Source organism: Pavona decussata, unplaced genomic scaffold (assembly GCF_977016875.1).
Source record: "Pavona decussata unplaced genomic scaffold, jaPavDecu1.1 SCAFFOLD_2, whole genome shotgun sequence".
In the NCBI taxonomy this organism is placed as follows: Eukaryota; Metazoa; Cnidaria; class Anthozoa; order Scleractinia; family Agariciidae; genus Pavona; species Pavona decussata.
In genome coordinates this window covers 2138455-2210543 of record NW_028145426.1, presented here as the reverse complement: position 1 = coordinate 2210543, position 72089 = coordinate 2138455, and the positions used below count along the sequence as shown (strand labels likewise).

The 72089-nt window shown below is 39.2% G+C and overlaps 1 protein-coding gene, 1 long non-coding RNA gene and 1 pseudogene across 5 annotated transcripts; 1 reads left to right on the top strand and 2 right to left on the bottom strand.

Moving 5' to 3' along the window:
- The first annotated feature begins 23112 nt into the window (after nt 1-23112).
- On the top strand, nt 23113-26632 carry LOC146489971 (uncharacterized; annotated as a pseudogene). The gene is made up of 2 exons (XR_014857829.1): nt 23113-24081; nt 24378-26632. The product of XR_014857829.1 is annotated as an uncharacterized LOC146489971 (transcript).
- A 7643-nt stretch (nt 26633-34275) lies between these two features.
- Nucleotides 34276-46106, bottom strand: LOC146489970 (uncharacterized). Its single transcript, XM_085119978.1, has 4 exons — nt 45965-46106; nt 45611-45732; nt 39313-39448; nt 34276-34698 (listed from the first exon to the last, which is right to left on the bottom strand). Exons 2-4 carry the CDS (start codon nt 45667-45669, stop codon nt 34567-34569), a joined length of 327 nt encoding a protein of 108 aa, XP_084976104.1. The 5' UTR covers nt 45670-45732; nt 45965-46106; the 3' UTR covers nt 34276-34566.
- Nucleotides 46107-56127: 10021 nt separating this feature from the next.
- On the bottom strand, nt 56128-61717 carry LOC146489969 (uncharacterized). 3 transcript variants are annotated; one of them, XR_014865166.1, is made up of 4 exons: nt 61318-61717; nt 60355-61008; nt 58829-59200; nt 56128-56611 (listed from the first exon to the last, which is right to left on the bottom strand). It is a non-coding gene; the product is annotated as an uncharacterized LOC146489969 (long non-coding RNA). The 3 variants fall into 3 exon arrangements; XR_014865172.1 differs by lacking the exon at nt 61318-61717 and having other exon boundaries at nt 60355-60538; nt 60736-60750; XR_014865175.1 differs by lacking the exons at nt 60355-61008; nt 61318-61717 and adding an exon at nt 59721-60292.
- Nucleotides 61718-72089: the final 10372 nt, after the last annotated feature.

Here is a 72089-nt window from a genome sequence, read left to right as displayed (position 1 = left end):
GACTGCAGTTTTAAGTGTAAATTTTAGAAACGAGCGATTATATAGCAGATTTCCATACACTTAAAGGTGAAAAAAGTATAAAGATATTAAATACTAAATTTTCTGTCCATTGGCCATAGCTTTCCTCTTATGTACAACTTATCTGGCTGGGATTGACTGAAAGATGCAGGAACTCCATATTTTTGAATGATTCCATTTCAGTTTTTCATCGGCTTATGATTTCCTTGGGAAGGTCTTTGAAGATTTGACAGTTTGTGTCCTTGAGCTTGTGTCCCAGAAATAGAATTTCCTGGCAGTCCTTGTATCAAGAATCTAGCAAGTATTGGACAAGTCTTGTCGCTTGTTATCTTGCCAATGCGATGGATTTGCTGTCTTTCACATTTCTAGCATTCATGTTACCAAGTTCTCGTTCCTGAGTACCTGAGTACTTCTTCTGTATCCTGCCTTCCGTTTTCCAGACGTGTGTCTTGGGTAATGTTCATATATTTCAAGTTCTCGCGCCTGGAATATGCTTCCAAATAAAGATTCTCTGTTTCGCTTTCTTCTGCCCTTTCCTTACATTCTTTGATATGTGCTCTGATGTCATTCAGTTGGGAATCATAGGTTTGTTGCAACTGGCTGAAGGCTTTAAACATCTGTTTAACTTGTTCTTTAGCAAATCTCACACCTTCATGTAGATCTTCGATCTCTTTCTTCGCATGTGCTTGGAATTGTTCAAGGTCTTGGGTTCGTGATTCCAACTTAGTGAGGTTAGCTTGAATGGATTTCACAGTAGATTCAATTATGTTGAGTTTCTCTAGCTTCTCAAGAATAACTTGCAGCTTTCTGTCCAAGCTTCTAAGACAAATCAAAGTCACTTGAAATTGAATGAGTTTCGTCATCTTCTTTTGTGTCTGGAGTAGGAGAAAAGTTTTGTTTCGGTTTTTTGGCTTCTGGAGAAGGAATTGATTCCTTAGATCGCGTGGAAGATCTATTTCGCCTTTTGCTTAAAGCCTGAATAAAAGAATCTGCCATTAACCACTATGAGATAGCAAAATTTGCGGACGGCCGCTTCATCAACCTTATGCCACCATTGCTCGACCCAGGCAGGGTCTTTTACAAAGCCATCAGCAGAGAATGCCACTGCCAAGAAAAGCTACTGCAGCAGGTGGATAGCAGCCTCGATGTAAAGCAGTTGTGCTTTTTTTTACAAACACACCAAAGGACATTCCACAGCAGAACCATTGATTGTGGTGTGTTCCTGTGCATGTTTGCCAGCTCTTTTCTTCTTCAATCACCAGTTCAAGGCAGTAAGATTATCAACAACATCAGGCATAATAGGATTGTAGAGTAACATGAGCAAGAACTGCAGAGCTTCATTGAGCTTTCTATCCAGAAAAACGCATATTATGCTGTTGAGTACCAGAAGGTATACTACTTTGGCCGAACCCTGGGAAGTCCTGATGGTTCTTTCATTGATTTCAAGTTCCTGCACTCTCCAGTTTCTAGTGGAGGAGAGGTGTTTGATTGGACAAGACTCGATGATATTGACAGAGTCCACAGTTTCAAATGTGTTTTACCGACCTGTTGCTATTGTTGGTGTTAACTCTTTTTCTTTTACTAAAAAAACATAACTTTACATCAAATACAATTAAAACTCGTCAAAAAGCAGAATTATGAGATTGCAAAGTTGACTGGACACTGACTTTTTTAAGCCAATCTCGCTTAGCAAAGAAACCGTTCTAAACTTCGTATCAGGAACATGTTTGCCACTTAAAAGGCCAGTTTGTTCCTAGTTCTTCAATGCAAAAAGATAGTCCTTAACCTTCGTAAAAATTCATTTATCTGGGCTATAATTTTACTTGTACAGGATTCCTCTTGAAAATTCAGGTGTTCAAAACGTAAGATAGGACTTTGAAAGTCAGAAAGTGAGTTTTGTCAGTGCTCTGCAGGCAAATTATGGTCTTTTCAAATTTGACGCTTCGGTGCTCATGAATAAGTAATGATCTTGGATCATTCTGCCCGATGGTGAAAATAAAATGTAATGTAATCTAGGGTGATGAAGGAAGTGCCACATCCAATGAACTGGCAGTTAGTTTTAGGCACCTAAAGATGGCTTATGACAGCTATGTTTTCTCCCCTGAGACAGGCAGCACTGTATCTTCTCTAGGGGTGGAAAGGGAGCTGCAGTGGTTTTTCCCAGACTGTGTGAAACCTTAACATTTCCCTGAACCAGTGCCAGATTCAGCCACTTGGGAGGCATTGGCTTGACTGGGATAACGCCAGCAAACAAACTAGACAGCGATGTGCTTAGAGAACAAGTCAAATTGTGTTGACCGTTATAAAGGCCATTTCGCCTCTCAATGCCCCACACCTGTGGAAAGTGCTACAGTCATCCAACGTAAACCAGTAGCTGGGTGCTTGTCAGGCGTATCTTCAATCTGACAAGGCGTACTTAGAAGCACTAGCAGAGGCGCAGAAGAACTCAACCAGTTGGGACGCGGCAACAGGTGTTATCTGTCATGGCTGGCGTGCCCCGTTTCAGTGCTATTTGTGAGTCTATCCCTGGCTTGACGCTGTCTTCCAGTGCCATCTGAGAAAGCACCAAGGATTAGAATAGATCTCCAGCAGTTGGATCACTTCCTTGGTTTTATCACCAGCCCTCACCTGGTGCAAGATTTGCCATTTGGCCAAAAACATTTACAGCTCTCATCTGGCCAAATCATCACCATACCAAACATAATCTGTACAATGATTCCGGAATAGATAATAATGCAGTACACTCAGTATTGCGCAGAGTTCAATTTCAAGCCACTCAGTCGTAGCAATGCTTCGAATTTTCACTGAATGCAGCGCATCTGTTCGAAAGTCCCTTCAAGGACGAGATTACTTCACAGCAAAGGGACCAAAGGCATTAAATGACCTAGGATTCATTGTGCCGGAAATTTCATTGCTAAGAGCTGATTAAAGTGCATATGAAACGAATGCGTTTTTGGCCTTGTTAGGTTGTGATGTGTGCAAGCCGAATCGAGAGAAAAAAAAAAGCCAAAAAAACCTGAACACCGGGTTTTTTCCCCTCGGAAGTGCTGTCAATTTCACTTCCAAATGGTTTCAGAGACTGGGAACGACTTAAGCTGGTGATGACGTATGACACTGTGGTAGCGATTTGTTTACTATCATATTTCTCACTTGTTCCTTGTGATTGTTGAGAAGATAGCAGTGGTTTAAACCTTGACAGAAACTCCTCAGGCTTAAAAAATGTCAGACAGCGATACGTATCTGTCCTCAAATACTTCTGACGAGAACAGTGATGGAACGGTAATGAATGAATCAGACAAAATGTCGGAAAAAATGGAGGTTTTCGTACAGGTCCAGCCGTTTCAAGTAACCAGCACCGACTTAGGGTGCGTTTCTCTGGGAAAATCCAAATCCAGATTCTTGAATCCAACAACGGATTTTGTTTCTTTTCTAAAATCCGAAAATGCATTAATAATCTAAAGAATTCACCCTCCGAGTGCATACATTAGATCAAATCTAAATCCGGATTTCCTAGGATTCATGATCCATGCGTTTCTTTCGGGAACCGATACAAAGAGTAGTAGGATTGGCAAGCAGTCGTCTTGTAAAAATTTGCCACATTCTCTCCATTTTGTCAGTTCAACGTGGTATCCCCTCTGAATTTACTATTGCTAATTGTCAAGTTGTTCTCAATTTATGATTTTTGCTAATTTAGAACACTAATCGTCTGAAAGGAATTCTGGGAAGTCAGCATTTTTCTTGTAAAAGGACAATTATCAGTGTTCGACAGGACTCGAACCTATGAATGTTCGCTTTCTAACCCTCTCTTCTAACCACTAGACCACCATGTCGCTGGTTGAACAAAACTCAATTTTTAAACAATATAATTCATGTGCTTATTCTACACCCTGTAGTAAGCCTATATAATTTCTCTCTAAAAATAATTTAAAAAAGTGAATGGAAAAGGTCGATCACCAAACCTAAACAAAAAGCGAACCATTTTAAATCAGCGCTTAGGGCTAATCACTATAGATCAGTGATATTCTATGTAAGAATCTATCCTCACCGATCAATCCAGTATTTGGATTGAATGTCATGCACGAATTTGCTTCAGAAAGGAGGGAATGCCAGCAAAATAAAGGCCAAGAGTTAAGCATCCATGCAAGATGCATTTGTGGGCTGGCATATCGAAGTGTAGTGTGATGCGGATTGTCATCTTCACTGGCATAATGAAGTCTGATTTTTATGTTGAGAGCATTCGTAGTGGTGCCCTTTTCTCCTTTCTTTACCAGATTCTCCCAGATGGATATTGGTTTCAACAGGACCATGATCCAAAACACAAAAGTAAGAACTCATGACACGTGAGGAAGCTACTACCAATTTATTATTAAATTTCTTGCAGATTTATTTTGAATTGATGCAACAAGCATTTAAAATATTTTAGGGACCATAGATAAGTTTTAAAATTGTGTAAAACAATGTACCCTGCAAACATAGTAAAAGGAAAATTTAAATTTAGGACCAACTTTCTCCCCTATATTTTCTTTGAAATTATTTCGACTGTTTTCAAGTTAAAATTGACTCGAAATTTAATGGAACAAACCATTGTCAAGGATAAATAAAATTGAAAACAAATCAATTTCCTTGACCAAAATTTAATCCTTGTTACCTTTAAGACATCCATGGTGAGAGCTTCAGAATTCTAAGAATTACTCAGCAACTTCATTTCTGTTCTATTGCTTATAATAGTAGCTTCCATTGGAGAGTGATGTACTTGCAGCAGAGTGGTTTAGGGCTATCTCATTACTTCCAAGTACTTCAGATGGTGAACAGCCAAGCGACTTGATGTAGTTCATAGGAGTGAATATTTATCACACCATCAAATTGATAGGAAAATAATTTATTAAAAATAAATCACCAAGCAAAATGTGAGGACTCTTCAGTTTTAAGAGAATTGTGAGATGAGAAGTTCAATTTCTCTGTAAAACAGCTAGAAGTGAAAGAAAATTTACCTGTATTCAATGATTTGGTTTCACCTTGCATGAAATGTTTAGAAATATATATCCTGCAAGCACTCGTAAATTCTCAAAGAGTACTTCCAAATGCAGTAATATTCATATTGAATACAGAGATAGTGATGTCCTCAGAGCGAAATTACATGGCCAAACATCAATGAACGCTTTTTGTTCGTTTTTGACCATGCACAGAAGTCAATCCACAGAGAGGAAAATGTTGTGAACAATGTATGAATTAAATTAAAATGGCGATAACATACTCAGCATCATTTGCACACGCGGATATATCTTCCAGAAAGAGGGTGACTATTTGCTACTTATGAGACAATTTCTTATACGTTCTGGCACACAAGTTAAACTTCAATGTTAAACTGTTTAATTCTTGCTCTTAAAGCTCTTAAAGTTTTTATAACCAGGATTGTTGTTAGCTTGTTGATACTTACAGATGTTTCATGGGGTGAGCCTAGTCCACAGCGTGAATCAATTTCACAGTGTAAAATCAAGGATGGCTTTTTCGAGGTATGAAATATACTCCACCATGAAATTTTCACAAGCCCCATTTTGGCATGAACGGTTACTTTGAAATCTGTATTTTCATGTTTTCCGTGCAAGTACAAGCAGTTTTCAGTTACCAACCTTGCTCCCAGGGTCTATTTCTAGACACCCTGGGAGACAAGGTTTAGTTCATTTGTGCATTTGTGTTGCGTGATGTACGTAACATGATGGCCCAAACAGCGTTGTCCATGGTGCACTCCACTGTAAAGTGCTTATGAAGTAAAAAATAACGCGCTTATTTGTAAGGACGACTCCACTCTCATTATCCGTAGAAATGTAAAGAAATCATTTCACTTACGGTCTGTCTGTTTATGGCGCTGTAGACTCAGATCTTATGGTCATATAAAACGTCCTGGATAGATGCCTCAAAGGGAAATATATATCTAAAAGAATGGATATTCGAGAACTTTTAGTAAAGGCAGATAAGAAACTTTTCAAGGTTCGTTCAGTGGATCCCAATTGCCCGCTTAGTCAAATTATCCCGAAGAAGAAAGAAACTAAGTATCAACTTAGAAATAAAACCGCACATTGCCCAGAGATTAAGACTGATAGATTAAAAAATGCTTTTGTAAATAGGCCTATTTTTAGATATAATTTTAAATCTTTCTATTATCTACATACTGTATGTTTACTTCTAACAAATGTAACTTAAGATATGTCTTTTTATCTTAGGAGGAATAAAGATTGATTGATTGAAAGGCCTTTCAAAGAGAACAAGAATGGCATGTACTTTTTTGAATATCTTCTCGTTAGAGATATTCAAGTTTTTGTTCAAAAATTGATGACATCACAAATAGTTTCAGTACAAGGATAAATCACAAAATCAAGAATATCTCAGATAATATTGTAGTGATACTACTCCAATTTTGGCACCAATAATGTACCCCAGGTAAGAAACAAAATGACACCCATTTTTCGCCATGGTATTAATCTCGGCCCCAGTCCCTTTAAGCATTGAAACTATCTCCATTTTTTGACCAGATAAGGAGAGACATACAGTCCTGCTTGAAATGCACAAAGTGCCCATATTGCCCTACGTCTCCTCACAAGCTCATCGGGAGTAAAGAGACAGGCCAGAGAACGAGGATCGTGGGTGTGACAAATAGTTTTATGAGTCATGTCTTGGACTGAAATTCTTATCTGACGTTGAAAAGAAGAGCTATGCACTTGTATGTAGAGCGCATGATAGGGTGAAGGATATATTTAGCGACCAAGTAAGTGCAACAACATCCGCCTCAACTATTCTCTACAACGAAAGGCATCAAAGTGGCGAGCCACCTGAAAAGCGGCTTCGAAGGATCCAATACAAGGAAGGCCATTCGTTCATGACTAAGCAGACAGTCCCCCCTAATTATGTTGAATATGAAGGGGAGTATTATCACATTGGCGAATTCTTACCCCCTCAGCAAGGAAAAGTTTATAAGATCTCAATTAATTCTGTAGAGAGGCAAATGAAATTGACTTGATTGTATTTCGTACCATGTAAGCAATACATGAGTTCTTGTACAGTGGTCACCCACATTTCTGTTCGGCTTCACAAATTGCATAATTTAATTTCCTTGTCTTTCACAACACGCTTTCATCAAAGTATTTCCCTGCTATTGTGCTAACTTTTTTAACTGGTTGTGTTCTGCTAACCTGACCGTCATTGGCAAGCTGGAATAAAAGGATGTATCTTTTAAATTAGGTTCGCTTCTTCAAAAGGTCCTTATGTACTAACTAGCCTGTAATGTGATGGCTTCCTTTGTTAAGCATGCCAAATAAGCGCATAACTGAAAATTTACCCTGGTGATGAAGTCTGAGTTGTCCTTTTTTTTCCGCTTTTTGGTGAAGGTTGGGTAGGAACCCAGTCTAAAGCTAGGGAAATAGTACTCACTAGCGCTTCATAATTTTTTAGATAGTGATTATCATTGTTTACAAGGTGCCTCTGTGGGAACTGCCAGCAGATGTGGAGAGAAGAAAAATCAATGCTGATTTACGTCAAAACTTAGAGGCTCTTGAGGTAGGGCAGCTAGAAGAGCCCCCACAGTACATAGTTCATCACCCCGGGTTCCATGCAGTCTGCCTTTATTAGTCAGTATTGCAGCCACAATACGACACCTCGGCCTATGAGGGACCTGCCCACAAAAAGAGTAGGCACGTAGCCTACAGGCAGTTAGTCAGGGAGTTAGTTAGGTGGTGCTGGGGAGCTCTTGGAAAGGAATTCAGAGTTCCTTTGCCTTCTTGTGCAGTAAACTGCATCAGAGCACATTTCCAAGAGCCAGAAAGGTCAGAAGACAAAATGGTCTTTGCAGGTTTTCAGTATGCAGATGAATAGACTTGCCTCCAGTCCATATCCTTTTTTCTCTGATAATTGATGAAATGAGTGGAATTTGCAAGTACATATTAGGTGAAGTAAAAATTAACATTGTATTTGGAATGGCTGAAAACAGGGCAGCTTGAGTTTCCCATGTACAGCATGATTGATTGTGTGACATGTAAGTTATTGCACTAACGTTCAAAGTAGTTTTAGTTAAATGCATTACTTTTTTTTTCCAAAACAAACAAGGTGTCACATTGGGGTTGATGGGTGTGGGAGTGCATTTCAGGTTGAAAACGTTTGTTAGCAAGGACTGTGTTTGTGTAATTTCTTTCTACAGCAGTTATTTTTATAGTTCCAACGTTTTCACTTGATTTAAAGCCATCTTGATAACAACATGCTGAATTATATTATTACATGACTTTCTGTGTCTCTGTGATGGATTGTTTAGCCAAACATCAACCCAATCACATAGTTTATTAGTTCATCACATCTCATCGATATATATTAAACATCAAAAGTAACTGGCATCTTATGGAGTTCAAACACAATCAGAAACCTTGGATAATAGTTTCGAAAAAAAAAATGGTTTCGATTAAGGAGACACTTTCAATCAACCCTAATTGTTACTAGTACTTTTATGAACATACAGGAAATCGTCCACTCTCCTGAATCCAGTGCTAAGTTTCACAAATCGGATCGAAAAATGAAGTTTCCAGGAAAAGGAAAATCCTGTCATTGGCAAATATAAAAAAGATAAGAATGCAAAAAAAATTGTATGGAGGAGATCTTAACTCTGGAAGACGTGATGGAGGACAGGTCCCTATTCTGGAAGAAGGACAGAGAGGAACAAAGGCAATGGTTGCTTCACTTTTTCTTCCTTCGCCCAGAAGACAAAAAATGGAAAAGCAATTCGAATACACTGTGAACAAGGAAAAGGAGGTGTGCCAAAAGGCGTGGATCTTCAGCCGTGGATTGTCATATGGAAGGTACAAAAATTACAAGAATGCAGTTAGCTCCTCAGAAATAGCTGCAAAGCTTTTAACATCTTCACTTTAAACTTTTCCAGTCTTCCAGTCTCATTATTTTTTCCATGTGGTGTCAGGTTAAACTGTGACATCCGTGGCTGAGATTCAGGTGCTAGTGTTTAATTTCATACTTTCAATAAGTTTTCCTTTGTGATTTTCGAACAAGACTAAGGAGCGAAAGGATGAGCTTTATTTTTATTATTTTATAACATTTGACTAGTTAGAAAACCACCAACACATGAACAAATATATTTGATTGGTTCCTTCTCCGATTTCACGGCTGGAAGGAGGCAAATACCATATGGGGTTTAACTTGTACGGTTCACACGCAAAAAGGAAGGTTTCTTTATGCTAAGAAGTCCATGGAGGCGGAGCTATGGTTTGGTGAGCTGGTGAGCTCCTTGCCAAATGTGATGCCAGACGTAAATTGAAAGGAGCTGCCAGCTTGCTTGACCATTCAATTGGTGTATGAGATGTATCGAAAGACATGTGAAACGGCATGCAATAAACCTCTACAAATAACACAGTTTCGGCGAATGTGGAAATGCAGTTTTCCTGAAATCATTATACCAAAGGTTAACAATAAGTACAACATTCTAAAAAAAGGAACTTTTGTTTCAGTTTTCTGCAATCCGAAGGGAATTAAATGCATGAATGGTGAAGGCTTTTTTTATGGTATAACATAATAACAATAATAATTACTATTATGTCAGTTTTACACTGATGTAATAATTTAGACGTTGAAATAGATAGCTGTTATATTTCCTCAATTTACTCCCCTTCCCCGATAAGCCCTCTTTTGCCTTTAAGCCTCACCCCACCATCCCAATCACATATTTTCTCTCATCTATTTCCTTACAATGTACCAAGTGCTTTGTTCACGCAGTTTCCTTAAAGTTTGTAACAAGATGTTTGTAAAATAATTAATTACAGCTTGTGTTGACAGTAAACAGCAACCATACATTTATGGATACGTTTCAATTTTCCTTTTGACACTTTAATTTCCTTCTTACAAAACAGAGGAACCGTTTCACAAAATGTGGAGTTTGTCTCCTTGAAAATGAGCATATAACAGCCACGCAAAACAAAGAGAAAAGAATGACTTGGACTCAACGAAAACTGCTTCACATGGAACAAGCGTAAGCGTCATCTTTTTATCTCAGTTACATTTTAGTGAATCATATCAGAATCACTTTTTTTTTCTTTCTCGTTCCTCTGCCATGTGATGCTGCAAGTAATGTCATATAAACAAGTCAACAATGTCTTGCTCTTCTTTTTTCTGCAGCCGTGAGCGCAAAGAAGTATTATAAACACCAAAACAAGGCAAAACAGCATCCCAACCAGTATCTGTCGCCAATTATCAACGGCATGGATCAAAGTAAAACTCACTTGCCACGCTGGATACAAAAATCAAAAGTAAGAAAAATGGATAATTGTCCTTGTTGTTAGGCAGTTCTATCTGTCCATAACTGCCCATTTTAACACTCATAAGGCTAAAAAGTCAGCACTTCATACAACACGCCCCAGCTTGGCCATATTTAATCCCATTCTAAATGGTGGCAACTAGGCTGCATCTTCATTCAAAGGTTGCAACACCCCCGGCTAACGTTTAGAATTTATATTTTATTCAGCTGGAAGGTGAATGCGACCAATTTTTGAAGACCCACCCGACTGGGGTCCTGTTGCACAGACACAAGCTGGCATTGTGGGTTTTTTTTTTTAACTTTTTGCGATGGCCCCAGGATGCCAACCCAACAATCAGTTGTTTGATGACATGCTTTCGACATCTGGTACAGAACGTATGAATAATAACCCAAACCCTAGCCTGTTTAGCAGGCTATGAAAAACAAAACAAAATGAAAAATGTATTGAAAGGCCATTGTGTATTTCTTTTTAAGGGTGCAAGGAGTATGGTACCTTTGTGGGACCAATGTGTTTAGACTGCTGGTAGACACTTTTTAAAGTCATTAAATTTTTGCCCATTCTGAGAGATTGAAAGGCAGTGAACTTCACAAAGAACAAAGCATCCTTTATTTACAGTATTCTCTCTATGGTGACCTTCCACACAACAGAGCAGTGTCCTTTTTCTCTAAGCATACAGCGTTAGAACGACTGCAAGAGATTCATTCTTTCTCATCTGGAGTTTGTAAGATTGTTGTTCTGAATAGCTTAGTGAAGCAGTTGTCTTCGCTTCTATTGCAAGGGCGTCAAGCAGTTGGGAAAAGAGTTTCTGAAATCGTGCCCTGCATGCCAACTGCATACTTCCTTTCCAACTATATCCCCTCCACCACCCAACTGCCACCCCATCTGCTCTTAGTCGCCATTGGAGAGAATACAGGCTGACATTATTGACATGGCCCCTGGAAACACACAGTCCTTTATGACCAACAACAGAGGCCAATATAGATATAGTTTAGTCATCAAAGACTGCTTCTTAAAGTTTTGCTGGTTGATACCAACAAAAACTAAATCTGCGAGCGAGGTGCATTCCATTCTTCATAATTTCTTCTGTTATGATAAAGGGCCGGCGAAGTACCTGCAAACAGATAATGGCACAGAATGTATTAACGAAGCGGTCAAGAATCTATGTCAATCTTTAGAGGTACAAATCATCCATGGAACGCCGTACCACCCAGAAAGTTAACGTCAAGTGGAGAACCTCAACAAAAGGGTCAACAAAAAAGCAACATAACTTTATTGCCAAAAATCTGCAAATGAACAAGCCAAACTATGGCCCTATCTTCTATCGTTTGTTGCCATGGAAATTAATACAACTTGGCATCAAACCATTCAAGATGTTCCATTTAAAGTGTTTAAAGGGCGTACTACTCCTGAGTTCAGTGATCCAGTCAAGGAAGACCTTTTTGACGAAAGTGCCTTGTGGAGCTGACAAAGAGTTTGGAGAAGATGATGCAATGCCTGAATCCGAGGTGTGTACCAAGGATGCAGCGATCACTACAAGAGAATGATGATGAGGAACATGGCGCATTTGAAGATGGCTCAGTGGAAGCAGTGTTTTCCTTTGCTGACCAATTGGAGATTGGGTGCAGCCTTGCACGTTTAAGAGAGGACACGAGATTGCAAGCTCTTGAGGCAACTGAATGCATAATTGCCACCAACACCAGACATTGCTTTCGTGTTTCAGAAGAGCACATTGCACGAACACATTGCGTGAGTTTGTGGGTACAAATGCTGATGCACAAATAGTTACCAGTGGTTTTGTATGTTCCGTAAGTACTGTGCACGGAACCAGAGTTAGTTCGGAGATGTTTGCCAAATTTCCCTCCCTTCCCAAACCATTGCGCAGGGGTCAGCACATGCACCCGAACCTAACTTAGGAGGAATGTGTGTGCTGTACATAATTTACACATTTTAACGCCTTGGGTGACGTGGAAGGTATCGCCAACGAAAATAATATTTGAGACGTTGTATCAGAAATAAAATATTAAGATTGGTTAATGTTAAAAAAAAAGCAACTTGCAACTTTTCGATAGCATGAATAAAGAAGACTGACCTCTTTTACCTTCTTGTGTGTTTTGGTGTGAATCCATTGTTTTTCGCTTTATTGCATCACCCCTGTTTCACCATTCTTTTATACTTTCACTTTCTATTCTAGATGATTAAACATACAAGAGAATTTTGTAGGGAAGACCTACGTCAATTTGGAGAACTGCAAGATACTTGTAAAAACCTTAACTTTTAATGTTTCAAAAGACCCCGCTTCAATTCTTTCTTTACTAGTAAAAACTCATTAGCCCTTATCAGGATTTCCAACGCCATCTTGACGGGTAGGCAAACTCTTTGGAAATAACAGTGTTTATATGGGACCTCTGATGGCAAATAACTTCTAAAAGCCTTGAATGAAGACAAATCTATGAATTGGAAACTGAAGTTACTAGCCAAGGGATTTTAAAGAGAAAATCTGAGGTTCCAAACTGCTCTAAAGTAAAATTCGCCTGGTGTGAGCTTTTGATTTCTCATACATTTGTCTGTAATTTTTCCCGTCCATCTGAGTGATAAGGTCTATTAGCCATAAAGCCTCTTAGGGGCCTACCCTTATACTCTTGTGGAGGTGGGGGATTTCAAAAAATTTTCCTGCAAGCGCCTGTCACAAGAAAAAAATTGCATGCAGCACAAATGTTATAGAAAAAATTTCTTACACTGCTGTAAGTAAGAAACAAAAATGTTGCAAAAGAAGGGAAAATATGTAACCTGATTTGGGAAACGTATATTTTCATATATTTATATACATACTGACGGATGTCAATTTTAACATTTAAAAAAACGAGAATCAATCGGATAATAAATGGTGTCTCAAACTGTTAAACGTATGAGCAAAATAATCAAACAGTTTGACTAAAATTATAAAACAGTTTTAAAAACAGATGGGTAAAAACGTTAAAAAAATATTTAAACACAGCAACAATTAAACGGATAGTCATATTAATCAAAATAATTAAATTCTGAACAATTGAACTCTGACTAAAAATTTTGAGCAATCGAACCGAAATTAACTTATTTTATTCATTTAGATATTAATTGTTTCTTTGAAGAGTGTAATTTTCTGTAGTTAAGCATGAATTTTTGCTTGAATAATGATACAGACATAAAGTAAATTAAAAGAATTGACACGCACTGAACAAGTCAAGTATCCGTTTTGTTATAATTGGGGTTGGATCACAATGTAAGTTAATAATAATCATTAGAGCCAAGTTAGAGGTGGTTGTTGGTTTCTGAGTTAAGAGAGTGATCGAGCAATCTTTCCAACCAAACCTTCCGTAGGTAGCCCTTTATTGACTTCAGTACTTTGTGAGCCAGGTAACAACACTTCGAAAAGTTCATATAGACCTGAATGTCACTGAGAGGGGAAAAATTTAGTTAGGCAAAATGTTGCCATATTAAAAATAAAAATATCAAGATAACGCTACCAAGAATTTTGGTTTGCTCTAGGTTATTTCCTTTTTGTTCTACACGCCATTATTGTTTTGCTGCCCTGTCAACAAGTTTGTTTTTCTGTTTACACTACCTGGAAGCACGTTTTAACTGCACACCATCAACAATGGCGTGAGTTCCACAACTGTTCTTTGTTTCCATCACCACCACATCTTTGCTTACAACCGTCGCAATTCATCAACCCACCTTTGTCATCTTCAAGCCTCCTCTCAACACCAACTGCTTCTTCGTCTGCTTCACCAACTTCGTCTTTGCTTTCAAACTTCACGTCATGCCTTTCTACACCAATCACTTCTTTCGCGTCTTTGACGGAGAGTTTTTATTTTATTGCTGTGGCGCCACTTTTGGCTGTTTTTCTGTTTCAGATTTTTCTATTTCTTTTGTATTTCGTTTTTAACTTTATTATTATTATTATTATTATTATTATTATTATTATTATTATTATTATTATTATTATTGCATTGCTTTTTTTTGGCGAGCGGAGAGTAGCAGGAGAAACACGCAACGGGAGATTTTTTAGCAAATTTAGGTGAAGGTGACACTAAATACAGGCAAATGTGTAACGTAAGTTTATCTTATGAATCAATTAATCAGAGTATTTCACACAGTGCTGAAACCAAACAAGTTCATTGTGAACTTAGCGTTGGACGAGAATGAATCATGTCAACTGTGCTGCTTTTTTACAATTCTGCTTTTCGCTGCCTCCAGTTTCTCCTTCGAGAACTGCAAGAGCCTCAAGAATAAAGTTCACGGGATTTTCCCGTTCTACAATGATACAACCGACAATGAGGACTACCTAAACCATATCAACAAGGACACCATCATTTTTTCATTTTGCACCATTTTTTTCACTCTGAACGTTCCACACTACAAAGAATTTTGGTTTGCTGCACGTTATTTCCATTTTGTTCTACACGCCACTATTGTTTTGCTGCCCTGTCAACAAGTTTGTTTTTCTGTTTACACTACCTGGAAGCACGTTTTAACTGCACACCATCAACAATGGCCAGAGTTCCACAACTGTTCTTTGTTTCCATCACCACCACATCTTTGCTTACAACCTTCGCAATTCATCAACCCACCTTCCTCATCTTCAAGCCTCCTCTCAACACCAACCACTTCTTCGTCTGCTTCATCAACTTCGTCTTTGCTTTCAAACTTCACGTCATGCCTTTCTACACCAATCACTTCTTTCGCGTCTTTCACGGAGAGTATTTATTTTATTACTGTAGCGCCACTGTTGGCTGTTTTTCTGTTTGAGATTTTTCTATTTCTTACGTATTTCGTTTTCAACATTATTATTATCATTATTATTATCATTATTGCATTTCTCAGTCGAGCGGAGGCTAGCGTGAGGAACACGCAACAGGAGATTTTTCATCGAGTTTAAGTGAAGGTGACACTCGCTACAGGCAAATTTGTAACGGAAGTTTATTGTATGCATCAATTAATCAGAGAATTTTACAAAGTGCTGAAACCAAACGAGTTCATTGTTAACTAAACATTGGACCAGGGATGCATGGTGTCAGCTGTGTTGCTCTTTACTCAATAATTCTGGTTTTGGCTGCGGTTTCTCCTTCGAGAACTGCAGGAGACTCAAGAAGGAAGTTTGCGGTATTTGCCCGTTTTACAATGATACAACTGACCGAGACGACCTAAGCCATATCAACAAGGACACCATCATTTTTCATTTTCCACCATTATTCTACTCTGGATGTTAAACGCTATCAAGAATTTTGGTTTGCTCCAGGTTATTTCCATTTTCTTCTACACGCCACTGTTGTTTTGCTGCCCTGTCAACAAGTTTGTTTTTCTGTTTTCTCTACCTGGAAGCACGTTTTAACTGCACACCATTAAAAAATGGCCAGAGTTCCTCAACTGTTCTTTCTTTCCATCACCACCACATCTCTGATTACAACCGTTGAAAATTATCAACCCACCTTCGTCATCTTCAAGCCTCCTCTCAACACCAACCGCTTCTTTGTCTGCTTCATCAACTTCGTCCTTACCATCAAACTTCATTTCACGCCTCTCTACACCAATCACTTCTTTCATGTCTTTTACAGACAGCTTTTATTTTATTACTGTGGCCCCATTTTTAGTTGTTTTTCTGTTGGGATTTTTCTATTTCATTAGCTATTTCGTTTTCAACAATATTATTACTAATATTATTATTATTATTATTATTATTATTATTATTATTATTATTATTATTATTATTATTATTGCATTGCTTTTTTTTGGCGAGCGGAGAGTAGCATGAGAAACGCGCAACGGGAGATTTTTTAGCAAATTTAGGTGAAGGTGACACTAAATACAGGCAAATGTGTAACGTAAGTTTATCTTATGAATCAATTAATCAGAGTATTTCGCACAGTGCTGAAACCAAACAAGTTCATTGTGAACTTAGCGTTGGACGAGAATGAATCATGTCAACTGTGCTGCTTTTTTTCAATTCTGCTTCTGGCTGCCTCCGGTTTCTCCTTCGAGAACTGCAGGGGCCTCAAGAAAGAAGTTCACGGGATTTGCCCGTTCTACAATGATACAACCGACAATGAGGACTACCTAAACCATATCAACAAGGACACCATCATTTTTTCATTTTGCACCATTATTTCACTCTGAACATTCCACACTACCAAGAATTTTGGTTTGCTACACGTTATTTCCATTTTGTTCTACACGCCACTATTGTTTTGCTGCCCTGTCAACAAGTATGTTTTTCTGTTTACACTACCTGGAAGCACGTTTTAACTGCACACCATCAACAATGGCGTGAGTTCCACAACTGTTCTTTGTTTCCATCACCACCACATCTTCGCTTACAACCGTCGCAATTCATCAACCCACCTTCGTCATCTTCAAGCCTCCTCTCAACACCAACCGCCTCTTCGTCTGCTTCATCAACTTCGTCTTTGCTTTCAAACTTCACGTCATGCCTTTCTACACCAATCACTTCTTTCGCGTCTTTGACGGAGAGTATTTATTTTATTACTGTGGCGCCACTGTTGGCTGTTTTTCTGTTTGAGATTTTTCTATTTCTTACGTATTTCGTTTTCAACATTATTATTATTATGATCATTATTATTATTATTATTATTGTTAGGACTATTATTATTATTGCATTTCTCAGTCAAGCGGAGGCTAGTGTGAGGAACACGCAACAGGAGATTTTTCATCGAGTTTAAGTGAAGGTGACACTCGCTACAGGCAAATTTGTAACGGAAGTTTATTGTATGCATCAATTAATCAGAGAATTTTACAAAGTGCTGAAACCAAACGAGTTCATTGTTAACTAAACATTGGACCAGGGATGCATCGTGTCAGCTGTGTTGCTTTTTACTCAATAATTCTGGTTTTGGCTGCCTGCGGTTTCTCCTTCGAGAACTGCAGGAAGCTCAAGAAGGAAGTTTGCGGTATTTGCCCGTTTTACAATGATACAACTGACCGAGACGACCTAAGCCATATCAACAAGGACACCATCATTTTTCATTTTCCACCATTACTCTACTCTGGATGTTAAACGCTATCAAGAATTTTGGTTTGCTCCAGGTTATTTCCATTTTCTTCTACACGCCAGTGTTGTTTTGCTGCCCTGTCAACAAGTTTGTTTTTCTGTTTTCTCTACCTGGAAGCACGTTTTAACTGCACACCATTAAAAAAAGGCCAGAGTTCCTCAACTGTTCTTTCCTTCCATCACCACCACATCTCTGATTACAACCGTTGAAAATTATCAACCCACCTTCGTCATCTTCAAGCCTCCTCTCAACACCAACCGCTTCTTTGTCTGCTTCATCAACTTCGTCCTTACCATCAAACTTCATTTCACGCCTCTCTACACCAATCACTTCTTTCACATCTTTTACAGACAGCTTTTATTTTATTACTGTGGCCCCATTTTTAGTTGTTTTTCTGTTCGGATTTTTCTATTTCATTAGCTATTTTGTTTTCAACAATATTATTACTAATATTATTATTATTATTATTATTATTATTATTATTATTATTATTATTATTATTGCATTGCTTTTTTTTGGTGAGCGGAGAGTAGCATGAGAAACGCGCAACGGGAGATTTTTTAGCAAATTTAGGTGAAGGTGACACTAAATACAGGCAAATGTGTAACGTAAGTTTATCTTATGAATCAATTAATCAGAGTATTTCACACAGTGCTGAAACCAAACAAGTTCATTGTGAACTTAGCGTTGGACGAGAATGAATCATGTCAACTGCGCCGCGTTTTTACAATTCTGCTTTTGGCTGCCTGCAGTTTCTCCTTCGAGAACTGCAGGAGCGTCAAGAACGAAGTTCACGCGATTTGCCCGTTCTACAATGATACAACCGACAATGAGGACTACCTAAACCATATCAACAAGGACACCATCATTTTTTCATTTTGCACCATTATTTCACTCTGAACGTTCCACACTACCAAGAATTTTGGTTTGCTGCACGTTATTTCCATTTTGTTCTACACGCCACTATTGTTTTGCTGCCCTGTCAACAAGTTTGTTTTTCTGTTTACACTACCTGGAAGCACGTTTTAACTGCACACCATCAACAATGGCGTGAGTTCCACAACTGTTCTTTGTTTCCATCACCACCACATCTTCGCTTACAACCGTCGCAATTCATCAACCCACCTTTGTCATCTTCAAGCCTCCTCTCAACACCAACTGCTTCTTCGTCTGCTTCACCAACTTCGTCTTTGCTTTCAAACTTCACGTCATGCCTTTCTACACCAATCACTTCTTTCGCGTCTTTGACGGAGAGTTTTTATTTTATTGCTGTGGCACCACTTTTGGCTATTTTTCTGTTTCAGATTTTTCTATTTCTTTTGTATTTCGTTTTTAACATTATTATTATTATTATAATTATTATTATTATTATTATTATTATTATTGCATTGCTTTTTTTTGGCGAGCGGAGAGTAGCATGAGAAACGCGCAACGGGAGATTTTTTTACCAAATTTAGGTGAAGGTGACACTGGATACAGGCAAATGTGTAATGCAAGTTTATCTTATGAATCAATTAATCAGAGTATTTCTCACAGTGCTGAAACCAAACAAGTTCATTGTGAACTTAGCGTTGGACGAGAATGAATCATGTCAACTGTGCCGCTTTTTTACAATTCTGCTTTTGGCTGCCTGCGGATTCTCCTTCGAGAACTGCAGGAGCCTCAAAAACGAAGTTCACGGGATTTGCCCGTTCTACAATGATACTACCGACAATGCGGACTACCTTAACCATATTAACAAGGACACCATCATTTTTTCATTTTGCACCATTATTTCACTCTGAACATTCCACACTACCAGGAATTTTGGTTTGCTGCATGTTATTTCCATTTTGTTCTACACACCACTATTCTTTTGCCGCCCTGTCAACAAGTTTTTTTTTCTGTTTACACTACCTGGAAGCACGTTTTAACTGCACACCATCAACAATGGCCAGAGTTCCACAACTGTTCTTTGTTTCCATCACCACCACATCTTTGCTTACAACTGTCGCAATTCATCAACCCACCTTCGTCATCTTCAAGCCTCCTCTCAACACCAATCGCTTCTTTGTCTGCTTCATCAACTTCGTCCTTACCATCAAACTTCATTTCACGCCTCTCTACACCAATCACTTCTTTCCCATCTTTTACAGACAGTTTTTGTTTTATTACTGTGGCCCCACTTTTGGTTGTTTTTCTATTCAGATTTTTCTATTTATGTTACGTATTTCGTCTTCAACATTATTATTATTAGTATTATTATTGTTGTTGCGGTTTTTAGGCAAGCAGAGAGCAGCGCGAGGAACACGCAACGGGAGATTTTTTAGAAAATTTAGGTGAAGCTGACACTTTCAGAATGCATCAATGTGGAAACTTAGTTCGCGCATGTGAAGTTGACTTTTCATGATTGAGGCCACTGTGATTATTGGGATGATGGCTCAAAAAGATCAAAGGCTGTGAGAGCCCACAGATAACCTGAAGACAAAAAGTATATGCCCAAAGGCTGTATAAAGATGAATTTTATGCGCAGTTGTTGTCTACAGAGTTGTTAGTTAATGTTTCATACATAAAGGTCAACTGCTAGGTTAGATAACATTAAGTATCGGATTAAGGCGACTGGTTTTTGGACGGAGTGATTCATCACGTCCTTTTAGTAGTCTGAAAAACACTTCATGTTTCTGCATCTGTGGAATTTTTCCCGCAATAAGCATATAGGTCTGGTGTCTACCCTATCTTTTGCCGTTGTTTTCTATACTATAGAACATAATGCTGAGAACATTAAACATGAATATCTCTGTCCCATTTGCAAAGAAGTCTTGGATCAACCTGTACAGACCAAATGCCCAACCCCTCATATTTTTTGTGGTAGTTGCCTTTCGTTTTCGTTTGAGATGTGTGGTACACAATGCCCAGTCTGCAGGACTCTTGTTGAAAATCCTGGAGAGTCAATAGAACCAGCTCCTTTTGTTCTACAGACAATCATTTCAGAGCTAGAGTTTCAGTGCTGTACATACAGCCAGGCAATTAAACTACATCAACTCCCACAGCACCAACAAGAGGGTTGTGTGCCTGGGCCTCCGCCCTCTAACCCTAATACAGCATCCACCAAAGAGGTGACTCTACATAGTGACTCAGTGGTACATGTTCACAACCCAACCACCCAACCGCAAACTGTCATGCCTACTGCACTTAGGGTTAATCTATCTACCTGAGCGGTGTCTATTCAATTTGACACTTTATTTATTGAACCTCCGCACTTCAAGTTTTGTCATTACAATAGCTATTAATTTACTTATCAGCATAAGCTCTGTTTAGCTGAGTAGACAGATTTAAAGTATGAATGGTTTTGCTGATTTGCAAAATTCCAAATATGCAGTTGTTGTTTAAGGTGCAAACCTCTTATTAAACAGCGATAGTACGTGCTTCAACACCCACTCGCTGACCTTGCTAACCTCCTTACGTCAACGCCAGATGCTAATTGGTCTGTCATGTTAACAGAGCAAACAAAGAGCTACACCGACTCACTGTTCACTCAAACCATAACCATTTTTTTTTAATTTTATGTATAACCCTTCAGTACGCAATCTTCAAGGGACATGAACAGTCCATAGGGGCCATAGACATATTCAGTCAGAGCACTGAGAAGAGAACCCTGATGTACTCCAGCATTGCTGGTGACAGTGACAGCAGCTGCTTTGGGAAAGTTAAATCTAAAATTGAAAAACTTTACGGAGACAGATATCCAGTAGTTAAAGAAGACTGTAGGACACATTTAAAAAAGACAGGGGGGGGGGGGAAGATGGGGGAAGAGTTGACAGAAGAGGCCGTCTCACCGATCAGATAGGTGAAATGCAGAACTATTATAGCAAAGCCATAAGAGAAAATTCTGGAGACCTGGATGGAATCAAGAGTAGTATCTGGGCAATTTATACATTTTATGATTTCAATGTAGGCATTTATTAGTTATATAACTTGTGTCTATAGTAACCATATTTTTTCTTCTTTCATGTTTCTAGCCAAATAGTTTAAAATACAATGATTTCATTTGCTAATTTTTCATGGGCAGTAAGGTGTACACTGCGAACAAGAGGTGAAAGATTATGTCACTGCTAAGGGCTGTTGTCATGTTTCAGCCCATAAACCACTGGATGAAATATTAGGTCTCTTGAACCCCTTTGAGACATTTGTTCTTTCTGTAAAACAATTTGTAAGTGCGCAGATGGAGACTGTGGTGCAGCTCTTCTGCCTTCCAGGCTGTTGCAGCACCAGGCAAGGACAATGTGGCCACCAATGACAGCCAGAGGCAGGTAACACCTCAAGAGCAAGAAAATCTCAAGAATTTTTGGACTTTCATTGGAAGCCGTCTACCACTGGAGCTCTGGCAGCGGTAAGTCGTGGAGTCAAGGGGTACTTTACCATGTTTGTTAACAAATACTTAAAAAATATAACTTATTCTTTGTACAGCTTACCACTTCTCAATTCAAATAAAGTTGACAAAATATTGGATACACTTGCCTCAAGAAAGGGTGTAAAAGCGTACATAAGATTGTTGTTTTGAGGCACATTGACCGCAGTCAAATACTATAATAATTATAAAACATTCAGCAATTTTCAGCCATATCATAATTAAACAGCCTCCCTTTCAAACCATTAGGATGTGGTCATGTGAACAAAGATGGCTGCCAAGCATGGCTCCTAACAGACTGAACTATTTTCCTTCTTTATACAGAAATCATGTTCTGGAACAGGCATTTTGAATGAATTTTTACTTCGCCATTGTTTTATTATAAATGCAATGTCACTTTGGTTTACTGAAGAATATTAATTGCAGAAAACAAAGCATCGCTTTGGAGCAATTTCACCCATCAACCCAGTTGGAACTTTACCTAAGGTCGTAGATGATCCATCGTCACCTTCACTACCATCTGCACACAACTTCACAACATAAAGCCACCGTGAATGCATAACTTTTAAGTGGCATTTCTGTCTTGCACAAGAAGTTAGTAAATAGAGAGAAGTCAAAGGAAGATGTATATTTTAATGCATTCTTAGCTTTCTACTCGATAGCGAAAGAAAAAATCACGATCATAAAGCTTACCACTCTTTTGAAATTGGTAGAGAAGATAGGATTATCAAATCTGTAATTTTTTGAACATTGCTCAGGAGGATACATAAGAGAGATGTTTATTCTGATGGGGGAGATGGTCAAACCTGAAGTTCTGCCAATACCGAAACCATCAATTCAGGCATCGCGAAACAGCTGACAGATTGTGACCTGCATATCAATAAATTATCAAGTTTGTCAAAAGACGGTATATCTGAATGGTTGGAAAGAACAATAGACCCTTTCAAGGTTAATGCCCCCATTTGCCGGGAGTGCAAAACAACTGGGGCAAGGTGCAACCAGAGCGTCAAATGCAAATTGCCACATGGTTCAATAATTTGTTATCATGCCAAAACAAGCTTGTTGTGCGAGAGGATTTTGCGATAATGACAAAAGATATAATGATCTAGCTGTTGTTAGATCCCATGTGAAGGATTTTAAATATCACAAGTGGCCAGTTGACCCAAAACGCGCTGAAATGTGGCGAAAACAAATAGGAGACACAAGGTGATGCATTCAATCCTTCGCCCGGTGCTACTGGGACATTTGTCTGTTCCAATCATTTCCCATTGTGAAGAAGAACTCCTGATGGATTATCCATCTATTATTATGACTGTTTCAGACTATTTGCAAAAAAGGTTGCCTAGGAAAAGGAAAGCAAACGAGTTGCAAGAAGCTAGTCCTTCAAGATGCGTGTTTCACAGCTCCAAAGAGTCAGATAAAGATAGTGAGGGAACCGATGATACTTATGAAGAAATGGAAACCGATATGGATTACTCTGTTTTCGTTCCCTTGCAGGTTGAACAGCTGACAACAGAAATGGAAGTTAAGGTTTATACAGGTCTGCCCTCAACTGAGACATTTAAGTTTCTGGGGGGGGGGGGGGGGGGGGAAACTTAACCTAAAATTTGACCAAAATGCCTATATTTTTGTTTTTCTAAAATCTTACACTTCTATCATAGAAGAATGCTATGCCGAGTGTTTTAGAGTTAATATTGCGCTGTTTCATTGCTAGCAAAGCGTTTTATTTAGTGCCATGAAAAAACAGTTTCGGTTGCCATGGCAACGTAAAGCAGCATTTTTTGGTTTTACATTGATTTCTGTCCCTGCAGTCCATCCAATTCCCATAAATCCTTCTCCACTTTCGTAAGGACACTATATGACCTATTACATGACGTCTAAGACTGTCGAAGACCTCATGGGATCGAAATTCGTCGAACCGAACGTGTTATCACAACAGTGGAGATTTAGAGAACAAGAGGTAGCTTTCTTATGGCGAGTTTTGGGTCCAAAATGCCCGGAAATAAGAAGAAAAATGTTTACAGAAAGAAACGGAAAGGAAATCCTTTCACTGGCGTTTAGAGACACACGCAAAAAGCGAAGAAAACACCACCAGATGATAGTGGAGTTTTCGAACTAGCAGCTGGTGTATCATGTGAACAACCTTCATCGGATTCTGAAAATGATCAATCGCTGAGTGCTTCCCGACTGAAAATGACACCAGAAGATTATTCTGATAGTTTTCCAGAATGTTTTGACGATGAAACGTCTTGCCAGGGAGAGGGATATAGGCTCGTAGACTTGACGAAGTTGTCTTCGACACTGTCAGAAGCTCATGTTTGCAAGGAAGGTGAGAAATTGTGACATACATGTAAAGAGTACTACCTCTGGCAAGTGATTAGGCGCTTATTACTGTTAAAAAGACGTAGAATATATTGCAGTCAAAACTGTTTTCAGTGATATTAGCTGATTGGGTTGATCTTCTTGAAGAGACTTGTCTCTGATAATTAAATATTTCATTACTAACTAAGATCACTTTAAAAAGGTCAATCATCTTTTTGCATTATGTACTTAGTAAACAAATTCAAATGTACATGAACAAGTGATTTTGTTTTAACTGTAGTCAATGCCCATGTCATCTTGTAGGCTCTTTAACTGTAGAAGAAAACCTGTCTGGGAGAAATGGATTAATGGCTGATCTCTCGGTGGAGTGCAGCGTATGCCTTGATGCTACACCACTTAAAACGTCATACACTATAACCAAGAGAGGGCAGTCCTTTGATGTAAATCGATGTGCCGTTTATCATTCCCTAGAAACAAGAGGTGGCTACGAAGGACTTGTGTCATTTTGCAGTATTATGAACATGCCACGTTTATATGAGCCTGCCTACTACAAACAAGTCGACACTATTTGACTATTCTGGAAGCTTTGGAGGCTGAAGCTGAGGATGAAATGAGGTCCGCGGGGCAAAGGGTGCGTGCCCACATTTTAAAAAGAAAATGGACAGTTGAACAGTGATGATGTTTTGGATGCAGCAGTGTCCTCAGATGGCACATGGGCCAAAAGAGGATTTACATCCTTAACCGGTGTAGTCATTGCTATAGCAGTGGACACTGGAGAGGTACTTGACTACCATGTCCTTTCCAAGGAATGCCGAAAATGTTCCCTAAAGAAGAGTCAGTATCAGAGTGATGAGGAATTTGAGGAATGGCAAACTGAGCACCTCGCTTTAAATCAATGTGATGTTAATTTCAATGGTAGCTCACCTGCAATGGAAGCAGAGGGTGCAACAGTTTTGTGGAGCAGATCCATACAGCGACACAACCTAAGGTAAAGGTGGATGGTTTCTGATGGTGACAGTAAGGCCTTCAATGCTGTTGAAAACATGTATGATGGATGCAAAGTTGAAAAACTTGACTGTGTCGGACATGTACAGAAGCGTATGGGGAAGCATCTGATGAACTTAAAAGCTACCACCAAAGTTAAACTGTCTGATGGAAAACCTATTGGTGGGAAGGGCCGCCTTACAGAAAGTCGTATTAAACGCCTTCAAAAGTATTATGGACTGGCCATCAGGCAAAATACTTTGTCAAAGGCAAACCCAACTGAGAGAGAGTTTAATGTTGCTGTTTACACCACGAAGAAAAACATCATTGCTATCCTTCACCACAGTGTTCATTCTCCAGACCCTGCCAAACAAGACCGCTTCTGTCCTGTTGGTGAGTCTTCATGGTGTAGATGGCAACAAGACTCTCCAACAGGAACCTCAACCTACGATGCAGGGACTGTTTGCCAGAGGTATTTTTTGATTTGTTGCACCTTACCTTTGTGACATTGAGGGAAACAAAGCTCCTTGAAAGATGTGTGCGTGGTGCTACACAAAACCGCAATGAATGTATCAACTCAATGGTTTGGGTCCGTTGCCCGAAACATAAACACCATGGCGCTAAGGTGATCCGTTGTGCAGTAGCTTCTGCTGTTTGCCACTTTCACAGTGGAGCTGCAAGCAGAGTGAGTGTAATGAGCAGACTCTCCATTCCAGCTGGAATATTTACAAAAAAGGCATCAGAGAAAAAGGACAAGAGGTGGCTCAAAAAATCAGACCTGCAGGCTTCTGCAAAAGAGAAGAAACGCCACCAAGGGATACAGCTGCTGCGTACGCGCAGAGAAGAGGCCCTCAGGGACGCTGAGGGTGTCACATATGAAGCAAGCAGCTTCTAACTGATTGAAATGGACAATTTCATTCAAATGCATGACTTAAATGCACCATAAGTGCTATGAACAACCTTAAATTTAGTGTTCCAACTTTCAATCAGTTTTTCTCAGAATATGCTTTTTCCGACTTTGAGAAAGAATATTTCTTGAAGGATTTGACCAATTAACTTGAAATTTTCAGTGTTCATTGCTTTCAAAGTTTTTTCTGGGATGAGCATAGAGTTTTTCTGTATGTTTAATTTGGAAAAAGTTATAAGGAAAAATGGCTCCAAAATTGACACCGAAAAATTGGGTCCCCTTTAAGTTGGCACTGTAGCCAAAGTATTTATTTGATAACAAAGTTCTATGCTCATCCCACAAAATAGCTTCTAAACTGTCTATTAAGTTAAAAAACTCAAAATTTCAGATAATCTGTGGCAAGATATCTTTTCTCAAGTACACTCAGGTCATACACAGTATGGGGTCACAATATTTGACCCATGTCAGGTTACACATGACCACAATGCAAAATGTTGCTTATTTCTTAAGTCTGTGGTTCATAAGCTTTCCATTGATATATGGTTTTGTATGGTTTGAGTGAAACCCTTAGAAGTTACAAATCATTGCAAAAAGGGGCAAATTTTAGGTTAAATCCCGCCTTAATAAGACCTTCTTTTTAAGATTGGTTCAATCCTACATAATCGACCAGAATTGTCCTGTAAATCATTATATTTGTATTGATTGGCATTTTACAGTAAGGGGCACTCAAACCACATCTTTTTTCATGGGTTTTTTTGCATCATCCAATCAAAGACCTGCCTCATAACGAGACTCTTGCATTAATTCACGATACGATTGAGTCAGGACATTGTGCATGTAGTGGTGGTACAATCGCTTGCGATGGCGGAGAAATCGGAGGTTTATTTGTGGTTAAAGTCACATACTTTGCAATACTTTTTACACAATGTAGTCAGTTATGCATGCTTCACAGAAAAGTTGTTATGTATTAGTTACAAATAAGAAGGTTAATTTATTTTAGTTGTATTTTTCATAATACAACAACAATTTGTTCTGTCAATGTTACTATTCATAATATTATTGCACCATGAAAAGTAATTCCTAATTTGTTATTTTGTTGTAACACGAATGAAAACAGTGAACAAGCACCAGGTAATATTTCATTAATATATATTTAATTACATCTATGTAATTACATCTGATTACATGTAGCTCCCAATGCGCCTACTTCCTTCGTTATTAGATGACGATCATGTGGGTGTTCAATTACAGCTATTCAATTGAAACTTGTTACTACAGACACACCAATCAGGTGCAATGAAACATGTTCTTTTAGCTGTAAACAAAAGCAAATGGATCCAGTAGAAAACTTTAATTGCACTTTACAGAAGAAGGAAGAGACTATCAGGGTTGTTTGCTTTGCGCCACAGACACTCGGAAGTAAAAACTATACAGCAAACTAAAGGTTCTTATCAAGCGCACACCTCCAGTCTTCTACCAGGGGAAAATCACCCATGTATCAGGCATAAAAGCAGTGCTCATTTTACACCAAGCAGTGCCAAAAAGGCAGGACACTACAATAAGCGACCCAAAAACCCCAATAAAAGTTTTTCTCCATGAGTCTTACATCAACTCATTGCAAACCAAGAAAACATACCTGCTGCAGAATCTCAAAATAAAGGCCAATGAGAATAAGAGGTACCTTAACACAGCAATGGATGAGAAATTTGTATTTAACCCTTTGACTCCTGTCGTCTTTCCATAGTTTTTGCATAAATTACCTTTTTCCTAGAGCTGTTTTACTCGTTAATTGCGCAGTAGGTAAATAAATATTCTTGGCTTCCAAAATTAACTGCATATTAAACTGGAATGATGAAACAAATGTTTTCCGACGTAAAATAATATGGTTACTGATTAATCATTTGCCAAACCAAAAAATTGCTAAAATTCACGGCATGGTGACGAAGACCTTTGGCATATCTAATTTCAACCCGGTTATGCAAATTGTCTTTGATTACGCATCTGTCGCTTCTCAAACGAATATATGAATTGACAAAGACACAAAAATCAACAAAAAGCTTTTCCAACAAAACTTTTTATTGAAATAAACAATATATTTGCTTTTAGAGGCAAAAAACTTTCAGTTTTTTTGCGTGCGTGCAAACACGCATGTAAAATTTGAAGACGCTCCGTGTTTGTACAAGGCCATCACTAGCAGTAAATTCGGGCATGTTTGCGATGAAAATTACAGAAGTTACAGAATTCTGGTTCAAATCATCACTTAAACTATTTGTAAAAAGCAAATCAACATCGGAAAACATCATTTACCGTGTTGTCACCATTGTCCTGGTCTTATAAACTCCGTTTGAAGCCCGCGGTTCGGTTTTAACTTTTGAGGCATATTTCAGTAGCAGCGTGGAAATTGAAGAGATCACAACACGAAACGGCTTTTCGCTGTTTTTTAACGCCTCGAAGTTCTCTTTTCTGACGGTAGATTATTGTTCACGGTTATTCCTTTCCATTGTGTGCTTAAAAAAGATGTACTTGCTTTAAAAGATGAAGAAAACATGTCTTGAAACTTCAGGACCGATTCACGCACGGCACCATTTTGTACTTTTGCTCAGCTCCATGCGGTATGTTCAGAAGGATCCTTTCCCCTACCCCCTAAAATGCCTTAAAATATGCGCAAAAGACAGATTCTGATTGGTTTATCATTCTACTAGCTATTGTGACCTTTTCAATACGAAAAAAAACCCAGGAGGGGAGGGAGAACGTATCGAGTTTCAAGCGCGGAGCATGCCCAAGGGACGGCCGGTTTTGCCCGGTGTGGGAGTCAATGGGTTAAACAGATTGCACCTTTCAAGTAACCGTTAGCGGAAGTAGACAACCCAGGCACAGCAACTATGTACTGGTAAAATATTAGGAGTACAGCAAGTAACCAAGGCCATGACATGAGTCTCACGTAACAGGAACACCATTGCCTGTACAGATGATAACAACCTTAGAGAGTACAAAGAGTATAAATTGCTGCAGATGATTTTTTTCTTGCCACTTAAAGTGGACCATCTGCATCATGTTGCAAAGTTCCAATGATACAACTCTAAAGCATTGCCTAACACTGTACAATCAACCAGTCATCCAACTCGTCACTGCCTTGAAAATCCATTAAACCTCAACACTACCAATGAAAAAGCAGTTACCTTTCCACTCCTTCAATTAAAAAAAACACTCAATTTTTCATGATTCGTTTCTGCTATTAAATCAGACATAATTTTTCCATTAAGTTCTTAGAAGACGTGCAGTGGAATGCGTGGCTGCACAGTTATTAGCAAGGCTGGGAATAATAAATGGACAAACATGCAATGCATTTTAGACCTCATTAGCTAAGGGTAGAGGGAAAAACCAAAATGATTTTATTCATGGCACAAGCATATTGTCAAAAGTCCATTGACTTGTCTCCACTTAAGGCTTTCTAAAAAACTTTCTGCAACCCCACCATCGCGTCATTTGCGTGGATGGAGGCAAAGGTGATGAGATTTTTTATTTAATTGATTTCTGATGGCATCCTGAGATAATAGCCTGGACAGATCTGTTACTAGCTCTTGAGGGTGATACAGTCCATTTGCCGGCTGCCAAAACATTAGTAGCCATGATGTAGAATTAAAAGGGACACCCACTTTTTTCAACCTGAGGTGCCCACCCTCTTAGTTTCAATCAAAGGAGAGGTTCAATTGACAAAACCAACACACAAATGAGGAATATGAGGTGGTGATTCTTCCACTTTTGGCATCAAACACCAACCGAGGAGCAGCACAGTTAGTACCTAGCAGCCACTGTTTTGCCCAGTTTTGAAAATCCTACAGATTGCAAAACTACTTGAAAAGGATACAGATGTCAAGGATTGCTTACATTTCTTGGCCACATTTCTTACCCACAAAACCCATTTTTTTGGTGTTTCCACTTCACAGTCTAAATCCACCTTCTCACATTTCTTAGCCCATTATCTAAAATAACTTCAAATTGGTTTTATTCGTGTACCTTTTAGTGTAGTATGTGAGAAATACAGTCGACTCCCGATAACTCGAACCTTCAGACCAACTAAACCACTTTTTTGTCCTTAAAAGGGGTGAAATTGGGGTCAAAATCGTTTTTTTCAAAGCAAGTCATTGTTTTTCCTATAGGATTATTTACATAACCGAGTAATGTTGTGTAAGAAATGTATACCCACTTGATTGTCAAGCAACATCTATCATTAAGACCACCATGGGTTATTAAAATAAGAACGTGCTGTGTATCAGTTACCATTGTTAGTTTATGTTATGTTAAAGTGAGTTAGAAACATGCAATTTCACAAATACAACAAGGAGTAATACTCCAATTCTTATCACTGTTATTTGGAACTATGGTCTGTCAATGTTGGGTGTGAACACAAGAATTTCAGTGTCAAGCCATAATGATATCAGTTACCGACCCTTTATGGTTACTAACTTCTAACAGTCAATGAGCACTTTTTGTATAGAGAACTACCCGTATACTTACTTTACCTAATGTTCAAGTGACTGAAAAGTTTAAAAGGTTCAAAAATAAAAGGAAAGGTATTACTTTCCTTTTTTTCACTAATACTTGGTTTCCTGGCCTCTAGAGGCTAGGACTACTTCTATTCTGTTACTCATGCTTTAAATGATGTTATTTATTACTGCAACTGGAATGTTATTAAAAGCTGTTAACACTCACTGTTTAAATTCTCCAAACGATTCTCTGGTTATATTTAGAGGCACTGTCTCTTTCTCTAGATACCATTTCTGGGATGCAGTCCACATCAGGTGAGCATGCAGGGATCTCTAAAAGTTTGCTTCTATATCTTGAAGGGCCTTCAAAGACACCTTGCGAGGGATCATTGTCCATGACAAATAACCTTCTCCCATTTGTTTTCTGCCCGGCTTGTCCAAACACTAAGTTGCAGTACTTGTGTATGAACTGCACAAAGAAATCCCCACTCATTTTCCCATGGGGAACTATCAGTAGGACTCCCTTTGCATACGTAGGGCAACAAGCACATGTAAGAACCTGCCCCCTGCAAAGTTCTTCAACGCCTTTGATGTAAACTTTAAGGCTCCTCCTTATTGTCACCATCTCCGAGATCTGCAGAATGCACCAGTCTGCAGGTTATACTAATGAACAAAGGAGAATGCATTGAGAAAGACCACCACCTCATTTGTTCAGAAATCAGGATTTTTCCTCATTCTGCCTCTCATTTATCAGGCAAATCATAAGTCTAGCTTTCAATCGTTTTTGCTAAGCTTTTCCTGGCTTGCAATTATCTTTAACCTTCCTGGTTGAAGGAAGTAGTCCAGTTTTTTCTATTAAGTTTTTCACGGCTATGTGAACATTGCTGCTTCGTATCTCTCTTGATGTACGTACAAAGTAGCTTTTGCACACTGCACTCACTTACTTTCCTTGGTCTCCCTCTTCTTGCAGATGATTTTTCCATTTTTTCTCCATTGACTTCTGCATTGACTTCTGCACTTCCATGAGCACCAAGTCAAAGCTCTTTGCACCACATAAACCTGCAAACCATAACTTTGTTGTCTTGAAACATGCAACACAAAATATGCACTGAGCAAAGAAATTGACTACAGGCAAGTAGCATTACTTACATAATAATGCATGCAGCAGTCACTCTTTTCCAGGTCCCAGTTGTTCAAAGGCCGGATAAATTTATCCACTGGATAAGACGCTATTCAGTGTCTAAACTATACTTCACGTTAAATGTTGAACAAGGTTTTAGTACCCTCCCAAACTTAACTGTGGTTGGAGTGTGCATATTCGCTTGTACAAGAAGAAATACTGAAATATTTGCACAGATTGAAACTGTCGGATAGTGACTTATCCAAAGGATAAATTTATCCGGCCTTTGAACAACTGGAGCCAGGTGCTCCCAAAAAACAAACATATCTGAACAAAACCACAGGTAGCCCAAGCACAAAATAAGAGGAATAAATGACACGTACGCGAACCTAACCCTTGCCTTCGAGCGGTGTTATGTTACAAGATTCAATTAACAAAGGTTTATACGGGAATTTTAGGGGTTGGATTTAAATACCTAAAATTTAATGTTCTGTTAATAAAACTGCCATGCCTTGTGTTGCACTCTTTGTTGTTTCCCGGCGTTTGAGGCCGTTTTGAAGAGTTTTCAGCGAGTTAGCGCTGGTGGTGGTGATCCACTAGAAAAAATAGAAGGCTGGCTGGCTTAGAATTGAACCATTGTACTGCGAAGGCCAAAATATTCCCGAAGGATAGACTTGGCTGCTTCAAATCACGATCAGCCGAAGCGTGAATAACTCGCTTCACTGTCCGTCGGTTGCTGGTTCACAAATCCCATCGCAGCCGCCTGAAAATCGCTCGCTTACCAGCTCAAATCTGCCTTGATTGGTTCGATTCTGAGCCAGCCAGCCCTCTATTTTTTTTTCTAGTGGATCACCACCACCAGTGCTAACTCACTGAAAACGCTTCAACGCTAGTTCAGCTGTTTACAACACTTCGCTATTTTACTTGTTTATCCTTTTGCTAAAATTATATCCGGAAAATTGGAAAGAACTCTAAATGGTCGATTTTTTACGTCAATAACACTCGGCTTAATTCTTTGTTGTTGCGTAGTTAACGTTTATAACTTTCTCAAGCGCTTAAGAAGTTATCTCTATCACTTTACAACTTTTCTTTTTCACCTATAAACGACTGGTCTTTGCAAATTCCATTTTCATTATGAGTTCTCCGCAGAGAAACGTTTGCTATTTTAATACCGGGAAGAAACCACTATGAATATAAGTTGCACATTGAATAATTATACGATGCTGGACTTTAATTTATCAAGTAGAATTTTGAAGAACTTTGAAAACCCTGTCAAAAACTGGCTGCATGCACAAAGAATTGAAAGCCGCCTTTGTGAACAGTTTCAAAAGGTTCTCGGTTCTCCTTTCAAAACTTAAAAATTAATTAGTCCGTGGATTCACGTCTCGGCACTGAGATCCTGAATGAAATGAATACGAGAAAGAAAAGAAGTTTGTGTTTTCAATGTTTTAGGTCAGGTTTTTATAATATAAATGTCGCTGTCTCACGTCCAACGTAATTCAATCTTGAGCAAAATTTGCGTACATCGGGAAAGTTTCGCATTTGGTGCCACCGGATCAAATTTTAACTCCAATGTTCATCTCTGCAAAATCTTTTCCCTTTCTTCCAGAAATCTATTTTGTGAAAGATTGCATTGGAGAAATTACACGTTTTGTGGCCACAGTAAAATAATTTTCTGTGGGAAATAAATTCATTGAACACGACAGCGCTCACAGCACGCCGTTGTACATTTCGTTGTGTAAGAAATGTTAGAAATAGATTTCAACCGCAAACTAGCCCGTGGAACTACAAGAAGGCCATGCTCATCAAAATAGCTGCTTTGTTCAGAAACCTTTTAATCTCCTCATTTGATGCTACAATACGAGTAAAGAGGGCTTTTATTTAATTCAAAACTCGAACTTCAAACGATTGTGAAGTCACAGCCATGCATGGTATGAGGCCGATTGATCGCGCCGCGAAGTCAAACTTCACATAAAAATACCTGTCACGCGTTACTTTTGCTTATCAAAAGGATTAACCAGACAACACTTCTACCAAAATGTATTTTTCCAGAATGATTCATCGTTTGCGCTCCTTTTGTGCTGGATTATAATTATTTTCCATAGTGGCGACTGAAAATTCTTGTCAGCCAACTTTGTGTGTCGCTTACGATTTTTTCGTGAATTTCCTTACCCTCTGGAGAAATTCTTCATAGGAACATCCCCCAACCCCTCGGAAATTTCCGTCCATTAACCCCCCATCCCCCTCGGAATTTCCATTGACCATCCGTGGGGAGGGGGTATGGATATTTTCTGGAACTGCACAATGTTGTGTTTATCTATAGTCTGAATGATTCCAGTCACTATCAACATTAGAGAACTTAAGCATCAAGAAAGTCAGACAACATGGGTATTCTCCAGAACTGATTTTTCATGTGATGTCAGATGTTGCTATGGATACACCATCACATCCGCAATGCAGGATTGTAGTGAGGACGTTTTTAACAGAAGTAAAATCACGGTGAAAGATCCGAGTGCAAAATATTTTGTGATATTTGCTTTTTTCTTTACCTTTGAGTTTTCTGTTAATGTTTCGATGTGAAGTTTAATTGGAGCATTGTCTATACATTAATATTTAAGAGATCACAGGCAAACGGACAAAAACACGTCCACTTTGTTTGTTGGCATGACTTATGTGTCGTATTTGGAACACTAGTGCCTCGTCTTTGTTTTGGGATGGTGAGCAAACTTCCAGTCCATGTTTGGCTGTTGTTAATTCACGGCAAACAAAAAATATGCATTTGCTGATATAACCAGTATATCAGTTTTGCAGTACAGGAAAGTTAAAATCATATTGTAATCCTCCAACATGAGCCAAAAGGGACAACCTTCCATGCAGTCTTTCTTCAGCAAAAAACAATGGTTGACAGGCAAAAATAAATTGTGACAACATTATCTGCTGTATAAATACAATTCAATCAATCAGTTTTGAAACCTAACACAGTAACTTCCTCTATTAGATGCTTCTACTTATGGTGCAACTCCCACACAGTCTGATGGCCCCCAAGAATTGGCGACTCCTGACTCCGATAATGATGAATATACTCTGTTGCCTTTCCCATCGGCAGGTAACATGGAGAAAATTTTCCTGGTAGAAGAAACCATCAGTTGTAACAAGTGAAAACAAAGATTCCCCTGTAGCACACAAAGAGTGATTAAATAATCCACCCCTAACAAGAGCAAAAGAAATGTTAGGAGACCTTTTTCACAGAGAGGAGATCATCATCAAGAATTCATCATCATGATGTGGGTGATGCAGGTTGCATGTTCAGTGGAGAAGAGATTTCCTGGCAGAAGGAGGCAAATAAGGACAAGAGGAACGAAAAACTGCTCTATCACACATGGCTGTGAAAAAACTGACATTGCTCACTGTACAGCAAGCAGATACTGGTGGCCTGTTTTGGTCAAATGAGTGTATTGCATCCTGTGCATGAAGCATGATGCCCACTCTACTTAGAATAAGCAGGTGAAATTCTCCTCAGAGACTTCAGGAAGGTTAAAGTCATCAGCATTGTCAGGACACCTCAACAGTAAAACACACAGCAAGGCCATACAAGTTGTAAAACTGGAACAAACCCAAAGAGGAAGTGAAGTGAACAATACTGTATGCTCATTGTGCTATTTTGTAATAATTTTATGTCATTTGTTCTGTTTATTTATTTATTATTCAATCAGGAATGTTAAACCCTTTCACCACTGATGGACGGTTTACCGGTTAAGACTAAAATAGACTGTCCCACCAGTGGCCAGTTTTCAGGCCAAATGGACATGCTAGTTTTGAAGGCCAGGGACAAGTTTATAATTGCCCAAAAGAGGGTATGCACTGTCACGCAGTAAAAAAATAAATTGAAAACCATCTAGTGGAAAAAGTTGAGAAGTTGTGATATTATAGAGGATGACTAAAGGAGACAATTCTCCAAATTTTAGGCCTGTACGTCTCCCCCAACGTCAGATATACGTCGAAATGTTTTGCAGAAATTTACAGAGCCCAGTATAGATCCGCCATCTTGGTGTACCTCTGTGGAAAACCAATATGGTGGCCAAAAAATAGTGTTAACATCTGGAACTTACTTTGGCTATCTAGCGACTGATTAGCAGTACTGAACACCAAAACCACTTACATAAGCACTTTCTCTAATGTTCTAACTTCTAAAAAGCTGAAAATAATAAGATAAGCATATATTTTTCAACAAAGCTGATGGTAGCTCTTTGTCACGCAACTCCATAACCGTGAAATTCAAACTGCGCTGATTTCCAAACGAAGGATGCTATGGAGCTGTAAAATTGTAACAGTAATAAATATACGGCCTCTTATGACAGATGACGATAAAAACTTTGGAGGCTCTTTAGTTTTGGATTTTAAGAAATTATGGCGTCACATGCATACGCTCTATAGGAGGAAAATGAATTGTTCAATAGTCCCTAGAGGGGAAGAATTTTCACATTCCCTTGAGAAACACATAGTTTCACTCACCTTTTTGGAGTATTTTGCATTTGAAAGTCAAATTTCATTGGCGCACGCGACAACCACATTTTAAAATGTCTTCTGAAATGTCTTTCAAGAGTAACAGCAGTGAAAGCAGTAATTCTGATAAAGAAGAAAGCTCTAATAACGTTTCTGAAGGCAGCGATGATGAACTGAAAATGCTCTTGGACAGTGACTGTGATGAAGAAGAATTTGCAGGGTTTGGCATTGATCTTCCAGCTAATAATGAATGGGGAAATGAAAGATTCAAACCACCAATCAACGAATTCACAGTTCCAGTTGACCCGACCATGGATTTGCAGGATTCTTTGACGGTGATTGATATCTTTATGCATTTCTTCGACAACAAACTGACTGAAGAAATCATTCAATTCACTAACATAAATGCCAAAGTAGAAGGAGTCTGAAATTGGAGAGCCAGAACCGTCCAAGAGATGAAATCCTATTTGGCATTCCTGATTCTATCAAACAATATGTTGGTGGTTCCACGGGATGTGTGGTATTTCTTGTTAACAATGGACACAAGGATTTTTTCACATACCAAACATAAAGAAAATGTTTCTGTCCCAAAAGCGACTATTTGAGCTGAAGAGGTATGTTTATTTGGTGAATCCTTGGGACATCCTTACTGAAGCCAAACAAAGAGATCCTCAGTATCATAATCATGTAATCTTACGTACAGTACCGCTCAAAAGTAAGTTACCAGTCTCGTCTCGTTTCTCGCGAGACGAGAATCTCGTATCGCGAGACGAGAATCTCGTATCAAGAGACGAGAGCCTCGTCTCGCGATACGAGAGTCTCGTCTCGCGAGAATCACTGAAGCGGAAATTTTGGAATATTACCGAGTTTCTCGCGAGAAGAACTTATGACTGAATTTCTCGCGCACTTGTCTTGTGTTGATTTTATTTACACTGTATGCCGTTTTTAAAACGGCCTGTGCCAACGGTGGTTGATTCCGTCGACAAGTAAGTTCGCATTATCAGAGCTTATGTGATTCAAAACAATTTTGTCTTCATTCAGTTCAAAGGTTTCGATTCGCGCACAGTGTAAGAGATGATTTATTTCTTCCGTCACTTCGAAGGTTTCGTTTTAGCGAGCTCGCCGACATATCAATTTGCAATTGAAACTTTCCCGCACACACAATTCCTACATAAAAAAATCCCAGCCTTATTAAAGTCAAGTTCTGTGCCTGTATCTATTAAACAGTTTTTTGAAATAATAACCCTGACACTTACAATGTTTTTCAATTTCACTGCGGTTCGAATTTGCATACAATTTTGTACATGTATCGTGCTTTGCAAACCGCTATTGAATCGAACTTCTTTGCGGTTGCAAAGGCTTTTTCTGCCAAGAAAAAACAAAGTTGTGTATAAAGAAAATCGAAAATAGAAACGTTGTTGAAGAGCTAGCGTAAAATGCGTAGTTCTAGTTCAGAATTGATTTCAGTTTATCGTGCACCGAATTTGCATATCGACAACGCCAAGATGTCAAAGGTTACCGCGCCGCGCTTACGGAAATACGTCTGCGTTCGCTGGCTAAAGGAGAGGTGTGTTGTTTATCAATAGCGTAGTTTGCTACAGGTTGCATGATTTAGCGAAGCCAACCGAGGAACATTTTTTCTAAAACAAAGCGGCTTTGGAGATATTTATTACAACATTTGCCCTCGGCGAAAGAAGCTTTTTTTCCGAAGATTTGTTATGTTGATTGCCTTTTATGTTTATGTTATAAACTTATCCCTATTAACGATTAGCAATAACCCGCAAAGTCGTCGCTCGATTGACACTTACATTTTAGCCACAACCCTTGGCCACAACCTATTATTGAAAAGTAACAGATAGGTTTTTTAAATGCAAATCACATGTAAGTTTTCGTATATTTGTTTCACGCCTATGTAATACGCAAATAATCTCTAGCGCACGTACAACAGAGGCCGCAACAGTCTAACTGGTCATCACCAGCTCTATAAAGTGTATGTGTTTGTGGGTTTGTTTTTTTTTTCTAAATCCCTGAGAGAATAAAAGATATAATAACATACACAGCATTTACAATCTCTTCTACACGAAGACGCTTTATTAGGTTCTGCAAATTTATTAGCTCCGATAACCCAACGTGCCACCTCCGAATAAATGCGCTTATCTTTGCAGCCGTCGTTCGCTTACATCGTTGAATCGCTCTGTAATAAATCACAAAGTACAGTGTATATACAAACACATTAAGTCCTGGATCAAGTCGCTTAACAAAGCAAGCTCGATTTTGTTTGCAACCTGGTTCACGATCGATAAGCTTGCGACCGAACTCCATAATTCAGCTTGCTGCGTGACAAGGGCGTCCTGCCGTATCAACAACACCGACACTCAACTTGATATTCTCGCGAAACTCTTGCGAGAAAAGTCAAGCCTAAGTAAATGTACTTACAGTTTTTTCACCCTCTCGCGAGACGAGTTTCTCGTCTCTCGAGACGAGAGTCTCGTATCGCGAGACGAGAGTCTCGTATCGCGAGACGAGAATCTCGTATCGCGAGACGAGAATCGCGTCTCGCGAGAGGGTGGTAACTTACTTTTGAGCGGTACTGTAGACAAATCCTACTCCTCTAGAGCAGATCAAATTTGCCCACATGACAACAGGATCAAATTAATTACTGTGCAAATTGTCAACATTTTTTCCCGTCAAATTTGTTTTTTGAGAAATTGTTAATTCGCAACTAGTGTATTATATTTTAAAAAACTGAAGTTCCAACTATTCTAGGTCAAAGGAGTGTTGTTTGTTTCACCCAGTAAGTTGTCTGTTTGTATTCCATGTGTATGATGGTGTATTATGCGCTTTTGAATATTGTATAGAAAAGGCGCAATATAAGTAATAAATTATCATATCATATCATATAATGTTGTTTATGCCCAATGGAAAGTTTAGTGAACTACTGAAGAATCATGTGGCTTTTAATGGGTTAATAACACCCTCTCTCTACTACGCATCCCTGCTGTTAAGCACCCCCCCCCCCCCTTCCTCCCAGCCCACAGGGAAAGTAAACCTTTAATTTTTAATTTCAATTAAGTAAAATTTACTGTATACACAGCAGCTGGATTTAACATCAACAAAAAGGATTCAAGTTTGGCTGTTGCAAGTCAGAACAGTTTGAATGATCAAGACTGCTGTCTCAACATCAACAACAAAGTTAAATTTGAATTAAATTAGACACCTTAGCACTAGAAAGCTCACCTTATCCCATACATGGCAGTCAACATTAGATGGCAGTTTTTCCGGGGACTTTACATCTTCAAATGAAGTCAACCAAAAGGAGCCAACAGACAAGCATGTGGTAGAAGGTCTTGCGATCAGGAAAATCTTCCATCCTCTGTTGAAAGTAAGAAATCTAGATTTCAGTGCACACTTTAAGCTTTCACGTTACATATTCCACAACAAAACAACAAATTGAAAGAACTACAAACACAAATAAAAAGGAATCAAGAGAACCACGGTCAAGCCAAAATGTATACGTCCATGGTTCAGAAAGTGTCATACGTCAGAACTGAAAGTGAATAAAAATTCCAAACGACAAGGAGCAAAATCACTTTCCAATAAGCCCACCTTTATGGTACCTATAGGCTTAATGGACGAAGTAGGGTATACACAGTAGATGGATTCTGATTGGCTTATCTTTTGTAAAGAAAATTACAGCAACACAGGGCACGAAATTAATTTTCTTCTTAAGGAGACATTTGGCTCTTAAATATTCCAAAGTGGTCGCCAAAAAAAAATATTGAAAATGCGCTATCATGGATGACAATATCAAATCGTAAGCTTTCCTAGCATTAGGAATGCCTTGACGGTTTTGTTGATGTCTGAAGAATAGCAAACGACAATTCTGGTCACAGTAAAAAATGAACATCACCAACATTTCATCACATGGTAATTATTTTTATTTTTGGAAATTATTCAAAATTCACAGTTCAAAATGAGCTCAACAGCCACGAGCAAACGCAAGACTCATTTTCGTCTCATCGCCTACCAAAACCAACGAAACAACATTGAAAAGACAGTTTCCATCAGCGGAAGTGATAGTGGCTGCTATTTCTTGTCGTAAAGGAATATCCTCTAGTACCAGGGACATTGCCAATTTGTCTCTCGGTAATCCCACGTGGCCATGGAGCGGCAACGTGCGAAAAAACTTCTTGTCGGCATATTTTTCTTCCACGACCCGTGCGAATTCCAAAACCTCATCCTTGGTCCCGGTTGTACACGCACAAATATTTGAAATAAATTTTCCTAATCCTCGTCGACGCTCATTTTAAATTTAAATCACCCGGGGACATGAATATTAATAAAAGTCCAAGTAACGGAATCCGCCATCTTGGATTTTCAGAGGTCTCATGCGGTCATGTTCTGAGCCCGCAATATGTATTGGTAGCAAAAGGGACATTCGAATGCACAATATACAACGTAGCGTCTAAATTCTCCAAGATGGCAGATGTTGACGGAAAGTTCGTGATGGTTTTGCTACAAATAAACCTTGCCATTCACACCGATTTTTTGTCGAGCTTTATTTTATTGCACAATACATAAAAGTAGGATAAAGCAAAGGGCTCTGGTCGCCAATGTGGCGACTAACTTTCAAATCTTGGTCGCCAACACCGATAACTTAGGCGCATTGGCGACTGTATCAGGCGCAATTTCGTGCCCTGCAACAGGTGGGGTTTAGAAGGCCGTCAATGGGTTAAAATCTGCATGTATTTAGACTTGAAATATAACCCTGGTGTTGACTGTCATGGGAGTTATCTAAATATCATCAAAGGAGTATTGGAAATATTTAACTCCCATATGCTCAAATTAGTTTTGAGCAAAACATTGTCAGAATAAACCACTACTGTACTGAGGCTACTGAAAAAAACAGCATTTATTACAGAAAAGTACAGTGCAGCTCAGAAATAAGCGAACATCGCATACGCGTACCATACGCAAGTAATACGCGTATGCGTATCGCGTCATACGCGTATGCGTATGTCCTGCCTTTGTTATTCATTGCCATACCTTTGCTTTATGTGGCATTGTCTTGCACAACAAAAGAAACGGTAAAGTGAAAGCGACAACCCGCAGCACGAAATTTGAATAATATGAATGACGACAGGACTATATATAATAGAACTTGTTTAGAACCGCGCTTCGACAAAATCAGCGAATGACATAAACATGACTGAAATAAGGTGTCCGATTTCGAAGCTTGCTCGCTTCGCAAACCCAACGATAAAAAACCTTATTACTGACATGCTCTTTTTTGTCAATCTAATTCTTCGAGAAAAGGAAGATACTTTATCGAATTAATATTACTTGCTGGAAGAGCGTTAACAACAAACTTCCCGTTCGCTTTGTCGCCACTGAACAAGAACGGCGGCTGTCGTATTTATAAACTTGGCTCGCTTTACAAGCGATGATTCGATAACCAGCCGATTAATTTTTCTTTTACTGAAACGTATTCGGTAGGAAAATAACTTTTAGCTCACTCATCTACACTATTTGTGGAAACAGCGCTAAACAAGCATGATCATAAGTATACGTAACACCTTTCGTTGATGGTTACATATCGTTAGCGGTGGTCGGCGCGGCAGGATAAATTTGCATATATATTATCAAAACAATAATCTTTCTTTGCTTTGCGAATATTGCTCTTTCCAAAATACCTCCAACATAAACAAAGCGCCTTTAATATATATATAGACAAGATTTTCCTTCAAAGTTTCTGTGATGTGTCGATAACATTTATTTGATTTTTCTTGCAAAGAAAAGTTTTGGTTTTTCAGCACGCGCCGGCCTGAGTCCATTGGGAAATGTTATTGTCTTTGAAGCGTCACGGCAAGAACTGAAAAAAATGATATCTCCGGTTCTTTTTGGCAGAATTCGCTGATTCAAACGGTAAAATGCTCTCCATTCATAGACAAGATTTTCCTTCAAAGTTTCTGTGATGCGTCGATAACATTTATTTGATTTTTCTGCAAAGAAAAGTTTTGGTTTTTCAGCACTCGCTGGCCCGAGTCCATTGTGAAATGTTATTGTCTTTGAAGCGTCACGGCAAGAACTGAAAAAATGATATCTCCGGTTCTTTTTGGCAGAATTCGCTGATTCAAACGGTGAAATGCTCTCTCTTCAAAGCCAGGATTTTTTTTCAAAGTTTCTATGATGCGCCGATCACATTTTGTGAACATTATGCGCCGATCATTATGCGTTATTTTTTGGCAAGTGAACGTTTATAAAATTATGCCGCCGCGAGCGAGCGTAAGCTGAATTGCAGCTCAAGAAACCGATTGCTTTAGAAAAGACAATAAAAATATCAAGTGGTTCCCTCTTAACATGAGGCTTATCATTTTGGCAACATTTTTTATTTAATGAGGAGATTTGGCCAATACTTGATACTCATGCACTCGATATGATGCTCGACAGCGGTCAACAAGAAACAGTCGATATAAACACAAGACGATCAACGGACAAGCAGCTTGACCACCAGTTTTTACCTTTTTTGAAATGCCCATTGAAATCAACAATGACCTTTTCACAATAGAAGAAACAATAGGCTAGCTCATACATACTAATGAGTGCGTATGCGTATAAGTCAATACGCGTATGCCTATATACGCATACGCGTATTATACGCGTTTTACGCGCATATTTTGGTTCGCTTATTTCTGAGCTGCACTGTACTCCACAAATTTTGTCTTCAGACACAAATATTTTATTTACGCATTTAAAAATTTACAAACAAACTACTGAACACTAGTTTTATCATGATCTTCGCCGATTTAAAGTATTGTTCCTCGAGGCGAATGTTCAGTATTAATTCCATCACGAGATCATAACGGTTTGAAGATTTCCCAGGTCAACATCAGAACCCCAACTAGCCCAAAGAAAACTGCATGCTTCCCCAAATAAGCACAACTTTGCTCCGTCTTGGTTAATCCAGAGGAACTCAATATTTTACTTGAAAAAAATGCAACACAACAAATGAAGGATTCATAGGTGACTATGCAGGGATCTTTCCAGTGGATGCATACATGTAAGCATTGTTGAAAAGCAATGCTGTTTTGAAATCTGAGTAACGACCTACAGTACTGTGCAAATGTAAGTTGACAGTCCCTTGAAACTCGAACTTCGCGACTCGATCCTCAATCCTCGAAACTCAAAAGCTTCGAGTATCGAGGCTCGAGTCGAGTGCATCGAGTTTCCAGGCAGGGAAACAAAGAACTTCTCGCGTGATAAGTTTTTCACACGTCTTATCCGAGGCCACAGTTCAGTTCCTTTTTACAGGAACCAACTCCGCAAGATGGCAAACTGTGTTTGCGTTTTTGTTGGAGCGATGTGCGCACGTGTATGCTCAAGCTGGAAAGAGATAGCTCTCCAAGCGTTTTCTTGGTTCCTTGCCAATTTCAACCGAAAGTATTGTGCGTTTTTAATAAAGGAAAAGCTGTTTTTGAAGTTTTGATTCAAAAGATTAAAGGACAATCAAGCATAATTATTATGTGCAGCGTACTACTTAGCGAGGCTAAAAGCGATCGGGCGTTTCCATTTTTAGCTTGTGAAACAGCGGCCGAAAAAGTCGCAATCTTTTAGTTTCGCTTCCTTCACTGTTAAAACTGGGTTTAGTAAACAAGTAATCCAGTCATCTGTCAGAGGAGGATACAGTTACAATCAACAGTTGATAGAAAATGAAGAAAACGTGACATTGCCTTTTGAGATGATCTCGATAATATTTATGCAAATTTGTAACGCTACGCCGCAAATGTAAACATTTTGTCTGCTCAAAGGCAAAGCAAACGGCCACATTGAAGTTTCCCCGGTTCCTTGCCAAATCTACCGTAAATTTTGTGCGTTTTTACATAAGGAAATGCTTTTTTCGAAGTTTTCATTGGAAGGATTCAAATATAATCAAGTAAATATAATCTTGCGCAGTGAAGATATTTCAGAAGCGATCGTGTTACAATTCCGCGAAAAAGCCGCAATCTTGTAGTTTTAAGCTCGCCTCGTCGAGTTTGAAGTTTGATTGAAAAAAATTGGTGTAGCATATGAAAAAATTTAAGCATGTTTTAATTTCACAACAACGACGAACGGATGTGTTTTAAATAATATGCGGAAGGAAGAGACGCGCCGAAACAGATTTATCGAACAACTTTCCACCAAACTAAAAAAAAAGACCACATGCAAGAGCCATGGGAAAATCCCTTTTGTTCTCTCTTATAGTTTGAGGTTCGAGAAATTAATCGTTTCCTCGAAAGCTGCCATCGAGATCCTCGAAAAATTCTTCGAGCGTCTTGATACTATACTCGAAACTCGAAAGTTGATACTCGATTCTCGATAGCTTCAAGGATCGAGTATCGAGTTTTGAGTCGAGACTGTCAACTTACATTTGCACTGTACTGTAAACTAACACAACAAATACAAAGGCATGGGTTGTACTTAGTAATTTTTGAGAAAATTTGATTACTCTGCAGACAAAAGCTGTCAACACAACACTTTTCCTAGTACAACCCTGACTTTTCCAGTTTGCAAAATTTTTGAAAATCGGTAAAAAAAATAAACATCAAAGATGCCATAGGCCTCGGGTGGGCCAGGCAGATTTTCCGCACATTGAGTTGAACTATAGGGATTATAACAGTAACCCAGGGTGCATTCTGTGTACGTCCCACGCTGAAGATATGTGCCAAGAGTTTCGAACTCCCACACCAAGCGGCCCCCAAAGCACCTACGCCGGGAAAAATGTTATGCTGACCGCCTGTAAACTCTAAATCCTGTACCAGGAGAGAAAATCCTGGATATTTTTGGACAAAAAAAGTTCACTTGAACTGTGGAAATTTCCAAAAGCCTACAAGTAGGTAATTTTTCATCAAGCCATTAAGCCTATGAGGTAATCTAAAGCCAGGCATTACCTCTATCTTACACTGCTTTACACCAAAGACCACCACAATCGTGCACCAGTACACCAAGTGATTTGGAAAACTCACACCGAAGATCTTTGGCGTAACCTACATAAAATGCAGCCTGGGCGGACTAAAAAGAACATTTGCGATAAAGTTGAAAAAGAGCACAGGATTTGCTTCAGTTCTCACTCTTTCTTTGTCATGGACCGACCTGGAATTTATAACCATTACAACCCCTCATAATTTCCTGCTTTTTTCAGCACCGAATATTCGCTATTTTTAAACCCTCAGGCGCTAACTGGCGACCAGATTTATAGTAATGGGGAGGTACCGAGTGAAGCACAGGCGAGTACTTTGCAAAGTTCTCCTTCGACACCTTCTCCTAAGCTTGAGAAGTAAAAACGGTCTTTATTACAAGAAATCGATTACCGATAAAAAGAAAATGTTGATCAGCACACGTGCGACCCCACTCACTACTCTGACTAAACATTTTCTTCGCCGGTTGCGGTTTTCAATAATTTTTTACACCCTTTTTGTCGGCAAAGCAAGTGTGACCCATGCCAAAGTTAAATTTGTATTAAATTCACAGATCGTATAGGCTTAACTATAAAGCTCACCTTGTCCTATACATGGCACCTTTTCTGATGGCAGTCAACTGTAGGTGACAGTTCTTCATGCCACATTCCTTGCAATCATAACCGAGAGACCTCTCGCGCTCGCCATTCAGTGTCGTCCTTGGCTGCTCTAAAATTGGAAATGTACATTTCAGTTCACCTTATCGAAGCTTCCACAGAACAGGAGCAATGATAAAAAAGTCAACATTAACCAACGCAGAATGAACTGAAAGAACAGCCGGAAAAGCGCGGTAAAACTAAAGACAAAAGGTTACATCCATGGCGGCGTTTCGGAATGTCGATACTCGAGAGCTGCAAACACGTGAAAATCAGCAAACAGTAAGCAAGATACGTTACCTTTGCTCTCTCGTCACTCTTTGGCCGCTTCTTGAGTAAAAAGTAAACTATTTTCTGGTGTTTCTCGCTGTCTCGAAGCACAAACAAGGAGAAATAAACTACTGTAAAACCCGCCCACGACAACAAGCGTGCACCAGCTCGATTTCACGTGAAATTTGACACATTTCGAAAACAAGCCTCGCCGCCGAGAACGCTGGGACTTGTTTGCACAGGGAACCCAAGATTACCTTGGCCGGTCAGGGAGGACAGTGGCTCTTACTTGTAGCCAGTTGTGCATGTGTTACGGTATTTTATACAATGTACTGAATGCTACGCGCGCTGTGATTGGTCGTTGCCCATGATCTATTAGAGTACAGACACACGGATGACGTCACGGAAAAATTGTTCTCTTCGTTTTGCCCAACATGGCGCGCGGTTTTGAAAATGTTTGCGAGATTATTTCGAATTGAGCAATGAAGGCCCTGAGAAAAGTTTAGCAGGAGCTGTCTACAAACAAGAAAAAGAAGAAACCAAGGCGAAAGTGTTCTTGTCAATTAAAAAATGCCTAAACTGGAACAAATCTTCAAAAAAGCTGTTAGCGCTACGAAAAGGCTCAAAGTTTTGGAAATATTTACTCGATTATTCTGCTTTGAGCAAGTGAAGGCCTCGGTAAAAGTTTAGGGGAAGCTGTTTACAAGTACGATAAAGAAGAAAAGAAGAAGCCAACACGGAAAGTAGCGTTGGTGACTTTGAAAATTCCTCAACTGGCACAAATGGAACAGTACAGTCAAGCGCTACGAGGCAAGTTTATTGTGTTTCCTTTCTGTTCATTGTATAAAACAAATAGATTCCAAGTTGCCGTCCGTCTGTTCAGTAATAGATCACAGAAGACGTCAAAATGTGGTAAGGACATCAGTGACACACTCGCCTGCGGCTCGTGTGCCACTTTTTTGTTCTTACCACATTTTGACGTCATCTGTGATCTATTACTGAACAGACGCACGGCAACTTGGAATCTATTTGTTAAATCGCATTGTAAATTACCTACTAAAGCTGATAGGATATAGAAAACCAAGTTGAAAATCCCTTTCACCCGACTAGCTGCCCCTGGGTCTCCGAGGATGAGGATGAGTTTAAGATGTCGGCCCTGACCGACCATTAAGGGTCGACAACTTTGGTTGTCTTAGGAAGCCCCTGTTTTTAGGTTGTATTTTATTTAGCATGCAGTGTAATCTCAGGGCTTAGATACCCTCGGTAGTTTTAATTTTATTGATTAGTTTAAATTTATACTTCCTCGTACCCATACACCGTGCTGATGAGAGCCAACTAGCTCGAAACAGCTGTCCACAGTACGTTGCATTTTGACTCTTGGTTTGGTCTCTATCATGTCGCTGTCGTGTTAAGTTTTCAGTCAGATCAGCCTTACAGTTATTTCAGTTACTCGTACCTCTACCTCTTCTACCTATTCTACTAACCCATCACCGTAGTAGGATTCAAACTGCAAGGAAAGTAGATGTTCAGAATATAGTATCGAAAGGCACTACTCCGTGTTTTACGAAACTTTTGGATGCTGCAGGGGCCCACACGACGCAAAATAAACTGTTCTGAATGCGTTGCAGGATCTCTTGTAGTAGATTGCACGTGCCAGACGTCACTTTACGTGTAAATAAACCAAACTGACTACTGGGCTGACACTGCGGCAAAGTACTTATTTATTTGGGCCAATATTTCAACTAGTACAACTAGTCTTCTTCAGGGCCAGAGTTACCATCTTTAAGTGCCACCAAAAGGAAGGGTTACATGGAATTCGCGCTTGATGGAGGTCACAAGTACAGTAGTTATAGTAAGTATTTCTCAAACTTTGACAACTGACCGCTTAATACAGGTTCGACCGTTCTATCAGCGCACCACTCTCAGAGTGGAAAGCTGGCATACTTATTAGAACAAACGCCTCTGAAACGTTGCTAACAGCAACTTACCACCTTAGAAAGGACTTATTTTTTTTTTGCTCGCTTATAAAAAATGTTTTCGGTTAAAAGTCAAAAAGAAGCGGTGAGGGTAAAAGACGGAATGAGTTTGCAGAATGGAATGTGGAATGACGTGCGGAATGGCATAATTATGCAAAATACGAGTTGCGGAATGACATAATTATGCGAGATACGATTTATGCATAATGACTCACAGAAATACATTAAACTGAAAAAGCGCGCCTTTTTTTGGGCGCCAATTTGCAAATACAGCCTTTTTGTAACCATTTCAACCGAAGAATGCATCACAAAAACCCAAACAATGGTATCTTCGAATTCAAACTTTTTTCCTTCGATTCTCATCGCATAGCCGTTGATGCAACATAGCAGCTCGTGGACTTTTATCGTTCGCGAGTGAACACAAGATTTGTAATACATTTGCATTAAAGAGGTTTGTTTATTTACGTAACCTGGTTTCCATTCCACACGAGTCGTCCGCCATGACGGGAGATGTATGTATACAACTCAATCGAAGGCTGGTTAAACTTGACATGTTTCAAGCTTTCACAGCGCCTCGCTGGAAAAAGACGTGAGTAAAGAACCACCTCTGTTTATTTTTGAAACGATTTATGTCACTTGTCGAGGATTTATCTGGTTATGACGAATGTGTTGTGGTTCGGTGAGGGTAAAAGGAGGAAAGAGTTTGCGGAATGGTATGTGGAATGGCGTGCGGAATGGCATAATTATGCGAGATACGATTTACGCGGGAAATAAATTAACCTAAGAGCGCGTCATGTTTTCGCGCCAATTTTATAAGAGCAGCAGCTTTTTTGAAGCTGCGGACTCTTGCTAAATATTAACAACAATTCGAGGATTTGATCGTCTGATTGTTGATTTGGAAGAAGTGAGGGTAAAGAAAGCGATGAAAACTCTTTATAGTTTTCGCATTCAAGGAACTATGAGTAAATCCGTAGTAAATTAAATTTCATGTTCACTTTACTCCATGCGACTTTGGTTGACAAAAATAACGTGGCAGCGTAAAGTCTTCTCAGGACAAAGATTGATCCTTTACCGAGGGCAAATAGTAAACCTTTTTTTTCTTTTTTTTTAAACCCTCGGTAAAAGATCAATTCTCATAACCTGTATGCTCGATGATTCATTTATCATGAGCGGGAAAATGAACAACAGTTTGACCAAAATGCATTTGTGATAAGAATAGTTTCACAACCTTTCAAACAACCAGTGTCGATAATTAGACACCATACTTGTCATCTGCTTTTATGCTCTAGGGCTTTTTCGCTTTTAAATCTCATTTTAGGTTGGGACGTCTGGCACTGAAAGACCTTAATTAAAGACGGATATGTTTATTTCGATAGCTCAACAGTGACTTGCGTACTCGTCGCTCGACGAAAATGTAAGGTGAGAAAAAGTAGAACATATTTTTCCCATGAGTTGTACAAATTGTAACCGTCTAAAAGTCTGATAAAATGACCGAGTTTAAATCTAAAATTTCTCACATAATAGTTTTGGCCTTGGACTGATGTTATTTCTCCAGTCTGGTGTTGCTTTTTGTCTAGGCTACTCGCTGCCACGTTCTTTTTGTCAACTTGAAATTTAATATATTCTTAGTTCCTTGAATGCGAAACTTCATCGATTTCTTCACTGTCACTTCCTAACCAGCGATCAGACATGTTCTATACCAGGCGTATATTTTCTAATCCTCGATCTATTGTTTGGTCAATCTCGTACCCAGAGTCTTCAGGCTTTTTGGTCAGCGGGGCAACGCCGGGAAGACTCTGGGGACATCGAAAAAATTCAATTTTTTTGATTGGCTGTTCCGTAACGGTTTCCATTGTTTTACCGCAGAAATCCTGCGGTAATAAAATTCGATGTCCCCAGAGTCTTCCCGGCGTTGCCCCGCTGACCAAAAAGCCTGAAGACTCTGGGTACGAGATTGTTGTTTGGTTGTTTAATAGTCCACAACATCGAAAAAACTGCTGCTCTTATAAAATTGGCGCGAAAACAGGATGCGCTCTTCAGTTAATTTATTCCCCGCGTAAATCGTATTTCGCATAATTATGCCATTCCGCACGCCATTCCACATACCATTCCGCAAACTCTTTCCGCCTTTTACCCTCACCGAAAAAGAAGGGACAAAACTCTTTTGGAAAAACCTTTATTGACTAGATATTACACTCCACATTACCCCGGGATTAGCGCATTGGGCTTCGAACAACTGGGCCAGGTAGATTACCAGACACTTAATACAACCTACAGACGATTCACTACTCACCTGACTCTGATGATGACTTCCGCTCAGGTTTGTCGAGACGACGGTCAATGTGACCGCAAAAAGTCCTTTCCAGGACTACACTCACCCGAATGATATGATCACAATTTATGTGCTTAATTATGACATGACTACTAGGATCGAATCATTTGCCTGTTGGCTAATATTTCTCACTTTCTTATTGTGACGTTCGCACCAGGTGCATATATATAACTTCTGTTTCGCTAGTAAGTAGAATCCCTGAGCATCCGAGAGAGTTGAGCAGTTGCTTCATTTAAGGGTTTGAATCAGTACTTCATTCTCGTTTTACAATGCGTCTGTTATTGATAGAAAGAAAACTGGTTACGCAGTTAAGATTGAATACTTAGTAGATAGTAAGGAATGAAGTTTTGTTTAAGGTTGGAGAAATTTGGAAGTCGCATTTACGGCAAACGTGAGATTCGCGTTTACGCCTTCTTGAAACAAATTGGTACGTAGATGACAATAGTGCATATCAATTCTGGCATTTGATGCTGACTCAAAACAACTCAATTATACTGGGAAACTGAAAACAGCGAGCGGCAAATGTAGGATAAGCGTGGTCACGTGGTTATCATTTTCTTCCGTCTACCGTTTACTGTAAACGTAATTCAAAATCCCTCTATTGATTAAATGGATTTCACTATCAGCGTAAGCCAAACACAGAATGAAACACGGTCTGTTGCTGTGCGACTGCTATGTTGCAGTTGTGAAAGAAATATTCCGGCACAAGTCGGTTTATCTTGAACATAATGTTTCTTTCCTTCATTCGATAGAGGATTAAAAAGAAGGAGAGAAAGCAAAAATATAGACCACGTTGTGTCAAGGAGAAAAATAATTGCCCTTTCCTAATCTGAATATTTGATTTCAGAGGCGCTGAATTTTTCGGGGGGGAGTTCAGATGGCTCAAATATAACCATGGTTTTTCACAGATGGCCCCTTGATCCTTTAGCCGTCCCCACAAAGTGAACAACAAAAAAAGACGCATAAACGACCCATTCGAACCCCACCTTTTCTTCAAAAACCTCCAGTGAATGCGTGTATGCTTTTAGATGACTATCGATGAATATTTATTGGGGATATATTTTCTTTGGTTTGGTCAAGAAAAGACGTATTGGGAAGATTTCATGTGATACTGTGAGTACTTGAATTGAATACTTATATTCTCCTTCGACTATGATGTTTTCAATATTCTGCAATAATCGACGGTGCGCGCATTATATACTGACTGTATGACCTTGACGTGACCACGAATTCTCTGTGATGTCGTACACTGACTAATCGCGAGTGATACCATTCGTGTGCCTTAATTAAACGCGTTATTGCAAATCCTTTGATATTAAATTGTTTTACATGCCACGGATTGATGTTTTTATGTTTCCATTCTACGTTCTTGTTGAAGGAGAACGAACGCGTAATCTGTGTTAGCACCCAGTGTCACGTATGGCAAAATAAAATCGAGGTAGACATGGTGTTGGATCAAACCAGACACGAGCGCTAGCTTGAGAGGTGATTTTACACAATGTCCGTAGTGTGCACAAAGGTCGATTTCCCTTCACCTTTTCATCCTTGTGTCAAAAGACAAATGTGTATACTATACACATGTCTAATTGAGATGGGATATCTTTTCACATGCAATTTTTTCCCTTTATTCAGAGCAATTGTGGCTTTATGTTGTTGAAATTTCCGTCTAGAACAACGGCGTTATCGTCGAAATGTGACTCCTATCACATGTGAGCCACTTTAATTCCTCTCGATCTTTCAGGCCCGTAGCGAGGGGAGGGGCAGGGGGGGCTTGAGCCCCCCCTAGAATTTTTGGAAGTTTAAAAGCAATGTGCCCCCAAATAGTACTAATTAAAACAAATTAATGTTGAATTCTGACGCTGACTTCCTTTTCACTACCTGTCAGTTTCCTTCGCTAACAGGTACTCCTATCTTGTGAATCGGCGGTGATAAGAATCAAAATGGATTGAAATCAACCAATCTGAAGCCGTAAAAGCTGTCGAAATAAACTACATATTTTCTAAGACATCCGCCCATTTTAAGCAATACAAATGTCCTTAGTTTATAACAATTTAGTGTTTCCGCGTTGTCACACAAAAAGCCACACAAATATGTCCTCAAGACCAGAGGAAAAAAATTCTCCTGCAGTCGGGTTCTTACTGTCCGATTCCAAATTTAAAAAGAGAAAGAAAAATTTGTCGTCTTTTGTCTACGTCCTCCTTCAAACGTGAAATTAGGAAACTTCACGTAGCAGTCCACGTAAAAGAAAAGGCAAAAACATGTACCTAAGAGTGTGATGCAGGTGCAAAGTTATTGTTTTACTTACTAAATCTACCGGGTTTTTTATGTTCTCGTTGCATCTATAACTCCCAAATCAGTCTGTTTTGAGTGACAGGGGGGGGGGGGGGTAGTTATGTTTCACCATTTTGCTAAGCCCCCTCAGTTGTTTTAGCCTTGCTATGGGCCTGTCTTTCGACCAATCTAGCTTCAAATGTATGCGAAATATACAGGGGACTTACAATGAATTTGACGGTTTAACACTGACTGAATATACCACCATGTTTTATAACCGTCACGTCTGGTTTTTCAATTTTGCATTATGAGTTCAGACCTACTCTTGTGACGCGACAGAAGCACAGTTTGCAATTTTATTGGGCTCCTTGGCGTGGTTTCCAGATGAAATTAGCCAAACAAAGGGAAACTTCGAGGGAAGCTGTACCTCGCTCTTCCAACCCACTTCTCGGTGTTTGAAATCCGACGAAAAAGGCACCCTTTCTCATGTTTGATATAAATTAACTAACAGGGATCTACTTTTACTTCTCAATTGTGTTTAATCGTCTGTGGAGGATGTCATACAAATAAATACACATGGTGTGTAATCAGAGTTGGAGCTGTAAGTTGGACTGTCTTGTTTGCCATACGTTTTCGAAGCAACATTGGCTAATGTGAACGGGACTTATCAGAATATATCATGCCATAAAAGAAAACGCAGTTTGTTACGTTACAACAGTGAATTTTTGCTCAGTGAATGTAAGGAATATATTGCCATATGTCAAACTATTTTTCTTACAAACAGTTTGCATTTTGCATTCACAAGGTCGTCAAAATATCTTCCAAATCAGCAAGGCAGTGTTCTTAATTGTTGTCATGGCAGACTGCGTGTCCTTCCTGTGCTGCTACGGTTTCATTTTCTTCGTGTTTGACTTTTGTGCTTCGTGGTTTGTGTCAATATTTTGAGTAATATAACTATTTTATTTCTCGTGTATATTATGACTATTATGTCATGTATATTAAAATACCTCAGTAAACACAAGCCTTCGTTTAATAATAATATAATAATATTAATAAAGTAATGCAAAGTTTATTGCTGTGGGGATTTTGTAGAAGCTCAATAAAGCTTCCTGGATCTTTAACTACTATCTGACTGTGTAAAAGAATATCTGTAATTTGTCAAGAAAGGTGAAATAAAAAAAGTAAAATATTAAAGTTGACTGCCCATGAACTATTAAAGTAGCGATAATGAGGGTATGTAGGAGGTGTTTATTTATGTAAATATATCCTGTACTTCGAAATCTTATTCACACAACTAATTTAATCTTAATTGGACAGAACGTATTCCCACGAAGGTACAAGATAATCATCAGCGCTCGGTTGTTCGAAAGCCGAGTAACGTTAATCCACGATGAAAAGTTAGCCGAGGTTTTCTGCTCGCTCGTTAAAATTTTTTTTAAACTCTAATTTTAAGCTAGTGGTAAAGAAAAGTCAAAGTCAAAACTGAGGGACAAAAATCTTTTTGAAAAATCTTTATTGTTGTGTAATTAAACTCGAACAAAAGTTGTTGTTAATCCAGGATTAGAGTAATCGGGCTTTGAACAACTGGGCCCAGATTGTGAAACTACATTCTCTTTCAGTTTGAGTAACAATAGGATTCAAGAAGGCACTCTCGGCTTACGACTTCTTCTAATTTATTGTTTGAATGTTCAGTATACGTTCTATTTATGTTGTGAGTGAGCTTACGGTCAGAGCCATCTATTCATTTCTCCGAGTTGTTCCTGCGTTAGCATCATATTGTGCAGATAACTTCTTGAAACGGTTACCTGTGTTGCACAAGCATGCCTACTAAGCGTTCTCTGTCGTTGCAATTAAACGCACAAAACCCCACGTAGGCTAGTAGAAAGCGGTGGTAGTCACCTTCGCCATGCCGATTCGACGAGTGATTTATTTTTAGCTATTTTTGTTTTCTACCTATCTGAAACGGTCAGGTAAAGACGACGATTAAAGTAGTTATTCCCTCGTGGCTCTCAAAGGTGCTCGTTTCAAGCTAGAAGAGGTAAAAACGGACACCACGTCAGTAGTGACACCCACACCAAAAAACAGTTACAAGTCGTCTCAAGACCTGATATTACCAGTTTGAGTACACAAGCCTACGCCTTGAAGGTAGAAGCAATTTTGAATGAAAGCTTTGTGGGATCCCGTACCAAAATAGAAACCAAACCAAAAGAAAACTGAAAATAAATAAATAAATAAATAAATAAATACATTAATAAATAAATAAATAAATAAATAAAGATATACACAAAGACCAACAGAAACTTGCTCCAATGTATCTGCGAATGTGATCTCGGGGGTGGTGACAGTGGGTCAGCAATTATTGAAAGTGGGACAAAAACGTCACAAGTTATTTCTAGTTTTTAACTTGCGAGTCCATTTGACCATGACTCTAGACAAACTACGTCAGACTGTTCTTGTGTGACCACAGTGAAGGGTTATTTCGTACATTGGGAATTTCGCATTGTGCCTTGCTTCCTCTCGCTATTTTCAAGCTTAAACCGTCACCGGAGAGATGCGTTAGGTGTGTAATAATACAAGTAGTCAAGCTGTTTACAAAAGGACAATTTCTCGTACCATTTCCTCATTCCTCCAAAAATACCTTACTTGGAAACTTTATCTGAAGTTCAGCCGTCACAAGGCAATATGTAAATCGGCGGTCTCCTTGTGTTAAATGTCAGCCTGAGACAAGTTCTCGTTAGAGGTTTGATTTCCAAAATTATTATCTCCCTAAGTTCTTGCCACGTTTGTAGCCTGAGAATGGTGGCGAGAAGCATTTTTGAAACTTTGTAACTTTCGGCGATTCTGGGCCGGGTTGTTCGAAAGCCGATTAACGCTAATCTACGATTAAAAGTTAACCGAGGTTTTCAGCTCGCTCGCTAAGAAGGTTCGTAAAAACTAATTGTTAGCTAATGGTAAAAAAAAGTTTTCGTCAAAACTGAGTAACGAAACTCTTTTGGCAAAACTTCATTAATTTGTAATTAGACTCGAATCAAAGTTCACGTTAACCCAGGATTCGCTTAATCAGGCTTTGAACAACTCGGCCCTAGGCCTTGGTGATTAGACTAACACCTGCACTCTAAACGATACCGCTTACGGCCTGTCCAGACTAGGTTCCCGAGCCCGGGCACTGAAGAGGACGTTGTTCAGGCTTCTTGGTGCCCAAGGAGCAATTATGTCCTCGTTCATCAATTTAGCGCCCGCCAATGATTTTGTGTATTGTATCGTAGGGTCATGGGCATGAGGAAAAAGCGTGGGAACAGACAAAATCCCGTTCAGACTAGTGCCCGTGCACAGGAACGGTACCCAAATACTACCCTTGGAGGTGTGTTCGTGCCCGGGTACGGTGCCCAGACTTTTGCTCGGGCACTGATAAAAAGCTATTTTCAGACCAGTGCCCGTGACCGAGAACCGGACATGGGTACCTAGTCTGAACTAGGCCTTAGTCTGTCTGGAATCTTAAGAGCTACTTGTAAATACAAGACAACAAGGAAATTATAACAACCTCGAATTTATGTCTGCGCGACTTCTTTCCTTTTTAAAAACAGTTTAATCAAGGAGAGGACGATTGTATCCCCTTGTTTCTAAACATAATTTTTACTTCCTTTTGATATACTATGGAACCATAGATGTGAATGATTTTGCGTGGACTCCGGTGAGGAGTATCAATTGAAATATTTATACAGTGTACAGTATGTACATAATGTCTGTGAAAACGTCTTCATTAAAGGCTCTCTCTGTAGCCTGACAGTCTTTTTACTTCAACGGCAAGGTTGTCACCCCGATACAAAAAATGATTTCTGTGTTCTCTTTTAAGATGGTCTGGGACCATCGACACACAACTCGCGGAATGATTTGAACGAATGCAAAATAGATAAGCGAAGCTTTCCTCCTTCCTCAGTAGTTCTGAAGGGAGGCGACAGAAAATTGTTTTTCCATTAGTCTGGTGACGACTGGTTGTGATTCTGTCGGACAAATGAGAAGACGCAACCCACAAACGCGTATGCTCTGCATGTTATTTAGAAATGTCTGCATTCGTTACGGCCTTGGTCTTCCAATGATCTGCAAAGCAATAGAGCACACCATCTTTAGTTTATTGCTTTCTCAAAGGGTCATTGTCTTGCATTCTTTATAACAACGCTTGCAATAGGGCAAGAAAGGACGAAAACCCTTTACCTGATCATTAGAGGGACTAAAACGTGGCGTTGATAAATCGAGAAGTATTTGTAGTGGGGTAAGAGTCACATTGGATTTATGTAATCTGTCGGTTAAACCATTGAAGATATTCCTCATATGAGTTCAGGGAAGGTTGACAATCAAAGAGAGCACATTCAATAGAAACGATCTTGTCATTCGTAACACATTTCACACAACCTGTTAAACCATAATAATTTTCAGGAATTATGGATTATTCTGTCAGTGACAAAGACATCATAGACACAGAAATCCGATTTCTTCCAACAGGAGTCGACCCTCCGATTCCTAGTTCTGATTCCTCTCCCACTGAACTACAGGAGTCTGGTGGAAGAAGGTGCATTAAACGTTCTTGCGACAAACATATTGCATACTGCCAAGATATGAATGTCGATGTGTGGGATATGCGTATATGGCATATGCATATTTTACTAGTTGTTCATTGGTCACCAGATTTTGATGCAACAATTTAAAATAACGTTGTCTTTAAACTATTATAGTGACACAAGAGGCTTGAAAAGGCGGGACACTCGTCCACGCGGGCCCCTCTGCCCGTCGCTCGGCTGTTTTGAGGGAGAGACCCCATTCCTACAGTTCACTCTAAGTACCTCTCCCCTACGTTGCTCTTGGTATTTCTTTAGACCACCTTCCATGAGGTGTCCATCTTCACACAGCACTTTTCAGAGCACCTGAAAACAGTTTGGGGCCGGAAAGAATATTCCCCCAAAATGCATTCGAAACTGCGAGTGTTGTTGGAAATGAATTCATGGGTGTATGTTATGAATCAATTTTTTCCGTGATTTAACGTTTTTCCCTTTGTTTTCGTGTGTGTCAATGTATGGACTTAAAGGAAAGGCTACAACAACAACAACAACAACAAGGTCCACAGTGCAATTTCAAGCGAAATATGTTACTCCAGGCGTTCATGGAGCTCATCAATATGCCCAACTCGCTATCATAGTTTGAAGATGTGAGTGTGACTTCAAATAGCCAGAATAGACTGCCGATTTCCGTTGTGATAGTCGCGACGATTTGAATACGTTTTAACGGGAGGGGATCATAATGGGATGTTAGCATAAAAGCTGGCTTTTAGGACCAACAATGGAATTGTGGTAAGTTTCGTGCTTGCCTTGCTTCGCATACACTGTGTTGGCGCTGTTGCGCGGCGTTTCAAAATTACACTGAATCAAATCAAGCCGTTCTAAAAACGCCATTAAGCAGCAGCTTTAATCATCGGTAATTCACTCAGGAAAAATCGCTTGGCCTCAGGCAGCATTGACGCATGTGATCGGATCTGCTTTGGGCGGTGCTTGGCAACATTTCACAATCGCAATCAAGTCGCCGTGAAATTGCCTTGAAATCAAAGGCAATTTCACATGCTCCTCTATTGAAAAACCGCATAAAAATCGCCCATGCAATTCGCGTTAACATTGGAAGATGACTACTAGAAAGAGTCTTGGACTAAATTCTGGACTGATCTGAACACGAGAGATCCCTCAAGTCAGCGTTTATACTAACATTAAACTCAAAAAACCTCAAAAATATAATGAAAAATGGCATAAAAAGCGCTTGGTCAAAGGAACTTGAAACAATATCAAATAATATAAAATAGACGGGTGACCAATAAAAACGTAGTCGACAAGGGAAATCTTATTCTTCACGCTGGAGTTTTGTCTCCATTTCAATAGCCTACTTTCGAGACCCTAATGACGTGAAAGGAGATTGAAAGTGAATTACAGCGAGCGAGTAAACGTTTTCTTGACCAGATGAAGTTGTAACCATTGGAAGACGTAGTCTCAATGTCTTTGGTACCTGCTGAACGCCGCTTTGAGAAACAAACGATCAAGTTTGCGGGCAAAATAATCCATTAAAATATTCCTTTGCTTGTTATCCTTAGGACATATTATACAAAGGCCGTTTTCTATCGGATTGACAAGGGCTTGGCGATTCCCGACAGGAAAAGCTGTACAGAAACATTCATTCATCGATTGTCATTATTGTCGTGCATCGCTCCAAAATTCGCTCTAGTGGCTTGTTACAACTCCTTGATTAAGCAAGCATAAAGAAATCAGAGACTTTACTCACCGAAAACGCTTTGATACCCTTACAACTGCACAATGTTACTTTTCTTGATCACGCCATTAGTGATGCTTAAATCCCTTATTTGAACAACTTGCACGGGTTGACTGTCCTCAGAAATAACATCCCCCATGTTATAGGCTGGCACGTAAGGTACGAATTGTCTTTTGTCCGCCTTTTGTTGTCCTTCGTCTCCGCTACCTGAAGTTTCATGTTCCTGTTTATTCTCTTCTTTGTCGTTGCTTGTTTTCTCGCTTACAGCTCGTCTATTCCTAGAAGGTCTCGGTGCGGCGTGAACGCAATACAGGATTATAAGTAAGCATATAATTCCTGTATGTAGCCTCATGATGAATCCGGGAAACCAATTCTCAATCTCGGCTGCCGGAAGACAAAACGATAATTATACTAGAGCGTAACTGTCCGCAACGCCTAAATTGCTACCGGAAACGAAAGAATTTTGCCCGTAGCATATTATTCCTATGGTATCAAGTAAGAGCAAAAGCACAACTGAGGTACACGGTTTAAAAAGGTTGAATAATTCATGATACGCAAGCGCGTATTTTATTGATAAGTCTTGGCACTGGAGTCCTAGAGAAAGCACTCTGGTTTTCTTGTACGGAACATATGTGGGCCCTCAACAATTTTACAGGCAATGGAGACGGCTATAAAGCCTTCTAACGTGATTATACTTTTCCTTATAAATGAATGTTGCAAGTCTTGTGCGATCCTCCCTTTCTTTGAAATATAGGTTGAAGTCTATAGTTTAGTAGGTTGTTTTAGGTGGATAACGGGTACCAAACAATGGGCAGGAACGAAGGCGTAGTCAGGCGATCAAAATAACTAAAAAGGCAAAGAGTCGAGACAGTAGTGATAGACACAAAATAAAATTTTTGCTTACTCAAACGTTAAAGTTGCAATAAATCGTTGGATGGTTTCCGCCCGTACCCACAGTATTTCCGTTAGCTTAATTTACTCATCCTTTGCTACCGTCCAGAAGAACAAAAGCTTAGTGATGAGATCTTGTTTGTGATTTTTCTCGTCTGAGCTCACTGAGCAAAGAATAGGACATCTGAATAAAAAAAAGTTGCTCTTAAAACGCCGTAACAGTTTTAATTGGCTGACCAAAATGAAAATATATTTTGCGAAGCCCTCCTTTTGTAAACATAGTGCCACTAGCCCGGCGGACCGTGTTCTTTTCAAACACGATTGTTTTCTCAAAGCGATCATGATAAAAAAATTCAAAACACAGGAACATTAAATAAAGAGACAGTTTTCATGATGGACGAACGCGGATGAATCACACTAAAAATATTATTTGTTTGCTTTGTTTTATAACGAGAGGGTATCGGCAAAGTAAGGCCATTCTATGCTATTCTAGAACTATCCCGGTTGATTGACTATTCCAGCAAATCGATGTCCTTTTAAGCGACAAGGTAACAATGCTGCTCTTGAAATAAATCGATTCTTGTACCCAACCTTTCCGATCCATCAGACAAGGGTTAAAAATCAAACAAAAGCGTGATTACACTTACCTGTGACCGGACTCACACAGTTGGGCTCAGAGGCGAACAGAAGAGCACGGGTTATGCGGGGTATCGACAATTTTGATTGGTCCAGCGATCGACAAATCACCGGTCCGTAATTAATTGTTACGCTATAGTTCGTTAAACTTAAAGAATGACCTCAATGCCAGATTGGTTTGAAACAATCCGCCACCTGCGAATAGAAAACACCAGCGACAAACAAAATGGTTTTGTTGACAAAGAGGTAATAAGCTCAGCCACCTCCTACAAACAATTCACTTTTAAAGTTATCAGTTCGAATGGTATTACCTAAAGGTACCAATCCCTGCCATTGAAAATGTTGGTGTTTGCATGAAAATCATCTTCAGACCTACGTCGTAATATAATCACCTTTCTTCTTAGGTCATTTTTCTCGTGATTTTGTGTTATACACCTTGCCGTCAGCTAAACAATCCCTGGATTTCGGCCGAGCATTTGATTTTCTCTGATTTGGATACAAGAAAACAAAGACTAGGATGATGCTGGATAATCCATGGGCAATAAAGATTAGTCACAGATGTTATTGCGCTCCTGAAATCTCGAGAAACTTCCTGCAGTCAATATCCCTTACCGTTTTGCAGGTACTGATCTGATTAAGAAGTGTCGCTTTTAATGGGATAATACCTGTGAAGAGTTTGATAAGTGCTAAAGACAATCAACTGTGATTTTTAATAACCACCAACAACAAAAAAGTCATGCCACTGGGAAACTCATTCGAAACTTGTGGATCAAACAATAGGCCATTTCCGAGTTGTTTAGTACCTCATTATGAAAGCGAGGCTAAGTACAAAGTTTATATTATGAAGCCAGGTTTTATTCATATGGAAACAAAACTAAAGCCTCGCTTTCACAATGAGGATTAGAGCAACTCGGAAATGGCCTATTACACCTCGCTTATATCAGTAGGTTAAAGGTTGGAGAAATATCACTTACTCATTCTTTCTTCACACATGGAAACTCCGTGATGTAGTAGCTGGCGCGTTGGACATTCGGTCACATTTTCGATCGGACGACTGCAAGATCGGTAATTTAAGGCTGAGTTTCAGGTGGACCTTTTGCCCCATACTACTCCATAATAACTCTACTGACCCAATGTAACAGAGAACTGCTGGAGAGTAACCCTGCGATGCCCTAGCATTCTTATCTCATACTGGTTCACACACGATTGTCCTTGTGCTTGTATCTATCACACAAGTGTGAATCCGGCCTAAGGGCTGCAGGCAATATTTAAAAATACTGCCAAACTGTGTTGTTGGATCAGACCAACCATCACAGAATCGCGTCCTTTCGCAGTCATATAAAGCTTGAGCCACACCCTGATTGGTCTCGCAAAGGGTTTATTATTCAAGCTTCCTAATAAGAATTTTACACCCCTTCCACTTCCCGTAGCCTATTATTAATCCAGCAACAGACCATCGTTAAGAAACAAGACATAGGATCTTAACTAACGAACGCTTCGCGAATCTGGTCCCTGATGTCTAAAGGTTGGCGTCCCCGCTATAAGCTATATCAAATAATTTCGAGAAAGGGCCTGAAAAGGGCCTGTTAAGAAAGTCTTTATCAGATCGGAGAGCTGATTACGTCCTGAAGGCTTGTTTACTCATGGGATTCCACAGCAATTTTTGTTGCCTTTTTAAAATGCAACTTTTGCCGCACTCAATTTGCAGTTTTTTAACCGCATGTGCAAACTAGCGGTGATTTTAACTCGATTTATGTGATTTATAGCCCTGATGTTGCAGGGGTTGCGACAGAAAACGTACAGCGATAACGCGTTGAAATCTGAAAAATTGCTGTCGGTTTTCACTTTTAATTAGACTCGCACGCCCAGTTTGACACACCTTTCCTAAATAATTCTCTCAGATTGAAAGCATTTATTTCTCTAAATCTTTAAGCAATAACCTTTTATTCCACTATTATGTCATTTCACCAAATAGGGCCAAGAGAACGCGCAAAATATGAGACTGTAATTAATACATTGTAGTGTCCCCGTTTGACCGGTTTAAAATAGAGCGAATACGAACGTAAAAGGTCGGAAAAGGAACAACAGTGACCGGACTGGACGAACCCAACTTTGACTTGTTTGGGTCCTTTGGACTTGAACTTGATTCCCATTTAATCTGGCGTCCATTGTTAATCCATCATCCCATATCTGGTTCAAGAAACAGGCTCTGGGAAAAAATTCGCTTAGTTCATTTATGAAATCCATGAGCGAGGCCGCCGGGTTGACAGGCAGGCACACCAACCATTCGGTCCGTCCGTATGTTCTAGCATGCTTTCTCGAAACTCTTATTAGAATTGCGAATCAAGTAGCAAGAAATGTTTAAGAGCATGACTTGTTTTAACTTGTTTATTTTTCTTTTCTCTTCTTTCTGTCTTTTTCATTTCTTTAGTACCTTATTTTGATAATCACTGACAATACTTAATAACCAGTTTTCATATCGACACAAAGGAACCATAGGCTGACCAACCTTTAAAAAAGCTCAGTATACCTTCGGAGCCTGCCGTATTTGGAATCATGTCGAACATAGAGTTAAGAAAGTTAATAAAGAGGAAGTGGACCAGCGGCACCTGATGTGCAGTGGTAGTTTTACTGATGTTAGCGTTGTGAGGTGTCATGAAGCGAGACACATTGCTCCATATGGTCTTCCATTGAATTGCACGCACGAGTAGCAGCATAAAGGGGTCTTGGTGTATTTCTGTATCGTGTAATCGGTTAGTGAGTCATATTTGAAATCTGTGGCGAATTGTAGTCCTCCTCAGCCAATAGACCCTTAACACTTGGCGGCCATGTTGAGGCTCGGGGGAATAAAAAGCTTTGTTTTCGCACGGCAAGCTTCGGCCAGACGTGAATTCAGTGCGAGGCCTGCCGTGTAAAAACAAAGCTTTTTATTCTTCTGAGACTCAATATGGCCGCTGTGTGATAAAGGTCTATCAAAAGGTTTGAAAAGCTTGAAATCTGGCTTTCTCACTCAATCAGATTTTTTAAGGATGAATTGACTGTCTAGGCAATTAGTTCACATGGACTTCAGCTGCCTCTACTTGTGCCGTTTACCTTATGATTTCATACGTGTATGAAGTTTGGACTTATTTTACTTCTTCTACAAGAAAGCAGTGGAAAAGAATTTGTCATTTCTGTATTTAAGGGGGGGGAGGGGGGGGGGGGTTCGAGGCAAAACAAGTGCTTTATCTAGAAAACGAGTAAGCGTTTCGGTAAATTTCAGGAATAAAACGAGTGGTAGAAATGGGCCCGATTATCACCAAGGACAGCAGCAAATTAAATAAACAGGCCAGGATTTGCAACCATGCCTCCCACGTCGACAGCTAGAAGGTGCCCAGGAGTATCCTTTGTAAGAGATTTGACTACTGCCAAGAGAGGGATTGCTACTGGCATGATCAACTACTGGCCTATTGGAACCCCTGAAGAAGTTTAGTTTTGTCTAACCGAAATATTGGGCAATAAAATTACCCTTCTTAGTTGTTCAATCACCCTTGAATTTGGTTTTACGTTTAATTGCAATATTGCTGATCCTGATCTGCACAAAGATCCGGCTGTTTGTACAAGTGGTCCTTGTGTTATTCAATAGTTACTAGCCAATTGCAATGATTTTAAAAACTAGTGCAATTCGATGTTTCTTTAAGTGTAACTCACATAAAATATTTGAACTTCACCAAATGTCAACAAATCATCCACCGGCCAGTAATGGTTGCCTTAATTCGCGGTGATATCTAATGAACTAACTAATAACAATTAAACATAAACATATTTTAGTTCCATGAAGCACATTGGGACAGGGAGTATAAGAAGGGCCAACCTCGTTCCTAAGGCTTTTTCCCTGGGAACGAGGTTGAAAAAGAGTATGGCCAATCGGAGAGAGGAATTTTGAGCACTAGATACAAATGGTCCATTCAGAAGCCTGGTCTATCTCCGTGGGATTTCACCAACATGCCCAAACTTTCTATCTGACGGTTCGGATGTGATGGCTGCCAGCCGGAGTTCTTGCGGTCTTTGATCGGTGCATTCCGCACTGACAAGTGCAAGTCAACCAGCCCCTGCAAACCGCACCAGAGCTGATTTCATCTCTAAAGTGGGGCAAGCAGAATTTAAGTACATAACTAATGAGTCTGAACACAGAACATACTAAGCACTAATTTGACTCTAATTTGTGTAATCCTGCATTAAATCCATAGTCATTGTTTTACGTTTAGAGTAACGCCCTAAGGATGCTTCACTTTCGAGGAGAAGGAGGCAACATTTCATTTCAACTCCGACCTGAGGTCGAAGGCAATTGCCTTTTTTCATAGAGAATCCATAAAGCCAGAGACTTGAAATAATCGTTCGCTGGGATGAAGTGGTCGAGTTCGAAGTTACAGTTAACAATTGGTTCATGCTGTAGCGTGCACTGTCGAGTTAGGGAGCACGCGGGAAGTTTGGAGAGCACGGAAGAAGCGTAAGAGTTGCCCGAGGCGATAGCCGAGGGCAACTCTAGCTTCTTGAGTGCTCTCCAAACTTCCCAAGTGCTCCATAACTCGATAGTGCACAGCTAAAAGCAATCAGCGAGCACTATCGAGATTTTGAGCACGCTGAAGTATACTGAATTTTGCTTCTTTAAAACGTGTTGATAACTTACCGGTTATCAAGGCTTTATGATGGTGCTTTTGCAGAAAAAAGAAAAACACTTAAGATCATCACTTAGCATGGTTTTGCACTCAGCCCTTCAATTGCAATTAAATTAGATAATAACCAACCCTTTACAATCACTCAACAAAAACTATCACCACCCTCTGTGGAATCAAGAGAAATAATGATTGATAACTTTTGTTAAAATTGGGAATATACTGTAGGCTACTTTTCAAAGAAGGTTGTTTTGTTGTTTACACTTGTTTTTACTTATAGACATTAATTTGCACTTGTTAAACTGTTTAAGAAAATTTTGATTAAATGAGATTGAGATGCTTAAGAATTAGTGCTCTTTTTGACATCTTCGTGTATTAAGAACAAATTTGTCCACACATTTTGGTGAGAGGCAGAATAATGCAAAAATGGACTTCTGGTTGATGTTTACATATCGCGTGTTCCTTTGCAATCCATAGCTAAAGTTTTCAAAACCCACAAACCCACATTGTTTGTTGAAGAGGTAAATGCTAATTACTCTAATTTTTAGTCCTTTCTGTTGGCATTTAATCTCTATTGGTTCAACTATCCAAATATTGTTACGATCACAGTTGCCTGTACTCTCCTTCGCAGCCGTTTTTTGACCGGAATGTAACGCAATGCGTCGATCGTCCGCCATCTTGGAAATTTCGAGTAAGTGTAAAAGGACGAAGCTTCTCAGTTAGTAACTGACAAAATTTCCAAGGTCTGCGCTTTCGAGGTCTGAAATTTCAAAATCTGCATATGATGGCGGTTTTCGCGGCTTAAAATGTTCAGAATTTCACCCTTCTTTACGGAAAATGCGGAGGCATAAAAAGTCTTATGAAAACGAAACTTGGCACAAATATTATTTCATTCTTATACTTTAAAATCGTGTAATAAGTTCCTTAAAGTTTTGTTTATAACTTATTAACTTATAAACGCAGTGACTCACCTCAAATATAAACAATGTCAATCTTGACGAATTTTGTGCCCGTTTATGCTCGCTGTTTTCCCGACTATACATTTTAAGCCGCCTCAACCGCCATCATATGCAGATTTTAAACTTTCTTAAATTTTGGCCGTAAAATAAATCGTTGGAACCTTAAACTATTTTTCCTTGAATAACTTCACCCAAAGGTATGTTTTCGCGCAATAAAAGAAAAATTGATTTTTCGTAAGCGTCCTCCGATTCTCGACGCTCTCAGAAAGTCGCTCTTAAAATTCTCCTACATTTTATGTATTCCTTTTATGGAAGACGATGATGATAAGCATGAGAAGGAGAAAGAACAAGGAGGTGATGATTTGGCTGAAAAAGAGAAGTCGAGGGACGAAGACTCAGATAAAACGAGTGTAAATAAGGAAGTTACTGAACCTTGTGAACAGGTAAAGAGGGCTATAATGCACTGCATCCACTATGATGCACTGACTACTCATTCTTGTTTTCTTTGAGTCAACTAGTCAACTCGGCGCTTTTCCGAGATCAAATGAGGCTCATATTTTATATTTTTTCCATCTCACGTAACCTTGAATCTCATCAACCAACTGTATATTAGTACTGTTAAACATCACCCAGGAGGGATGAAACAGGGAAGGGGCGAGTCATCCGGGAAGTTTGTGTCAAAGTCACTTCAAGCTCGGTCCTGGCGTGGAGTACTAAAAGAGGATTTTAAACTTATGGACGTTGTTGATTGCCCATGTGTTTAAAGAAAATTTCCTTCTGCGGCTGCCTTAATACGCCACATTGAAAGATTCCACTATGAAGAAAAGGATACTTTCACTTTCTCAAAGCACACCACTTTGGATCGACCTACAAGTCCGCATCGCTCAGTTCAGACAGAGTTAAAAAGAAGATATGGCGTAAGACAAATGTCGGAAGAGATTTGTCCAACGTGCGGAAAAAAGTTTTTGTGTCTAAAAAAAGGTGTTTACGAGAACGGAGGAGAAATTATGGTCTACTCCGATGATATGTCTGTTTGTGACGATTGTGAGAAATATGAAGTTAAACAAGGCTAAAACATAACACAAGAAGCAAAACAATACCAGATAACTATAAAGTTGAAATGAATTAGAACTTGTCTTGCCCTTCTATTTTGGGTAATCTGCATTAAACTTTTAAAGCATATTTTTGCATATTAAAACAAACAATAAAGGAAAATTTCTTATCCTCTGATCTTTGAGTGCACCTTGTGTTGATGGATTGGATTGTACACTATTTCATTAATTACTACTTACAGAGATGTTATATTAGTCAAACTTTTTTTCCCATTTGAGGAAAACAAAGAGTAATTTTGAACAACTTTTTTTTGACGGTCAAATTAAAACTACTGGAAGATCGCCATTTTTTGACGTCTGCTTGGCATTGATTTCAAATTTCTTCAATAAGCCTGAGGAGGAGGAATGGGAAAGAGGTGATGATTTGGCTGAAAAATGGGAAGTCAGGGGACAAAGACTCAGATAAAACGAGTGTAAATAAGGAAGTTACTGAACCTTGTGAACAGGTAAAGAGGGTTATAATGCACGGCATCCACTATAATGCACTGACTACTCATTCTTGTTTTCTTTGAGTCAACTAGTCAACTTGGCGCATTTCCGAGATCGAATGAGGCTCATATTTTATATTATTTCCATCTCAGGTAACCTTGAATCTCATCAACCAACTGTATATTAGTACTGTTAAACATCACCCAGGAGGGATGAAACAGGGAAGGGGCGAGTCATCCGGGAACTTTGCGTCAAAGTCACTTCAAGCTCGGTCCTGGCGTGGAGTACTAAAAGAGGGTTTTAAACTTATTGACGTTGTTGATTGCCCATGTGTTTAAAGAAAATTTCCTTCTGCGGCTGCCTTAATACGCCACATTGAAAGATTCCACTATGAAGAAAAGGATACTTTCACTTTCTCAAAGCACACCACTTTGGATCGACCTACAAGTCCGCATCGCTCAGTTCAGACAGAGTTAAAAAGAAGATATGGCGTAAGACAAATGTCGCAAGAGATTTGTCCAACGTGCGGAAAAAAGTTTTTGTGTCTAAAAAAGGGTGTTTACGAGAACGGAGGGGAAATTATGGTCTACTCCGATGATATGTCTGTTTGTGACGATTGTGAGAAATATGAAGTTAAACAAGGCTAAAACATAACGCAAGAAGCAAAACAATACCAGATAACTATAAAGTTGAAATGAATTAGAACTTGTCTTGCCCTTCTATTTTGGGTAATCTGCATTAAACTTTTAAAGCATATTTTTGCATATTAAAACAAACAATAAAGGAAAATTTCTTATCCTCTGATCTTTGAGTGCACCTTGTGTTGATGGATTGGATTGTACACTATTTCATTAATTACTACTTACAGAGATGTTATATTAGTCAAACCTTTTTTTCCCATTTGAGGAAAACAAAGAGCAATTTTGAACAACTTTTTTTTGACGGTCAAATTAAAACTACTGGAAGATCGCCATTTTTTGACGTCTGCTTGGCATTGATTTCAAATTTCTTCAATAAGCATGAGGAGGAGGAATGGGAAAGAGGTGATGATTTGGCTGAAAAATGGGAAGTCAGGGGACAAAGACTCAGATAAAACGAGTGTAAATAAGGAAGTTACTGAACCTTGTGAACAGGTAAAGAGGGTTATAATGCACGGCATCCACTATAATGCACTGACTACTCATTCTTGTTTTCTTTGAGTCAACTAGTCAACTTGGCGCATTTCCGAGATCGAATGAGGCTCATATTTTATATTATTTCCATCTCAGGTAACCTTGAATCTCATCAACCAACTGTATATTAGTGCTGTTAAACGTCACCCAGGAGGGATGAAACATGGAAGGGGCGAGTCATCCGGGAAGTTTGCGTCAATGTCATTTCAAGCTCGGTCCTGGCGTGGAGTACAAAAAGAGGGTTTTAAACTTATTGACGTTGTTGATTGCCCATGTGTTTAAAGAAAATTTCCTTCTGCGGCTGCCTTAATGCGCCACATTGTAAGAGATCCCACTATGAAGAAAAGGATACCATCACTTTCTCAAAGCACACCACTTTGGATCGACCTACAAGTCCGCATCGCTCAGTTTCGACAGAGTTAACAAGAACATATGGCGTAGGACAAATGTCGGAAGAGATTTCTCCAAAGTGCGGGGAAAAGTTTTGGTGTCTAACAAAAGGTGTTTACGAGAACGGAGGAGAAATTATGGTCTACTCCGATGATATGTCTGTTTGTGACGATTGTGAGAAATATGAAGTTGAACAAGGCTAAAACATAACACAAGAAGCAAAACAATACCAGATAACTATAAAGTTGAAATGAATTAGAACTTGTCTTGCCCTTCTGTTTTGGGTAATCTGCATGAAACTTTTAAAGCATATTTTTGCATATTAAAACAAACGATAAAGGAAAATTTCTTATCCTCTGATCTTTGAGTGCGCCTTGTGTTGATGGATTGGATTGTACACTTTTTCATTAATTATTACTTACAGAGCTTTTATGCTAGTCAAACTTCTTTTCCCATTTGAGGAGACCAAAGAGCAATTTTGAACAACTTTTTTTTTACCGTTAGAAAATCTTTTTTTTTTTCACGTACAAATTAAAACCACTAGAACATCGCCATTTTTTGACGTCTATTTGGCTTTAATTTCAAATTTCTTCAATAAGCATGAGGAGGAGGAAGGAGAAAGAGGTGATGATTTGGCTGAAAAGGGGAAGTCAGGGGACAAAGACTCAGATAAAACGAGTGTAAATAAGGAAGTTACTGAACCTTGTGAACAGGTAAAGAGGGCTATGATGCACGGCATCCACTATAATGCACTGACTACTCATTCTTGTTTTCTTTGAGTCAACTAGTCAACTCGGCGCATTTCCGAGATCAAATGAGGCTCACATTTTATATTATTTCCATATCAGGTTACCTTGAATCTCATCAACCAACTGTATATTAGTGCTGTTAAACATCACCCAGGAGGGATGAAACAGGGAAGGGGCGAGTCATCCGGGAAGTTTCCGTCAATGTCATTTCAAGCTCGGTCCTGGCGTGGAGTACCAAAAGAGGGTTCTAAACTTATTGACGTTGTTGATTGCTCATGTGGCCAAAGAAAATTTCCTTCTGCGGCTGCCTTAATACGCCACATTGAAAAATCCCACTATGAAGAAAAGGATACCAGCACTTTCTCTACACACAACTTTGGATCGACCTACAAGTTCGCATCGCTTAGTTGGGACAGAGTTAAAAAGAAGGGATGGCGTAGGACAAATGTCGGAAGAGATTTGTCCAAAGTGCGGGGAAACGTTTTGGTGTCTAACAAAAGGTGTTTACGAGAACGGAGGAGCAATTATGGTCTACTCCGATGATATGTCTGTTTGTGACAATTGTGAGAAATATGAAGTTGAACAAGGCTAAAATATAGCACAAGAAGCAAAACAATACCAGATAACTATAAAGTTGAAATTAAGTAGAACTTGTCTTGCCCTTCTCTTTCGAGTAATCTGCATGAAACTTTTAAAGCATATTTTTGCATATTAAAACAAACGATAAAGGAAAATTTCTTATCCTCTAATCTTTGAGTGCGCCTTGTGTTAATGGATTGGATTGTACACTTTTTCATTAATTACTACTTACAGAGATGTTATGTTAGTCAAACTTCTTTTCCAATTTGAGGAAAACAAAGAGCAATTTTAAACAACTTTTTTTCTCACTGTTAAAACATCTTTTTTTTGACGGTCAAATTAAAACCACTAGAACATCGCCATTTTTTTCACGTCTGTTTGGCTTTGATTTCAAATTTCTTCAATAAGGATGAGGCGGAGGAAGGAGAAAGAGGTGATGATTTGGCTGAAAAATGGGAAGTCAGGGGACAAAGGCGCAGATAAAACGAGTGTAAATAAGGAAGTTACTGAACCTTGTGAACAAGTAAAGAGGGCTATAGTGCACGGCATCCACTATGATGCACTGACTACTCATTCTTGTTTTCTTTGAGTCAACTAGTCAACTCGGCGTTTTTCTGAGATCAAATGAAGCTCATATTTTATATTATTTCCATCTCAGGTAACCTTGAATCTCATCAACCAACTGTATATTAGTGCTGTTAAACATCACCCAGGAGGGATGAAACAGGGAAGGGGCGAGTCATCCGGGAAGTTTGTGTCAAAGTCACTTCAAGCTCGGTCCTGGCGTGGAGTACTAAAAGAGGGTTTTAAACTTATTGACGTTGCTGATTGCCCATGTGTTTAAAGAAAATTTCCTTCTGCGGCTGCCTTAATACGTCACATTGAAAGAGATCCCACTATAAAGAAAAGGATACCATCACTTTCTCAAAGCACACCACTTTGGATCGACCTACAAGTCTGCATCGCTCAGTTTGGACAGAGTTAAAAAGAACATATGGCGTAGGACAAATGTCGCAAGAGATTTGTCCAAAGTACGGGGAAACGTTTTGGTGTGTAACAAAAGGTGTTTACGAGAACGGAGGAGCAATTATGGTCTACTCCGATGATATGTCTGTTTGTGACGATTGTGAGAAATATGAAGTTGAACAAGGCTAAAATATAACACAAGAAGCAAAACAATACCAGATAACTATAAAGTTGAAATGAATTAGAACTTGTCTTGCCCTTCTGTTTTGGGTAATCTGCATGAAACTTTTAAAGCATATTTTTGCATATTAAAACAAACGATAAAGGAAAATTTCTTATCCTCTGATCTTCGAGTGCGCCTTGTGTTGATGGATTGGATTGTACACTTTTTCATCAATTATTACTTACAAAGCTGTTATGTTAGTGAAACTTCTTTTCCCATTTGAGGAAAACAAAGAGCAATTTTGAAGAACTTTTTTTTCAGCGTTAGAAAATCTTTTTTTTTGACGGTCAAATTAAAAGCACTAGAACATCGCCATTTTTTTGACGTCTATTTGGCTTTGATTTCAAATTTCTTCAATAAGCATGAGGAGGAGGAAGGAGAAAGAGGTGATGATTTGGCTGAAAAAGGGAAGTCAGGGGACAAAGACTCAGATAAAACGAGTGTAAATAAGGAAGTTACTGAACCTTGTGAACAGGTAAAGAGGGCTATAATGCACGGCATCCACTATAATG

Excerpts from the sequence above, each read along its gene's own strand:
- LOC146489970 (XM_085119978.1), bottom strand. The coding sequence starts at position 45,669 with ATGAAGAACTGTCACCTACAGTTGACTGCCATCAGAAAAGGTGCCATG. Across the intron at positions 39,449-45,610 it reads GGTGCCATGTATAGGACAAG|AGGATGGAAGATTTTCCTGA; the intron begins GTGAGCTTTATA and ends TACTTTCAACAG. Across the intron at positions 34,699-39,312 it reads ACTGCCATGTATGGGATAAG|GAAAATTTTCTCCATGTTAC; the intron begins GTGAGCTTTCTA and ends TTCTTCTACCAG.